A 72,089-nucleotide genomic window follows, 5' to 3' on the forward strand; every position below is an offset into this window, starting at 1 on the left:
CCTTCTTAAGTACAAAAGAAAAAAAAAAAGGTTATAAAATATGAGAAAAAATGGGCACATATATAATCAAAGTAAATAAGTTTTAGAAAAATTAGAATTCCTTCTCCTCAAAACAAAATTTTGAGGGGTAAGTTATTCAGTATTCTTTTAATGACTTTTCAGACATATTCTCTAGAAATTTCAAATTACTTCCATAGCTTACACTAATTCTAAAGGATGCTTTAATGATTACATGAGAAGACTTGAGGTTTTGTTTTTTATATGTATAAACCATAACTTCTGATAAGCCCATAACTACATATAACACCACCTTTCAAATAAATTAATAGATTAAAAATATTACCTAGGAGCCACAGTTGAAATTTTTGCAACTCAGTTTCAAAGCACAACAGAAGGTATCAGGGGGAAAAAAGGGACTATTTATATTTCTCTTGCACTAACTTATATAACATAAGCCTAGTGAGAAAAGGTTTTTAGTGTTCATTTTTAGAAAGTAATTGGCTAGAACAGTGTAAAATCTAATCTGTAATAGATATAAAGAAATGTAGGACTTTTCTTTAATGGGAAGGAGAACCCAGCAGTCTTCCTCGGCTATTCAAAATGCTGTGAGGAAAGCAGGACTAATCAGTGAGATGCCTGCTTTTTTAGACTAGGTTGCTATGTGAATAAGCTCACTAATATCTTATATGTTCTTTTCTGGAAGTCAAAGAGGGTGAATATCTAGCTACAAATATATTTCAAATACATAGATACTGTGACTTTCAGAAATATGTTTTCCACTATTGAGCAGTCTATCTGAAGAGATATTGTTTCTACTTATTTCAATGTTTTAATTCACTAGAAATAATTTCTTATTTTATAAAGAACTGAATAACAGCTAAATAATAAATTCATCATATGCATTAAATGTTCATGAAGAGGCATGTATCAACACAATAAAAATATTGACTTCATGAATGTTAATATCTTTAGAACAGTAAATATACAATGAAGAAAACAATTTCATTTTAATTGTATAATGGAATATAAGATAAATCATCATGTACAATTACCAGTAACAGTATTAGAACAACAGATATGGATTAGACAGGAAAGGTGAAAATCATAAATTCATCAGTTGTTTTGTTACTGCGTAGTTTTGGGTCTACTCATCTATAAAAAGAAATATCCCTTCACTACAATTCCTTCCTAACTTCCCTGCTCTTAACTCAGTTTGAAAAGGTCTAATCTATCTGTCCATTTTACATGATAAAAGAGCAGCAGTTAAGGCTCTCACAGATGAAAAGCTAAACTGGGTGGGTGGGATGGGAGGAAGAGGGAATGGGTGTGAGGGGAGGGGGGAAGGAGAAAAAAAATACCAAAAGAGAGAAAAAGGCAGTTTCTACCATAAAGATCCTTCTTTTTATCGAACGTTTTCCAGACTTTTCCCAGAAATAGTGATGATGTACTCTGTAAAGTCTCCTGAGAGCTGAAGTAAATATTTTGCTAAAGATTTGTATGAACACTTAGTTCTTCTGCATGTTCCTTCTGCAGGTCATATGCATTAGTAATAACACAGAACAAATGAGACAACAAATTTCCACAAACAAAGGCTGCAACAAAACATTTTTAAAATATTATTTACGACAGTGAAAATTGCCTGTCTAACTACTGATAATGTTAAAGAAAAGTACCATGCAAACATTTTGCCTCTTTCTAAATAAATAAGGAAAATACAAATATCTAATCTGGTATTCTTTGATTTCAGCTGGAAAAAAAAATGTATTAAACATAATACAACAAGTATATAGTCATTTCTGCAGAATAACTTTTTGACTGTGAAATTTAAGCGTATTTGACAGAATGTCTGATTTTCTTGGAATACTGTTAGTTGTCTGTGGATCATATCTGTATAATAATTCACAAGAAAATAAAAATTACTGTAATGGATAGGAAAAACTGCAAAAGAGGTGTGAATTCAGTGAAAAGACACATTTAACAGACAGTAAATCCTCAACATAATGCTTAAAATGTAATTCAAATTTTCAATACATATAGTGTCATTAGAATCTCTAACCAAATTGACTACATAAACATGTTCACACGTTATTTTAGGTCAGAAATGTTCCACAACACAACATCTTTTAACAAAATTGTGACTATCTTTTTGTGTTCTTCTATCAGCTAGATGAATATAGTATCATAAATAAAGTATCACATTAACTTTTAGAAATATATTAGGATTATGCAAAATTTATTTTTCTTTTTAAATAGTATTCTACATTTTAAGCTTCCCAAAGCAAAGACCAAAAATGAGTCACCAGGTTTCTTTGTTTTTATCGTACTAAAATTTTCTATCTAATCCTGACTTCTAGATTATAGGACATAAGAATGAGGAACATCTATTTCCTGCTTTGAATGTGACAAATGATGAAAAAAATCTTTAAGGATTTCTCTGGTTTAAGACTTGGATGTAAGCTTACATTCAGGTGGTTCTCCAGCTGCTATGGTATGACATGGATTCCATTCTATGCAAAACAGGCACTGAGTAAATTTCAAACCAAACCCTACCTGAACATATGTAGAATACAAAATGTTTGAAGGATGGCATCTCCTTTCTCCAGGAAATAAGTTCTCCCAGTTATTTCTCCTTCTCCTAATGTATTTTCTTTCTTGGTGTGGAATCCCAGCTACTGTTTGTGTGTAGTGTATTTAACAACAGGGTACATATCAAAGGACATATGGGAACATGGATCCTGTTTATTTGACTTACATGTTCACACAGTTAAGTTTAAACTTGTCACCTGGACAGCAGCCATTTGGTCATTACTGAATGACCAATTTTGTAACATAGATAAAATATTTTAGATCTTAAACAAACAAGAAATCTTGCCCCTGTCTTTCCACAAATAAATGTCCTCTGATTAGACACTCCTTTAGAAGAAAAAAAAATTAAACTTCTGCTTTTTTTTTGGAAGGTTCATGATAAGTATCTCGAGTTTCAGAACTGAAGGATACAAGAATTCAAGATCTATAACACATATCCTCTAAAGATTCATATGAATGATTGCATAATGTTTTACCAGTCCTCAAAATGACTCATTGGTCCATGCTCTTAGGAATGCTTGATATAAAATAACTTATATGGAAGTAATCTTTTAATTCATACTGTGGGATTAAAATGACAAACAGAACACTTGCTCTTTCATCTTGAAAGGCTTGCTATGATGAAACATCCTATGCAATCATTGAAATACCTAGAGGTCAGCTAAACCAAATCCCAAAAGCATAGGACTAGCCTAAGCAATTTAAGCTTCAAATGCTTTTGGAAATATATCTGTCCAGACGTCTGTTGTCATGTCAGCCATGTGACATGACCCAAAAGAAGTCTGGTTAATTACCATAAGGAAGATACTTCAGTCAGTGGAAGAGGTTTGCAACAGAAAATTAAAAAAAAAAAAAAAAAATTACAACACCCCCTTCTCCAAAGAGTTACTTTTCATTCCACCTGAAAAAAGTGAAATCCAGCTGATGATTCTTTTATTCTCAAGGGTTATGTAAGTGGATCTTCTGTGAAACGAAATTTATCTTTGGGTTCATATATTTGAGTTAGAAGTTATTCTAATGTTCCTGCTTCTGTGGAAAATCTGGTGAATAAGATTCTGTTTACATTAATATTTACAAATGTATCTTGAATAGGCAGGCTTTAGCTGAATGATGGAAAACCGTATTGATGAAGAATGTAATGTTAAACCTCTCTTTTAAACACTGAATATGAAGTCAAGGCCTTACTTCATACCTTATTGTCAGGGAGAGATTTGTCTTCAGTTAAAAATCAGTCAGAGGAAACAAATGTTAAAAACCAAACAAATGGGTAGAGAATCCATTATAAGAAGTCTGCACTTTGCCATGTCTCTTGTATCTTATTTCATTTATAATTATCTGTATTTGGCAAATTCTGTTTTACTCTAGAAGGTATTTAGATGATAGAGTCTTAAGAGATGCTTGGGTGTGCTTTACCAGTGATAAAGAGATGGGAATATCTTTTGTGGATTGTTGTATTGTTCTTTTAAAATTTTTCTAAGAATTTAATTTTTATTAATGAGCGCTTCTGTTGCAAAAATACATATATGTCAAAATAAGCTTGATATTATGAAATGATTGCTCATAGGAGACTGTAAGAATGGCTGACGGTTCAGAACAGCCAGGTGGAAAGTCTGGGGGGAGGGGTAATGCAGGGCAATTTCTGCATTGGTGGGACAGTGCACTGCTCCACATCCTGCCTCATGGAGCCTCTGGTCTGGTCCCAAACCAACTGCCAAGCATGTGGCACCCTGAAAGCCATGTTGTAGTGCCAGCCAACCTCATGAGTCCTGGGGGGAATATTAAATTGCAGGCACACACCTGAGGGAGGGCCCCTAAACACCACAGAAGGTAAAAAGCCAGCCATACAAGTGTTGGACAGTGTACCCCACTGCCTTGGATTTAAAAACACCTGAGACCATGTTGGATCTGAGGCAGTGGCTATACATACATATCTTGTTCTCTCTCTCTCTCTTTCTTCTCCTAACTTCCTCTTCTTGGAATACCTTGTAAACCAGACAAAAAATATTTCAGTAAATGCCTTAGTAAATGCCTTGTTGTGTCTGAACAACTTGAAGTTAGATAAGTTTAAGTTTGCTGAGATAAAGTTTGCTAAGTGCTTTACTGTGTCTGGTTATTGGTTTAAGATTTGCCAAGCACCTTATTCTATGTTAATGTTCTGAAACTCACAAGAAAAAGATTGCTGTTCAATGCCCTGAGAATTTTGCTGTTTCTCTCATGCACAGACAGTGTCAAGCTAATTATCTTCACATATCTTTAAACTTAAACTCACCAAGTGAGCAGGGCTTAACATTACTGTACTGTTTTTTACTAAAAATATAAGAAAAAATTTGTTTTGGGTAAAACAGACTGGGTATTTTAAATTTTCATTGGTACCACACCTTATTTTAAGTGAAATCTCTAGTAAAAAGGAAACACTACTTTGTACTATTCTTTACAACATGAAGTATTTAGGAAAATAAAGCATGGGACATGATAGCCTTCAATTAATCAAATTTTCAAGATATTAATTCTTCAAGGAATAATTATTTATATCACAATACCAACCAAAGTTGTTTGAAATACAGAGAATTTCAAATTTCATAGCTAATATTTTATATTTCATGGTCAAATTCCTGCACAACCATGATGCAGTAGATATGGAAACGTATGTTTATAAACATGATCATTCCCCTTTTAAGATGACATTTATCATTCCAGTCAGCTATTATTCTGGGGGAAGCTGGCATGGGCAGAAAACTGTGATCCAAAAGAAGAAGGGCCTCAGGTTCTGTACCCTTCCAGTTCATGCATGTCTGCTGTGTGATGTAGCTGAACATTAAACTATCCTCAGGGATCTCTTAATGCGTTACAAGACGTGAATCACTTCACTTGCTGTTACTAAACTAAACCTTTTCTGAGAATTATCATCACGGTGCTTTACCAGTATGGTATTTTTGCTATCTATTCAACACTCACTCACCTCCTTTTCCTTCAGGATATGGAACACAGTAATGGGTTTTTTGTTTGCTTGTTTGTTTTTTTGTTTTTTTCCTCTTTTTAATGTGGAAAAGAATGCATATTTTATTTCTATATAACCATCAGCACTTCCTAAAAGACTATTTCTCATCAATTATTAATTCATTACTGAGTGGGGAAAGAATATACATAATTTCTTACTGGTATGCAATATAATATTATATTTTCAATTGTTTATTATTATATTTATATCATAATCACAAGATTCTTGCTCAGAAGTTTTCATATGAAGACTAAATTTTTTTATGTTACTGTACATTATCCTTCTCTTATCAAACACTTTGCACACAATACACACTGTAGGATACATGTACACTGCACTATTTTATGCGAATCATTTGGGAATTAATTTTCTCTTCATTTTTATTAATGTAATACGTATCATGTCCTCTTTCTTAGGCATGATAATAAAAGAATTTCTGTTTTTTGATTATATAGGTGTTCCACTGAAAAATCAGTTAAAGTTTTTAATTTTGCATAATTGTGTTTACCCATCAGCAGGAAATTCACTCAAGTCATCTTTGCTTAGTATTTATATTTTCAGTTTTCTCCCCTGTAATATATATGAAAAATGTCTCTTTCTCTTGAAGATTTCATCATTTCTCTTTAAGGAGAGATTTTTGAAAGCACACTACAAAATGTGCATGCCTGATTGATAAAACACAAGAATTCCACTATTATAGACAGAAGGCTGGAGGTCAGATATGCAATTTCATGTGCTTTCTCTGAACCAAGACTTTGGTTGTTCACTGGAAGGTTATTAGAGGCTAAATATTATCCCTGTTGGAATCATTGGCAGAACTGAATTGACCTTTTCAAAAGAATTAGCCTTTCTAATGATCAGATCTGAAAAAAACCCAACCCATATATATGTACATTCTTAATTATAAATAAACACATTTACATTTATGGGGAGATGCTAACCAGCATTTGTTCTTGCTGAACTCCAGAAGGGATGGGAGAGTTGACTCCTATGCAAAGTATGTTAATTCTTGTCTCAGATTTGCATAATCATTAATTAGACTCATTTTACAGACATGTTCCCAGATATTTTAAAATAGATATTTTTAGTTCTTTCACTAGGTTTTTCACTAGACACTTTCACTTTCAAAATTGTTTTATCATTCTAAATAACCTTTCACTTTTCAACTACTCTGAATAACTATTCTAATTATTTTAAGATACTTGCTTAGATGGAAAAGAAGTATGTTGTTTCTCACTAACTCTTTGCAGCAGATAAGCTGTTATATAGGTTGTAAAGAAAATATAGTTTCCTTCTTCCCCATTCTTTCTTTTGGTTATACTTCTGCCGAGACTCTGCAGTACTCTCCGGTGCTTTTCAAATCTTCCTGTGGACATTTGACCATTCATTTTCTAACAGTTTTTAAAAATTTTTATTTCTATTTTCTTCTTCCCTACTAACATGATATTCCCTTAATGATGACCAAGGTAGACTAGAAATCTCTGCGCTTCCCTGGATTTTAATTTCACCAGTGTTGGAACTACTCTGCCATTATCATTTTACTACCTATATCCCCTTTTCTTTTCTATACCAACAGCATTGATGCTGAATTTCCCCTCCCTCCCTCTCCCCCTTTTATTTCTTTTCCCTGGTTACTGGGCTCTTTTAAAATCCTCCAGTTCTTTTAGTATCAAAGAAGACTGTGCATATGCTCAGAAGCTTCCTTCTCATAACGTAAGAGAATCAAAACATAAAGTTACTGACAACATATCAAAGCAATCCTGCAACATGGCCTACTGGGAAATAGTATTCTCTGGAAGATTATTAAGGATGCTTACAGAAACAAGAAGTGAGGTAACCAGATTCCTGTTTTTTCTTGTGAATAAATCCTATTTCTAATGTATCTCATGAGTAGAAGAAGCATAAAAGTAAAACATTAACAGAAACAATGTCAAGTTCATTTTAACCTGAGGCAAGCACAACTGGAATCTACTCTTCAAAGAACGAGGAAAAAACAAGTAGCCTACTATCATTTTTGTCTATAAATCAGTATCTGTCTTCACTAAAAAGTATGCAAAACATGTATAAATAAACCAAAATCTAAAAATGCCTTTTATTTTTTTTCTGCTGCTTCCCATTTTACAAAATGATGTTAAAGATTCTGAAAATAATTTTATCGTGTGTGTATTTTTAGTATGAAAATTACACTCATTAATCTTTCAGAGATATCAGTAGTAATTGGTGTACATCTCTATTTTTCTTATGATAACAGCAAAGCAGTATCTTTGTTACTTTATTGCTTATGTATTAGATAATTTCAGAAACTTTCTTGCTGTTGCAGTCAAAATAAGTATCATCAATAAATGGGTAAGGTGTCTTTATGCATTTTTTTAATTGCACATTCCATTTTCTTAGTACAAATGTTGTGAAAAACTAATTAAGGAAGGAGAAAAAAAAAAGAAACTAACTATTAGAGAAAACAATCATGAAATTAGGTGTTATTTATTCCACTTTAATTCAGGAGGTGAAATGAGAGAAATAAACCTGATGAAAATTCCAGGAACATTTTTTTTAAGTTTCTGGGAAAATTTGGGGAGGAGAACATTTAGTGGCATTTTTTGATTAAACTCCCACACAAACACAAGAGGAAAACAGAAAAGCTTTAACAGTTATTTAGCAGTTATTATCTGTTTGACCACCTAATAACAGTCACATTTTCCCTGGTTCTGCAGAATTTAACTGGTGATCTGAAGTAAATTTATGATTTCTGCATATGTGTCATGCATACCACTGCTTCTACTGAGCTCAAGAAGGCAAGCATATGAATAGGAGTAAAGATGTCTGGTCAAGAATAATTTAAAAAATCTCAAACAGCAATAGTAACAAAGATAAATATTTTAAAAAAATAGGAAAACTAAAAACAACTAAGAGTGACACAGAAGAAAATTATCTGGTTGAGACCACATGGGTAATAAAACATAGAGTGACACCATGCTGTAGCAATACTTATTAAAAATTCAGCACTGTCTAACTTAGGAGATTTCAAAGTTAACAGAAAGTGAACATGAGATGCCTCAAAGTATTATAAACTTTTCCCTAAGTATCCCAGATACTGCTGGTTTTTATTAAAAGCTGAAAAGGGCTCTTTAGTTCACTGTGTTGCTAGAAGTAGCATATAGACAGGGCCAAGATACATTATTTACAGAGTTCCATTTTTTAGAATGGGTAAGAAAATAAGATATGCACTATTTCTTTCTTTTCATTTCATCAATACACAATGATCTATGATTACTAGCAGGAAAAGATTCATTCTTAAAGGCAGAAAAATAAATAAATAAATGGTGAACTTCTTGGTTCTGACAAACTTTTAAACAATACTGTGTTTTGTAATTTTATATATATATATATATATATATATATAAAATCAGGTTACTCTGAGCTCAGATTTATAAGATAGAATTAAACTAATCCAAAAAAGAAGTTATATTCAGATGGAATTTTAATAAACAAAAGCTGTTTTAATTTCATAAAGACTTTCAAATATATATATCCAAGCCTAGTACTGTACCTGCCTACTGCAGAGTTTTTTTCTCACTTCATATATAGCACCTGTTATGAAATATCTCTAGAAAGGTAATACATTAGCCTAAATGGACAAACCCCTAATCCAATAAAATTTTTTAAATTCAATAAAATTATTTAAATACCTAATACTATCTCAGCATCGTTGATTTTGTTCTTTTCTTGGTGGATTGGTAGCTGTTAAAAGATGGTTATTAGGCTTAATTATTCTCCTCAAGAAAGATTCTTATTCTTCAAGTAAACTTTGAAGGATTCCACCAAGTAAATTCAAGTGCAGCCTTGACTGTCTTATTTGTCATAGCAAAACGGAAGTGGCTTTGAGATCTTAGCATTCACAGCAGAAAGGAATTTGCAATCACTTCCTCTGATTAATGTTCTTCACAGCTGAGGCTACTCTACAGCAGTATTAGTGATACTTGATAAATTACTTATCTGCAGAACAGATCACTATTAATATGACTATATTTATCCTCTGTCCAATGAGTTCTGATTTTAACAGAACCATTCTGTCTTCTTAATCAGTTTACCAGTATTTAGTTGTGGGGCATTTTTTGGTTTTAATGTTAGTTTGTTGTTGTTGTTGTTTGTTTGTGGTTATTTGTTTTTTTCTTTTGAAACTATATAGCTGAACCTAAAGGTCTAAAACAACTCATTTGCAGTGTCCTGTGGTTGCTTAAAAACTGTTTATCTGTTCTGCTGTATTAGGACTTAGTACAAATAGATGATTGTAAAAATAAAGGCTTCTACTATGCTCATTGCATGTTTATGCCTTGGTTTGGAAAGACAGATATCTGCCAGGGAAAGCTGGAGCTCCTCTTGGAATGGAAAATGTAAACCCCCTCCCTCCAAATTATTATAATTTTACAATTAGGGGATTTCAGGCAAAGATATAGGAATAGGAATAACAGTTCTTTACTAGGAATATTAGAAAATACAAATGTGGTAGTACAAAAAAACAAAACAAAACAAAACAAAAAAACCAAAACAAAACAAAACAATACAAACAAACAAAAAAAAATCTAGAAACCCTGACAGTCAGAAATATGATCTGACACCCTATTGGTCAGGATGTTGGAAGCAGTCCAAATGAATCCTCCTGGAGCACCAGGTGGAGCACCAGATGTGGTTCCATTGGAATAGAGATGATCCTTTAGAAAGGGTCCAGTGGTGATAAGATGGGTCCAGTATTCCCCTGGAATCCAGTGGAAAACAGACTGCTCTTGTGTTGTGAATTGCAGGTTTTATACAGGTAGAAATACTTTAGCTCCACCCACTGAGTGGAGCATCTCGCAATGGGATGATGTAATGTTTTCAGTCCTGTGGTGAGCCTTAGTGGCCCCTTAACAGAAGATATTCCCCCAGAGGGAGGATGGGTAGTGGAAGAGATAAAGAACACTGTCCCACCTGGTTTTAACAGCTGGCCCATTAACAGAAGGCACCTGCCCCCTCCTCCCTGGAGTTATGAGGAATGGGTTATACAAGAGAAAAAAAAAAAAAAAAAAAAAAAAAAAAAAACCCAAAAAACCAAAAACCTCCCCAGCTGGTTTCAACTGATGGAAAATAGAATATACATTTTTGGATACATATTACAACCCAAGACAGTTTGTTAATCTGATGGTACACTATACTCAAAGTCAGAACTTTATGTTCTGAAATAGTTTGCTTTCTTATCCTTCATGGTATTCCACTTTCCTTCTTTAGATAAAACAAGCTGAAACTTGCTCCAACACAGTAATAGTTCTTTTGTATGTGTGTGTTATAAGGACTAAAAATAATGTATTTCATTCCAGTAAATATTTTGTATTCATGACAAATAACAGCAAAACATGTTCATGCAAAATGCTACCCTGCCCTTAAAGTGAAAAGCAGCAGGGAAAGCGATGCAGCCAGCTGTACTGCAGTGGATTGGAATTCTGAGAGCAACTAGTCTGCGTACTTCACTTGGGGCCAGGCAGACACTATGAGTTCTGTCTAATATAACTTGTTTGGTTAATTTGAAATTTCTGGTCTAATGAATTGTTATCTGGTACTAAGAGCAGAAAAGGTTCTCTATCTTTGGCTCTAAAGAAGAGGATAAACATGGAAGATGGGAAAGCAAACTATCTCAGAATATAAATTTCTGTCTTCAATACAGGGTATTGCCAGATTAATAAATAAAAGGGGAAAAAACATCCCCAAATATACTGCCATACAACAACAGCTACATCTTTCCAGCATTCTCTGTTGTAAATTTGTAAGTAGCCAGTTGTTCTCCCTACTTTGCATGCAAATGTAATTGAAACATTCTAATATTAATAAATAAGATTGTCAAAATTTCTTAAATCCATTGGATTTCCATTAGCTTCTTGGGGCAGATATTAAAAAGTCTACAAGGATTACTGCAGGATGTTCAGAACAACCTCTAAGATCATTCATGCTGTGGAGGTAAGTGTTTTGCCCCCACTGCTTAACAAGCTGAGCAGGGCTTCAGCCAGTTACAGGGTCCCTCAGTCCTTTTATCAAGGGGGGGAGATGGCCTTGGTAGGCTCATCCAGAAATGAACTTCTCACAAGGGACAGGCACGAATACCATCACATCATCCCTGGGGCCAGACTGTGGTTCTACAGAAACAAAATAGGGCTCTGGCCTTGAGCAATGAGGGTGCCCCAGCCGAGATTCATCAGGGAGAGTGAGGTGTGTTGTCCTCAGTACCTTGGCAATTGTGAGATAACCTTTTCTTCTGGATGCAAATTAAACTTTGAAGTGAGTTCTACCTGAGATCTTTGTCTTGCTTCTGCTCCATCTACCTTAATTATTCTCATTTATATTATTTTAATATGTGGTAAGGCAAAATAAATAATGCACATAATTAACATTGCATGTGTTGTAAGATATTTCTTCCACATAAATGACACTATTTGCTAAGCTATCAAAGAGCAACCTAGCAAATTTTTGAATCTGTTTTGACTCACAACTATTAATTGTTTTCCTTTGCACATAATAAGTTCCTTTGAGCATTGTAAGAATAATATTTTGTTATCTATTATCAAAGGCAGAAGTGCATGTATATTCATGCACTTCTCAGTGTTTGTAATGATCCAGCATTTTAAGGAAAGACTGCCTGTTTGTTGCTTTGCTTTTTCTTCTTCCTTGTACATTTGTATTGAGGCAACCCTATTATCATCCCTAACACATACAGAACCTTTAGTTCAAGTCTTCATCATATAAAGTATTTCTATTGTAATCCTTTGTCAGTGTGAATTTTTTTATCAATCATTGTAAGACTTCAGGCTATATAGAAATGCTGCTATTTGAAATTAGACTAGAACAAGATTAAATCAGAGAAAGATTAAATATCAGTAGCATGTGTTTGTTTCTTATCCATGAATACATATCAAGTTTTGTATTAATGTAAAGCCTTTTCTCTAAAAATGTAAAATACTCTGTAGGCCCTATCCTTAAAAAATACAAATAAAAAAAGGATGAAGGAAAATATATAAATTCAGGTTGTTTTTTTTTTCTTTCAGTACAGAAATACATTTCAATATGTGACTAATCATTATTGCAAAAAAGCTCCAAATATTGTCTTAGAGTAACTAGCATTGAAAGTGAATATTTGAGGTTGTTTTTGTTTGTTTATTTTTAATTTGGGTTTTGTTTTCGTTTGATTATTTTTAATTTGGGTTTTGTTTTTGTTTGTTTGTTTTTAATTTGGTTTTTGGTTTTTTTTTGTTTGTTTGTTTCTATTTTGGTCTAGTTTTGTCTGGTTTTGTTTTTGGTGTTTTGTTGCTTACGTTTTTCTGGTTAGTGCAATTTTCAATCCTTTTTTAAATTGTATGTCTTGATTTTTCTTTCACTTTTCTAATTCGTAGAGAGAGTTTAATTCATGTTCACATAGAACCAATATGCAAATGGTCAAAAATGTATTGTGGAATTTCATTTGAAACAGTCTTCAAAGCATTAATGAATTCAGTTTTCCTTGGTCATGCTTGGGGTAAAAACCCAAACAGATAAGATATAACAAGTTTATAACTTTATTAATTTAAAATATTTGGGAAAAAACAGTCAAAAATAATTTACAGCCTGTGAAAATATGTTCTTTCATTTTACAAAGTAAGTTCATTTTTAAGTTACCTTGTTCTCAACCTTGCTTTTTCCCTATACTGTTCATCAGTAGTCCAAGGTTCATTATAATTACTCTTGACATGATGGGAAAGGAAATAAGAATTTTTTTATCAGGTTGGTTTTCACTTAAAAGAAGTATAACAAAGTTATTTTTATACGTAGAATTTATCCTCTAATAGGCAGATTTCGCTGCTACAAAAGTATTATTACAACGTGTCTTCCATGCATCATCCTTCACCACCTGACCGAACAGCTTTCACAGCACAGGCAGGCATGGATGCAATATAATTTCTATTAAAAAAAAAAACAAAAAAAACCAAAAAAAAAAACAAAAAAACAAAAAAACAAAAAAACAAAAAAAAAAAAAAAAAAAAAACAAAAAGACAAAACAACTTTACTCTCTTCATAAGAGAAACATCTTAGTAGGCTACTTGGAACAGCTGTGTGTCGTGTGTCCTCCCCTCTACAAGACAGTATTTCTCAAATTTTAAAAAAATGTTCACCTTCTTTATGAAAGGCTGTGAAAACACTTGAGGAGGAAAAAAACCTTTCTTCTTTCAGAAGCCTTTCTAATAATGAAGATTTGTCAAGTGAACATGAACAATCAAGAAGGCAAAGAGGACAAAGGTGTATACTCATGAAGGTCAGGGAAGAAGTAGGGGGTGACTGAATACTGCAAGGAAAATTGAATTTATCCCAGCAGAAAAAGAGACTAGAAGGCGTCCTTTATTTCAGATAACCTGTTGTATCAGAAGTGTGGATTTGTGGGTTGTTTAAATGACTTTTCCTGAGTTAACAAAAAATGTTTGATTTTCTTCCTGAACTGCTTTTACCAGCATGGGGAAAATGCATATACAGCTCAGCCCAACACAGATTATCAAAACAGCAAAATCAAAATCAACTCTGAAAAAAAGCAAAGGATTTGAGCTGGCTTCAGCCCACAGATTCCTTTCTTGTAATTGGAGATGCTCAGCAATGGTGAGGAAAAACTATGAAAAAAGGAAACATGAAAAAGGCAGAAGCAGGGCCAAGTGACTTGTGACAGGTATAGACAGTTTGCATGCACAAAAAAGGCTTAGAAAAGCCAAAACTCATGTGAGGTTCAATCTGGCAAGGAGCATGAAAGGCAACAAGTGCTTTTTCAAGTAAATCAGTAGAAAAAGGAAGACAAGGGAAAATATGGGCCTCCTGCTGAATGGGATGAGGGATCTGGTGACAAAGACAATAGGAAGTGCCAAAGTACTTAATGCCTTTGCCTTGGTGTTCACTGATAAAATTCACATTTGCTGTACAAAATTCTGAAGTAATGACAACATTGTTTCTCAGAGAAGAAGGATTAAGCTAGGGACATTTCAACAGACAAGGTGTGCGCAAGCCCAGGGGACCTGCTTTTGGTCACACACAGGTGCTGAGGGAACTGGCAATGTCATAGGTCATGATCCGTAAAGGGTATGAGTGAGACTGCTCCACTGAAATTATCTGGTCAAGGACCTTTCAATGTAAAGCGGATAATAAGTAACGGGAAAAGTAAAACCACAGAGAGATGGAAAACTGAAAGACAAGGGATAATGTAGGCAATGTGGAAGGCCAAAACTCTCCACCCAGTAATTGATGAGCTGCAAAGAAGCTGCAGACACAGCTATGGGAGAGGACAAAGGTGAATTTGCAATTGATAAGAATGGAGGAAGGATAAAAATACAACATTAGGATAACTTGATGGGGGCAGCTGGGGTCCTGTGCAAAACTTGAAAGTGAATGTTTGGATTGATGTAATTGGGAAAGAAACAATTTGGGAAAAGGCAAAAAGGGGTATAAAACATGCCAGTTACACTGTAGCCAGTTTGTCTTTTAGCTTACCACGTAATCACTGCAGTGTTTTCTGTCTCCTTATTACATCTTTTCTTAGCTATCTGTCTGTATAATCTCATTCTCTACTTGGTGTGTGTGGGAGTGCTTTTCAGACTAAGTGCTAGCCACATGGGAGACCAGTGTGAATGGATATGGAACACCAACAGGAGTCAGACAGGAAATGTAGGTGATCCCAGGCCTGTGGTGTGAGCAACTGAAAGAAAGTGGTTCTCAATATCTGTAGTTGGAGATACCAAAGCTTCTCCCTGGGCATGTCATTGTTTCATTAAGGGTATAGAAATTTGGCAGAAAATAAACCCTTTGGTATTCCAGCTAGTCCTAGGAGATGAGAGGGACAGGCTGTGGCTGGGCATAATTCTGATTGCAGACAATTCAGCAGTGTGGTCTGGTCATGTTCAATAAGAAATTCCGTGAGAACAGATTCACAAATAGTGCGCTTTCAACACTATAGATCCAGTGGCATTCAATACGTACTTGTGGGATCCCAGATTGAATAGTGATGACGAATAGTGCGGTTTTCCAAGCCAATACTATAGGTCTGACCGAGTTCAATAAGAATTTACACATCCAGAGTAATGCATAGTGCAGTTTATTGAAACAAGGAAGCAGGTTCAGGATTCCCAGTGATAAATGCACTAACTACAGAGTGCTAGTATGTGTTGTAACAGAAAGTATATTAACAGAGATCCATTAACACTGTAGATGCCCCTGGACTGTACTGTCAGCTACTAGAATGAGTGGAGGTCTCAGGTTCAGCTACTGAGAGGGACCAGGATGAGTGAGGCTAGTGAGGTGTTCAGTTACTGCAGGGGTAATGGGCAGGAGCAGGGGTAAAATCCCATAGGCCTGGTGCTGACTGACAGGGAAAATGTCTGTACCTTCCCAACACATGGTGTCCATTGGGTGTGCATGTTTATCTGACAGCAAGCTTCAAGCTGAACAGCCAGCAGGTAGTGGTGGGCCTGGGTCCATCATGAGGTATTCACAAAAGCAAGGTTTCATGCTGGTGTGCCAGGCAGACTTGCAAATGTAAAGGGTATGTGTGGCAAGTGTGTGGGTACTGTTTGTCTCCAGAGAGAACCAAGCTAGACCAGCTCGCAGGTAAGGGACCTGTGCAGTAGTTAAGAGGATCCACGATCCAGGCAGGGGTGTTGGGCAGAGGTATTGAGGTGTACTGCTGTTTGAGGGAACTGTGAATGGGCGTGTGCTCTGTGCAGATTATGAAAACTCAAAGATCTCACTCTGGTGAACAGATTTTCCAGATATGTTCTTTCCATAACAAGGAACAACAGATCTTTGATGAAAAGTGGAGATGCTATTTTGTCCTGCTTAGTGAAGCAGATTTTTATTCCAGTGATCAACATTAATACAGGGCCTTGAGGGAAAGCTGCATGAGGAGCAGCCGGGGCCACTTGGTCTGTTCAGCCTGGAGTAGACTGGGGACAGATCTCATTGCAGTCACAACTTCCTTGTGAGGGGAAGAGAAAGGACAGACACTGATCTCTCTCTGCAGTGACCACTGACGGGACCTGAGGGAATGGACTGAAGCTATGCTAGGGTAAGTTGAGCTCGGATATTAGAAAAAGGTTCTCCACCCAAAGGGTGGTTGATGACTGGAATGGTATCCTCACTGAAGTGGTCACAGCACCAAGCCTGACAGAGTTCAAGAGGCATTTGGACAGCACTCTCAGGCACAAGGTGTGACTCTTGGATATGATGATCAACAGGACCAGTTGGACTTGATGATTCTTGTGGATCCCTTCCAACCTGGTGTATGCTGTTATTCTGTGATTCTGTGATTTTGATCTTGTGTCCTGGTTTTAGATGGAATAGACCTCGTAATTGATACAGTGCTGTTTTGGATTTAGAGTGAGAATAATGTTGATAGCGTGTTTGGTTGCTGCTAAGCTGTTCTTAACCTAAGTCAAGGACTTTGCAATTTCCCATGCTCAGCCACTGAGCAGATGCAGAGGAATCTGGAGGAGGAACATGGACAAGACAGCTCACCTGAACTGGTCAAAGGTATATTCCACACCATAAAATGTTGTACTCAGTATATAAACTGGGGGAATTGGGCAGGAGTCATCGATCACTGCTTGGAGGCAAGCTGGACATTGGTCAGCAGGCAGTGAATAAGTGTATTATTCATCACTTGTTTTTCTTGGGTTTTATTCTTCTCTCTCTTTCCATTACTAAGATTAATATTGGTATTCCAATTCTAATTAGTATTATTGATATTATTTTTTACTTTGTTTCAATCATTAAACTGTTCTTATACCAACTCAGAAGGTTTACTACTTTTTTTCCCTGATTCCTGATTCAAAGGCTAACAAGGAAGTGCGTCCTTGTGGCAAAGACAATGAATGCTACCCTGAGCTGCCTTAAGGAAGGTGCTGCCAGTAGATAAGAGGGGATCTTTACCCTGTGGTAGCTGGCACAGGTTTCACAGAGAGGTTGTGAAATGTCTCTCCTTGGAGGTATTCAAAAGTCATCTGGATGTGCTCCTGAACAACTGGGTCTAGGTGTACCTGTTCCAGCAGTGTGCTTGGACTAAGTGATCTCTAGAGGTCCCTTTGAACCCCAACCATTCTTTGGTTCTGTGAGTCCAGAATCTTTGGGTTTGACTATACTGCAAAACAGATATTATATAAATGCAAGCCATTACGTTAGTAGACATATGGACATGTTTACAGTATATTTAAATGTAATATAACATAAAGATAGCATTCTTGTTTTACCTCCTTTTATCATCATGTATTGACAAAGCCAGAAACAGTTGCAATACTTCAATAACAGCATATGATGAAGTAACTCATTTCATGTGAATCTCTACAAACCAGGTCAAGTGATACCCAAACATTTTAAAGGAACTTGGGTTTACTTCTACGTAAGTTTGAACACATGACCCACAGTTTTGGAACTGTTCTCAGTTCTGCCACCTTCTCAAGTTAACAGCTCTGAATTGAGCAGACTATAGTGGGTTTCTGAGGGTGTTCATGCAACCCAAGACAAGTAATCTGACATTTTACTTCAGACTATATATATGGGGAAAAAGTTAATGTAAAAGAACAAACTTCATTTGCTCTGTACTAGATATTTACATTTCAGAATGTGATACTATTGTCTCTTTCACTGAAATGGAAGCTACTCCTAAAGAACATTTTCCAACACAATACTTTCAAAGAAAAAATGACATATTAACTGCACAAAAGTTTTGATCACTTTTTAAAACATAGGAATTTCTTCCTACTCATATGCAGCAAACTGCGTGTGCCTCGCTATAACTAAGATACCATTTGTAACTGGTGTCCATTTGCTATTCTTATTAAATAACCTTGAATTTATTAACGGCTTTAATTTGTTTTCCCTTTAAATTAATAGGTATTTTCTTCCAGCTAATCCCAAAATTCTTAATAAGTCAAAAATTCAAAACTGGATTACAGGACTGTTGTTTCAGTTGTTTCTATTTACTTACATTTCATGCTGTAAAAAGATTTGTTATGCATGTTTTTGTTACTTTTAAGTTACTTATTCTCACCAGTTTTAACTGTTTTGAAAGTGAGATTGTTTTTTCCAGCATAAATGTGGAGTAACATTTATACTGGTATTCCGAATGCTAATGCAAAACGAGCATTTTTAGCCAGATGTTTATTCTTCAAAATAAAAATGAAGGAAAAAAAAATAGGGGAAAAAGGTTCTGAAGCTCAAATATCTTCAGGCTTGGTGATTTGGAGTAGAAGTTGTAAGGACAGAAAAATAGAACTGACAAAATGTAGGTAAACTGTGTGTCTGAAACCTACCAATATCTTGAAAATAATTTAGTTCATTCTGAAGCAAAATTCCATTCCGAAAAATCATGTATACAACTTCATTATAGGTCTGCTCTTTGGATGAAGCAATTGGCTTCCGTTGAGTCTGAATCTGGTTGCACTTTTGGGTATTGCACGCTTCTTCAACCACAGTGTACATATCATGAGTCAGACTTGACTGACTCTGGCTTTCACAGTCCCCCACCACACTGCACACTCAGACTGTGGACCACTGAGCATCACTGACACACTCCTGTGACATGCAACAAATAGCTTTGCCATCACACCGTGAAATCACTACCGTGGTAAACTCAGACATGATTCTCAGAGTATTTTAAGCTTGTATCTCTCAGAGAAGACCTAAACAGGATGATGTTCAGGGTGCACAATCTACTCTGAAAATCTTGGTCTGTCAACCAAGAATAGCTTTGTGATGTAGTTTTCCTCAGGAAAATGAATGTAGGCTCTGCTCCTGTCTCTGTATTACACTCCTTCTTATGGCCAAGAGACATCCTACTTCTAACCAAGCATGAATCCTTTTCAAACATGAGATCACTCTCCTCTTAAGCATTTGTTTCTTTCCTGATTTATTCAGTATTCCCACAGCTTTGATTTGTTTCTCATTCCATACTGTGTGTTCTCACAAGTCGTATTTCAAGGCACCAGTCTGGCTTCAAGGGCTTCCAGAAGGTGGTAGTATATGGTAGACGTAGGCAACTTGAAGTGCAGAATTGCCTCACTTTACACATTGGCAGATTTAGTCCCGCACTCCTACCAATGTTCAGCATTATGCAATATTGAAATTTTGACCTTCCAGTGAACATCTGTAGCAAGGCTTGCTGATATTAAATAGTCAGTACAGAATTACTCATAAGTCAACTTCTTCCCACTTATCTATGCTTCTAAAAGGCACTTGTAGTTTTCAACATTGTTGCTCAATATCAGCCTTCTTTCCTTAAACTTTTTTACTGTTGTCTCATACAGTTCTCTTGGTAAACAGTAATCATAGTTTCATCATAATGCATGACGTTGTTTGCATAAACTTTAAAATTTCTCAGAAATTTCTCTTTTGAATTCATTGCAGTCTTACACAGGTAAGAGGACTACTGAAGAGTCAGGTCTGATCAGTGCTAGCATAAATTACAGAAGAAAAAAGACAAGGTAACATTTTGGATTTTCTCTATTTTAATGTTGGCTAAAAAAAATCACCAAGGACTTTCTTCCCCAAAATAACATCTATTTGAGACATATTCATTAAAAGATTTTCTTTGTTTTTACAGAAATAAATATTTATAAATTACTGAATTGTATAAATGCTTGCAATCTTATGTGGCAAAACCCATGATTCATTTAATTCTCAAGATAAAGAGTACATAAAGATTTCTGTGAGATTTTGTGAAGTGAATGAATCATTAAGAAAATAATGTGTCATTTAGCCCATTTTAAACACTGACGTTGTTACATAGAATTTCTTATCTTTAGATCATAATGTCACAATATTTTTTAACATTGCTTTTAATGGACACTTCAAAATTTTTGAAAATTATTATACTCACAGTCAACTGAAACCTGAACAACTTCACTACAAACCTCAAAGTATTCTAAAATAATACAGTAAATATGAAAAAAACCCCAAACAATAGAAATGTAACAAATCAAATTTGCATTTAAAAAAATAACTAAAACTCTTAAGTCAATTATATGTGATGGAAAGGCATATTCAAAATGTCTTGCTTTAGATAGACAGGTATCTGCCAGGGAAGATTGGAGTCTCCCTTGGAATGCAACCCCCTCCCCTTCCCCCCCCTTCCCCTTTTCCAAAATATTATAAATTTGCAAATAAAGGCTGTCAGGCAAAAATTTTGGGAATAACTATAGCGGTTCTTTACTTGGGATATATAAAACAAATACAAATGTTGTAGTAGAGAAGAATACGCATGCAAACAAACAAACAAACAAACAAGAAATCCTAGACAAAAAAAAAACCCTGGCAGAATCAGAAATACAACCTGACACCCTGTTGGTCAGGGTGTTGGAAACAGTTCAAAAGTAAGCCCTCCTGAAATGGCAGATGTGGTCCTCTTGGAAGCAGAGATGGTCCTGTGGAGCCAGTCCGGAGATGGGTCCAGTCTTCCTTTGGGAGTCCCATGGGAACACTGGCTGTCTGGAGACATCTGTGGCTCTCTTTTATTTCGATGAAAATGGTTTGGCTCCTCCTCCCTGGGTAGAGCATCTCACAATAGCATGATATAAAGTGTCATGTTATTGGCGAGCTTTAATGGCCCATTAACAAAAGATAACATCATGGGGGTAGTGGCAGGCTGAACAGAGATAAGAAACAATGCCCCACCCGGTTTTAACAGCTGGCTTGTTATCAGAGAAGGAAGTTCCCCCTCCCCCCCCCCTTCTGGAGTTACATCAGATGAAGAAAAATCTCCCCAGCTGGGGTTCAACAGATGGAATAGAATAAGCAATTTTTTGGTTACAAAACCCAAGACACAAAAACAAAGCTATAAACCTACTTTAATTTCTAAATATATGAAACTAAGTTCATATCAAGATTTCCTTTGACTTCCGTTGCTTCACTGGAGGTATTCTTCTTCCACTGTTTATATACAGACTGTCATCAACAGTAGCTTTGTTTGCCATTTGCTGGTTCTCCCCTAGAAATGGGTGAATGTATTTTTGGTATAACCAATCTTTCCATGAATACAAACAACATTTTCTCCTGTAAGACTCAGAAGTGCGTCTACTATATCTTTCATATTACTGGCATCTTTTCTTCCCAGATTAACAGATTTTTTTTTTTCTTTAATTAAACAGAAGTTTGATATAGGCACAGTAATTGCTGGAAGAAGCAAGACTGACCTGATGGAACAGTTCCCCTCTGGTAAATCCAGGTGTACATCTTGAATATTTGTAAATTTCATGATAAACATAAAACCACTTTCATTTTCTTATTTTACATAAAACTCGCCAGAAGAAAAACTAGACTATGGGAGGAGAGAAAGAGAGTTCACAATAAGGGATCAATATCAATATTTGATCAGCATGATTATTAGACCATGACTATCGGTCATAGCACAAAGTGTACTATCTAGCAGTTTAGATGTATCCTTACTAAAATTCCTTTAGCTGTAAAGAATTAAAAATAGGCAGTTAATTTCTTTTCATATAGGTCTTTAATTTTAGTGTGGTTTCATCTGGAACATGATCCTAAAGCCTCAAAGAAATAGTAATCTCCCAATTAAGAATCTTTTTGTCTACCATGAAAGAAACTTGCTGTAATAATCCCTGTAAAAATTGCATGAATGTATAGAGAATTATGTTTCTGAAGAATTTACAAAATTACCTTTTTTTTTTTTTTTTTTTTTTTTTTTTTTTTTTTTTTGTAATTAAAGAAATGCACAGTTTCAAAGCAAGATGCATGTATTTGCTTTGTCATCTGAATTTTTCTACCATGGATGCACCTACGTAGCAGCTTTGTCCCCTTACTCATTTACTACCATTGTTTTTTTAACAGTATGCATTCAGAACACTGAGAAGATATGCAATGCAAAAATTAGAAGCTAAACCCCAGTTATTCAAAAGATATTAAGTCTCTCCAGTTTACACCACATATGCTAAATGTTGCATCATGAGTACAGAAAGGGAATTCTTTCTCTCATTCTTCCTTTCCCCATTTCATGCTCCTTCAAATATTGCACCAATTAGATTTCTAGAAGATGATAAGAGACTACGTAGCGAGTTGACCCTGGCAGTGTCAGGCACTCACCTACCTCTCTCTCCACAGCTGGACAAGGGAGAGAAAATATAACAAATGTTTCATGAGTTAAGATAAGGACCAGGAGAGATCACTAATCAAATATCATCACAGGCAAAACGGCTCGAATTAGAGATATGTAGTGAATTTGTTGCTAACAAAATAAGAGCAGGATAATGCGAATTAAAAAGACACATTAAAAATACCTTCACCCCACCTCTCTCTCCTTTCCAGCAGTTCAGGGAGACAGGAAATGGGGGTTATGGTCAGTTCATCCCCTGTTCTTCCTGCCACTGCTCAGGGAGAGTAGTTCCCTGGCTCCAATGTGGTATTCCTCCCACAGGAGTGTTCTCCATGAACATCTCTAACGTGAGTCCATCTCAGAGCAACTGTTCTCTGCAACCTCCTTCAACATGAGTCTATTCCGAGAACAATTGTACCACTCAAACCTCTGCAGTGTGGGTCACTCTTCCATGGGATGAAGTTCTTTAAGGAGAGGCTTCTCCAGCATAGGTCCCCTATGGGGTCAGAAGTCCTACCAGAAAAATCACTCCTGTTTGGACTTCTCTCTCTCCATGTCTGCAGGTCCTGCCAGGAGTCTATTCCAGCTTGGTCTTCCCACAGGTTCACAGCCTTCTCTCAGGCACTCACCTGCTCTGGCATGGATTTCCTCCATGGGATGCATCTGGATATTTGCTTCCCCATGGCCCTACGTGAGCTGCAGGGGAACAGCTGCCTCACCATGGGCTGCGCCATGGGCTGCAGGGAATCTCAGCTCTGCTACCTGGACCACCTCCTGTCCCTACTTCGCTGACCTTGGTGTGTGCAGAGCTGTCCCTCTTGCACATTCTTACTCTGCTCTTCTCTGGCCACAATTATATCTGCTCAGTAACATTTTTTTGCTCTTAAATATGTTGCCATGGGGGAGTTACCATCATTTTTAGTTGGACCAGCCTTGGCCAGCAGCACATCCATCTTGGAGCTGACTGGGACTCTGCTGGACATGGTGGAAGCTTTTAGTAGCTTCACACAGAAGCCACCCTATAGCCCCCCAGCTACGGAAATTTGGCCATACAAACTCAATGCAGGTACTAACTTAACCCTAAACTCTCCAGACTTCTCCATACAGTCAGTTCATTGAAACTCCATGAGAAAGAAATGATTGTAGAACAAATAAATTAGGATTCTGCTTGAATTCTCTTTAGTGATTTCAGTCACCAGTGACAATAAAGGACACAAGGAAACTGGTACTCCCAGTCTGTAGCAGTTTTTCACTAGCACATACTCCTTGCTAATATTGAGAAGCAGCTATTAGAATATTTTCTTCATAAAGGTTGTAGAGAAGTGAGATATGAAACTGCAGAACACAAATAAGAAGACATCCCATTTTAAGGAAAACTGAAATATCTAGAATGTTCAATAACAACAAGAACTTACAGTGAAAAATATTTTCAGTTTTCATGCCATTAAAAGCAAATAATAGCATTGATTTTATTTATCTATTTATTTAATAATCTGTTTAGCCTAATTATGCACATTAAAAAAATCTGAATTGTTCTTAATTACAATTGGTTTCAGCAAATTTAATCAGTGGAATATTATCTGATATCTATAATAGCCATGTTCATTGTAATCACATTAGCCTATGTTAGTTGCTGCATGTCCCAAAATGCAAGTTAGAGGAATTCATTTGGTTTACATGGTAGGCTGCAGATTAAATCCATGCTGATCTATGCCTCTTTTTTTTCTCCTCGAACTCTTATTTTAATTCTCTTTACCAATGAAACCACTAACAAAGCAACTTGTTTTATTATTAAATATAATGACTAAATAACTTCTATTGGTTTTATTACACTAATTACTAGATATTGTGTCCAAAACTTTAAACCATTATTCTTTAAGAATTTTTTTGACATATCTTCTTTGGACAAAGTATTGAGTTTAGATTTTTACAGCAATTAACCAACTAGCATCTCAGTCCCAAATAAGACTTGTAGATGCAAAGGTAGTGTAAACATTTACAGTCATATTATCTCGAAGAGAAGAATAGAGTTAATACACACACATATCTGAGGAACGTACACAGTCAGGGAAACTGCTTCCTATCTACCAATAATAAAATATATGCCCTCTTCTTCATCTGTTTACTTAGAGAAATTAAAGAGCAGGAGTGTTAAGTAATCTTTTCTAGTAAGAAACATTTCAACACTTCTGAAAATCTCAGCACTTTGGGGTCCATAGTATTTTTATTTTGCTAAGCAGCAACTTCTGTAAGCTAGCATTATTGATGATGAAGACTAACATAATGAGATCGACTTGCCTACATTCTGTCTTTTATTTAATCTCTCCCTGTGAACATTAAATTTGTTTTAACAAATATTTTGTATAGATTCTGATAATATTATTCCTAAAAACAGTGTATGACTGGTGATTTTTATTGCATCTGTCCATTTATCATCATGCTGTTGTCATACTGCTTGTGCTCACTCTAGCATTGTGTATCCCAAGAATTCTACAATGTTTTCAGATGATTCTGACACTGATTTAGCTATTATTTTAGCTTTAGGAGCAAGTAAAAGCATTTAATTTTTGCGCTACTTAAAAGCATGAGATTTACATTTGGATCTATTTTCAATTTCTCTTGGGGTTTGTAGGTGGTGTTCTCAATCAAAGGCAAAGAATTACCTGACAGTGACTACACCCATATCTTCTTCCTCAAGATAAAAAACATCACATGTTTCCGTGTGATATTTAAGCAATTCATAAAAGAAGCTGGTAGGACCCCTTGGCAGACTGGCTCTGAACATCACCTTGCATTAAAAAAATGGAAAGGTGAATGGGCAGTCAATACTTTTATATGAACCTGAGAGCCTTTAAGTCACTGCAGTTGTAGTTGGCTAGAAGATTGCCCATTGGCTTTCTATTCAATTTTTTAAAATGTACCTGCAGAACTGAGAAATTGTTATGGTTGGTTTGAACGGGAAGGGGAAGATGAGCAGTGGTACAGAAAACTTACTGTCAGGAGGTGTCCTGCAACATCAAGAAATTCAGTACATAAAAGGGGCTTGTCTGCCGAGTTGAAGAAATTTGTAGGAGCTTTGGATTTCTAATAGAACTTTAGAACTGTATGGCTAAGAGCAGATAAATTTGCTATAAACATGAACTTCAAAAGATGTCTTTCAGTCCATTAGTGTCAAAAGAAAATATGAAAAGACCAATTTCTGCAATTTTTTGAGCATTAAACAATTTAAAAAAATACAGGAGTGTTGGTTATGACACAGCCAAGATTAGTCCATATAGTTGTGGCTTTCTAAAACAGACTTTATCCAATCACTTCTTTGTATGTTGCATTAGCTGCCCAGTTTGAATTAAGTAACATTATAGACTTACAAAGTGAGGTCAAAAGACTCTTTTTATGTGTTAGAAAGTCAACCACTTACAAAAGTTAAAAAAGCTACAATTATGGTTGTGTTAATAACATTAATTTGGTATTTGACATGTACATATGGTCTGCAATTAAATCCCCTCATATGCTTTTCTTAGAAGCTGTCAGCATCATTTTGTATAGGGAACCAACCGTGCTCACTTAGGATGCAACAACTCAATAATTTCCTTTCTTATCCCTGATAAACATATGCCTTATTTATGGCATAATATTCAAAGCAGATTCAGAAAACAGGAATAATTCCTACTGGAATTTTTCCACGTCCCCTTTACTATAATATGCAACATTAAACACTAATGAATCTATGGTAATGGCATCCTTCTCAGATAAGTATGCTTCACTCTCTCCACTGTACATGTGAGAAACAAAAGCCCAGAGATATTATCCTCTGTTTTAGAATTTATTTTGAGAGACATGATCTGATTTTTCATATTCAAAAAATACAAACCATTGAACTGTAATTTAATGGCTTAGAGTAGAGGGGAGGGGAAAAAAAAAAAAAAAAAAAAAAAAAATACTTCATGACCAGCTCTGACTATGTCTTTTGGCAACAAGGATTGTAAAGAATGGCCTGGTCTCAAGAATAGCATTAATCTCATATGTACATAAAAGTGCAAATCCAATCCACTACCTGAAATTAATTTTAAAAGTCCAGCTTTTCCAGACAGTGGAATTTTGGGGACTGATTGTGATTTCTAAATACAGATCTTACGTGCTATTTGAAATACCTTAGGCTGCATGAGGTCTCAGCTCATGAGACATATTCCTGGAAGTCATATGCCTGTCTGCACTGGTATCTGGAATCCAGGCTGGATTTGCAAGTGTCTCAATGTCATTAGACACTTCTGCATATGCAAGGCTGAGCCCCACCCTCACTCCTATTTTGAGGAACCTGCAGAGCTGTTAATTCATCCTAAAATCTGAATAACTGAATGGAGTATTTCTTCAGCAGAATCCAGATGACTGAAACTGTAAGTGTCCACTGATGAATGTGTGATGATGAGTTTTCCCTATTTGGTCTGCTTTTGCTGTTTCAGTAGAACACATATCCCTTTGCATATCCTTTGTCATATCTGTCAGCCACTTGTAAGACTGCCAAATACACTTCAGATTTTCAAATTGCACAGATATGCTTGTATAGATATCTGAGTTGAGTCACCTTGTGAAGGACTGAGTTCATCTTGAGACAAGATAGCTAACCTGTCATAGGAATTTGTACCTGGAGTGGGTTTTGTGGACATTTAAAAGGATGCTTAAACTTATTCTCTACAATCTGTCTTAAAAATGTGCTACATTGAAATAGAAGGTTTTTTTGTTTGTTTGTTTGTTTTTTTTTTTTCATTAAGTGACCAATATTTCATTGTTTGGCTGTATTTCTGTCAGTCAAATTCCTTCCTGATTGCACCACCCCATTTCTGTGTTCTCCTACACATACACTGGTTCACTCTTTCGGCTTCTAAACCTCATTCACACTCCAGTAAAATGTACTTGATGCCACACTGACCTACTCTTAGCATATATTTTAACTTATTTGCCCATATAATCCTTGTTCCACTGAGCTGTTCAGACCTTGTGTTTAAAGCTGTTTGCCTCAGAATATTCCCTTTTACTCTCTGTCCTGGGTTCATTATCAGGTTCATATTCTTTCTTTCTGTCTTCTCCTGGATCTTCTTAGAGATCAAGACACATAGTTTCTATCTTCAGCATTTTCTACCTTCAACATAATGTTATCTCTTCTTCTCACTCTGAGAAACTGTAGAAAATTTAATAAAATAACAAATGCTAAGGGCTAAAAGTTGTGATACCCTACCCCCTTCTGATGAATGTGAAAGAGCAAAATTAATAATGGATAAGGAAGTTCTTTCCTTGTTCTCATTTGTAGGTTCCTATAGGTTGGTTTCTTTCCACAAGATAAATATGACATGGAGCTTCTCAGGCAGAATGGCCTAAATCTGGTAGTTTTAAACATGACACATGGTATTATCATGTAAAATGTTAATTACTCGATAAGTACTATCAGTTTTCACATATTTCCACATCAGATGCCAGAATCTCCAAGGGAAAGAGAATAGAGAAGAATCTGAAGGATAACTTGACCAATGCTTTTCAACATGTTAGGGAATAATTATCTTTGATAAAAATGGTTTGATTTGTTGTTGTTGTGATTCTGAATAGGTAGTGGCCTAATTGCAGAACTATTTATAAGCAAATTTGCTTGGATAGAATGCTTTGGAGCTGTTCAAAATGGATTCAAGGAGTAAACAACCACCTGGGGATATTAATCTGTCAGGAAAAAGAAACCCAAAACTTTTGATCTTATTTTTTGGTCTTCATCTATCACTATATATCTATGTTCTAGAGTCACTTCTTCCAGAGCACTTCTATGCTGTTAGCATAACAGCATCTGCTATGCTAAAAAAGCATTCCTGCTCCCATTTCTTAGCTACATTACGGTTAAATAAAGGGGAAAAAAAGGAAAAGAAAAACTGAATTAAGCTTTTTAAATGTACAACTTCATTCAGTTTCCGAAACATGGAAATCTATACTATTTGGCATAACAAAAGGTTTTGTGCATGACACCAAAGTGCTGGTCCATAAACCAGAGGTCACCCAGAGGTCTGCTGGCAAGCATACAATTACTCTCCACAGGTCTTGCATTCTCTGTAATCCCTCAAATGTCAGTAAATGCCTACGTTGGGTAACAGAACTCCATTAAGTTTTGATTCCCTTTCATGGATGCCTCAAAATGGTGTCAAGAATATACAAGCATATGAATCTTTGTGAGTGATGAGGATTTTTATTTTTCATTTAACTTCCACACAAATAATCCTTGAAAGATGAGGGCAAAGCAGCCCTCTTCTGACATGTTTTTACATGTTCCTTGACATCTCCTGCTGGAAATTTTTACTTCATGAGGAAATTAAAATAATTGCAATCTAGAGAATGAATGCAGTTTATCTCCCTTAACTTGCTGCTGAAATTTTAACCAGAGCTTTAAAAAGCTATATTCATCAATACTCAGGTTCAAGAGAGTCTGCAGATAAAATGGTTTAAAAGGAAGGTTGTTCACAACAGGACCACATCATTATAACTGAAAAATAATGCAATAATACATTACTGAAAAGTAAGCTACAAGGATGACAATAAGACGCAATTTAAAATAATAAGTATCTTCTCTAATTCGCATCTTAGCAGTTTAAATATTCATTAAACTATAGGAAGGAATTGGGTCACGGGAGAAGGAATGGCTATTGCTGGAAAAGCACATGGAGACATATATTATATTGAGAGGCATCAGGGAACATGTTATATTGAACTGTTACTGAGTTTTTATATTGAACAGTTATTGAGTTTATTGCCATGCACTCCACCCTAAAGAGATATTGTTTAACAGTTAAATCCTCATATACATGTTCTTCTTATTATTTACAGTGAATTAGATTTTTCATCATAAACTCCAAATTCATACTACTTATGCATTTTACCCATGATTACTTACAAAGCAAATATTTTTGCTCTGTGGCTCTTCAGAAGCTGAGACAAAAATTTCAGCCATTAAACTCCTTATTTTTTAAAATTCTGCTGTTTTGTGTTACATATTATCCTTCTTGCACCTTTCTTAGTTCTCTTTTCTTCTATCAGGATTTCCAGGTTTTCAGCCTCAACAAAGCTAAAATCTAAAATTTTGCTTATTAGAGCATTATTAGTACTCCATAATAAAAATATAATAACAATAATTCATTCTAGATTATATGATGCCTCATTTCTGATGCTACTACATAACTAATTTTCATATTTGCATTTCAGAAGAGTTATATAAATTAAAATATGTTTATATACAGCATTCTACTACATGGTAAATGTGTGTTGCAGATTTTTTTTTTGTTCGTTTTCCTACTCATATTAAAATATAATCAAAATTAAAGTTGACTATTGAAGAGAGCAGGAGATTCAACAACGTAGGTCCTTTAAAAGCATTTCCAAGTAAAAGTCTGACTATTTGGCTTGCAGGGGCAATTATTTTACCTGTAAATTTTTCCAGCAGCTTATCTTGAGCAATTTTCATTTGATTCTTCTCAAAAAATAATGATTTGTTCCTAAAATGTAAAAGTTTCATGAAGATCTAAAGAATTATACACTTTCTAAGGCTAAAATGAGTATGATTAAATTTATAAAACAGAGTTCTAAGTTAGAGTGTTCAATTAATAGGTTTAGTATTAACACCAAAAACCCCCAAGTATTAAGAAAGAAAAATAAATCTAAGTCACAAATAAAGTATGATAGATTAAATACAGAATTTGGATAATATAACAGCAATTATCATGTTCTAAACAAGAAATATCCACTATTAGAATAATCTTTTCTTTCCTCACCTGACATCATTTCTAGCATGATTTCACTAGAGGAACATGAGAATAGGTTCAATAATATATGAGGAGAAAAAAAAAAATTCAATGAAGATTCATCAGAAGATGGTGAAATTAATTTAAAAAGCACAACGGTTTATAAACAAGCTGTTAACTTGACAATGCATTGGGTGCACATGTATCAAAGTAACATGAAACTTTCTTTGGTTACACTTAAATAAAAGCGCAGATAATTTTTTATTGGGGAGAGGCCACAAGATAATTTTGGTTATTTTCCCTCTTATTGAATGCCTTTAACATTTTGCTCTTACCAATAATTCAGACTTCAGAGGAAAGACATCAAATAATCCGATACCGACTTTTATTTTTGTTTTGTTTTCTATATTTTTAGCCATTTTCCAATAAAGTGGAACTGGTGATTTCAATCTATTCAGAAATAAAGGGTACTTTTATGACTCAGTGGCCAGGTAAGTTTAGCACGTATAAAATTCCGTCAGTTTTGAATTTAATCCCTTACAGCTCCAGTGAGTTGAGCAAAGCCTGGCAAGGCTAACATATTAATCTCCAGAGGAAACAGAGAACACTCAATATCTCTGGTCTGCAGCCAAACTCAGGTGTGGGGTAGAATATATTCCACAGGCTAGCAGACTTCTTAGCATGCATGGGAACTTGTGTGCAACACGAAGGTGTCAACAGATTTTATGATATGTCAGGATGACAAAACATAAGGATTGAGTTTTCATCTTATTAATAATTGCCATATTATGCTTTACTTCACTGGTCTGATGAAAGTGAGTAGAATGAGAGAGGCTTATAGAGAAGGCACTTGCATCTAAATATGATCCATGTACCAAACTTTCCAGTGACATTACATCAGATCTGTTCCATAGTATTCATTGTAGTACAAGATATTCATTAATAGTTTCAGAAAAAAAATGTACAGAAACTTCAGTTATTATTTTATTTCAGAGATGAAAACAGGAAAAAAGTAAGCAGAACATGAAATAAACATGATCAAATCTTATCAACTAAAATTTTTGCATCATTACTTAACACTTGTTTACACCAGTAACTCACATTACTTTTAACCTGGACCCTAGAACTCAGATTTATATACAATTATGATTTTTAACTCACATTCTGCGACCAACACAGACTGCATATTAACTTCCACAAAAACTGTGCTCAGCATTGTAATTTGCAATTTACAGAGATCATAAGACAACATCTTAGCACTGTTTACTATACACTCACTACATGTTGAACAAATAATATGCTTAAGCTAATTTTACTCTTCCCTCAAGAATTTTCAGTTTGAGAACTTAGCAATCCTTAGTTCCTAATTTTCCCATTTGGCTTTTCTGACAAATTCTGCACTCCCTTAGGCAACATCATATTTTGCAAAGTGAATGTGAAAAGGGGGCTGCCAAAGATTGGCCCCTAATCAGAGAGCACAGAGCAAAAGAATGTCTACAGGTCTAGACACTTCTGTGGCCAACACAGAATGTTAAATACTGCATTATAAACTTCACTGTATTTAAAGATATATGTATTTTACATATATGTATGCATATGTATTTTACTTTCCTTCTGGGTGACACCCTAGATGTGTTACATAAAGTTGGCAGAAAAACTGAACAGGCTTTTTCTATTTGTATTAAAGATACTGTAGGAATTTCCACAAACAGTGGGGTAACAAAAGGAATAGTTCTATGCATGGATGGTCAATACTGCTTCCAATCCTCAACATCCTCATTAATGATCCAGAAAATAATCAGACTATACACTCATCAAGACTGAAAAGACATTATGACAGAAAACTAGGAGAGGTGTCTGAGACACCAGAGGGTTATGCTGGTACCCAGAGGAACTTTGGATGAGGTGGAGCCCAGCATTTTCCAGTGGTCCCCTTTGACAGGAATAAAAGCAATGGGCACAAACAGAAGTACAATTGGTTATCTCTGAACATAAGGAATCACTTTTTCACTGTGAGGGTGACAAAGCACTGCCAGAGGTTACCCATAGAAGTGGTGGAGTCTCTTTCCTTGGTGATATTGAAAAGCCATCTAGACATGTTCCTGAACAACCTTTTCTAGGTGATACAACTTGTGCAAGGGAGTTGACCAAATGAACCTTCAAAGGTCCCTTCCAACCTTAAGCATTCCTTGATTCTGTGAAAACCATAGCCAGGTATTATCTCCTATTTAAGCCTCTAGTTTCACATTTGTTGATCCCAGCCACCTGAACTAATTTTCTACATGGCTGATGATCAGCCAGAAATGCTATATGATGAACAGCTGCTACTAGAAATGTTAGGACTTTCTGAGCTTTTCACTTTTCTAAAAGAGGTGTTAGAACCAGGATGGAAATTACATGCCTTTATCTGCTTAGGACCAGCTCCACTTACTTATTTAACTGCAAATATCCAGAAAAGGAAAAAAAAAGAGATTTTTTCCTTACTGTAATCCAGTCATAGGCATACTTGCATAAAATGTAATCCTTTCCCAGAAAGATATTTTTCAAGAAAAACCCAAATAGCCACATTGCTGTGAGGCTACAGGTCACAGTGGGAGACATGAGCCTCATATTCATGAAATACATTTATGAATGCTAAGGGTTTACAATGGTAACAAGTACTTCTTTGTTTTCAAGTTAGTAGCAAAATCAAATTATTGATCATTCTTGGTTATCTGGAATATTTCCAGAAGACTGTATTCTTCTTTGAATAGTTACTAATTTATAAAAATGGTAACTTACTTGTGTTTTTAAGGGGAAAGATTATAGTGGTTGAATATTCCCCAAGGGATTACTGGAACTCTAGAGCTTTAGTAAATGTTGTCATAGTATCATAGAACAGTTTGGGTTGAAAGGGACCTTAAAGATGGTTAAGACCTGTTTCCAAACTCCCTGCTGAAGACAGGGGCACCTGTCACTAGACCAGGTTGCTCAGAGTTCCATCCAGCCTGGCCTTCAACTCTCCAGGGATGGGCCATCCAAAATTCCTCTGGGCTACCTGCTCTGGTGTCTCACCACCTTCACAGTAAAGATTTTTTTTTTTCCTAGTGTCTAACCTAAATCTACTCTCTTTTAGCAGAATTAAGCCATTTGCCCTCATTCTGTCACCACATGCCCTTGCAAACAGTGTCTCTCCCTCTTTCTTGTAGACTCCCTTCAGGTACTGGAAGACTGCAATTAGGCCACACTTAAGCATTTTCTTTTCCAGGCTGGACAAACCCAGTTCTCCCAATTCTCTTCATACAGAAGCTGTTCCATCCCTCTAATGAACCTGGTGGCCCTCCTTTGAACTTGCTCCAACAGGTCTGTATTATCACTATGATTTTTGGGGGAAAGTTTTATTTGTCATAGAAAAGGACCATTCTGAAGATGATAGCTCTATAAAAAACAGGTTTATATTGCACCAGAATGATTTTTGCAGTCACAGTAGTTCTGATCTGGTGCAAAAAATGTGGGGTTTTTTTTTCTCAAAAGTCTGTAGGAATTTTTGAGGAGTGCCAAACCCTGATCACTGCAGGCTATTGAATGTCTAACACATCAAACTCTTGTGATGATGGTTGTACCCCCATAAATAGGCTTTCAAAACCTGTGTGTTATATAGCAGTGTTTTCAGAAAATACTGGCCAGAAACCTGGTAAAATGATTTTAGTATCTACTGCATAAGTATCTATACGGTGCTTCAATTCCTTTACAATTTTGAAATGAATGGTTGGATTATTTCATATATTCTGCAAATACTAGTGACAATTAATAATATTGTAGTTTATAAGTGCTACTTTTAAGTTCTCTCCTCATAGAAGAACAAATTTTAAATTTTATTACTTTTTATTGCTCTAATTTCATTTTTATGTTATTCTATTTTCAGACACTTATTTAATTCTGAAGTTGAGAAAGTATTGCCAAATTCAGAAACTAAGTGAAAAATATAGTCTTAACCTAAAGTGTGGCAGGTTATTCCCATTTCCTCATAAATTTATCTTCTGGCAATGCTGATGAACATTAAATTGGGGTCATTATCATTACAGGCATGTTTAGTTTATATATTTACATTTCCAGGAGAAGATAAGCACATATCAAATGTATTTATTTACATTACCCGAAGAAGAGAAACATAATTGTTTATGGAACCTTGTAACAAAGTCAGAAATGGTTGTCCTCAACCTAACCTTGCAGTACTACATATATTTAGTTAAAAGCTGAGTATTTAGTATATCTCAGGAGGCAATTGTTGAAATTTGAAGCAATCTGTAGGGGTTTCTGGTGAGGTAACAGATGCATTTGGACTTTGCACTAATTAGTTAGTATACACAGAATAAAAGTAGTCAATGCAGAAAAAGTGTTTCAGAGATGAACCTTTCAAGTGGCACAGTGTCCATTAGAATGGGACACAATAAAGAGAACAACCTCGAATCCTGCGTCCAGTTCTGGGCTCCTCATTACAGGAAAGACATCGAGGTGCTGGTGTGTGTCCAGAGAAAGACTAGAAAGCTGGTGAGGGTGCTGGAGCACAGATCTTTTGAGGACCAGCTGAGGGAGCTGGGGGTGTTTAGCCTGAAAAAAAAAGAGGGCTTAAAAAGGATCTTCTCACTCTTTACATCCTGGAAGGAAGTTGTAGCAAGGTCAGTATCTATTCCCAGGTAACAAGAATCAAATTGAGAAGAAATGGCCTCAATTTGTACCAGATAAGGTTTAGATAGTATATTAGAAAAAAAATTCCTTGAAAAAAGAGTTGTCAAGTTGCACAGTCCTGTCAGGGAAATGGTGGAGTCATCCTACCTGGAAGAGCTCAAAAAATGTATGTGGCACTCAGGGACATGGTTTAGTGGTGAACATGATGGTGTTGGGTTAATGGTTGGAACTGATGCTCTTAGAGGAGTTTTTAGACTAAATAATTCTATGATTCTACAGTTACTATAACTTGTTCGGCTCAAAAGAAGCTGTGATTTCTTTTGTGTTTTCTGAATGGTGTCCTAAGTATGTTACCAGTGTCAAGGCACCATGAGGGCTATTGGTTCCCTGGTGCTCGAGCTTCAGAGGTACTGGATCAAGCTTAGACCCATCAGGGCAGGACCAATCAGCCAGGGTCTATCCCAGGACCAATCAGCCAGGGTCCAGCATGGACCTGTCAGCCCTGCAGGAGGGCCTGTCTCAACTGGGCAGGACAGGGCTGAGGGGAGCTGGAGAGCAGCCATGCTGTGGGGCAGGGGCTGATGTTTCTGGGGGCTGGCATGGGTCCCTGGGCTTTGGGCAGGGTGGAGGGAGATCCAGGAGGTTGTGGAGGGGTGGCCAGGCCTGGTGGTTTCTCCAGGGCCTTGACACACAAAATTCTGTGAAAAACTCTGATCAGGGTTTCATTTCCTCAAGGAAACACAAGTGATCTTTTTACATTTTAAAAAGCTGAGGCTTTTAAAAGGTGAAGTTTATGAATATTTGTTTATCCAAATTACAAAGGTTAAAATAATCTAAATAATTCTAACTTTGTTTAAAAAGAACTGATTACTATATTCGCAGTGGAGCTATTCTTAATGAAACATAAAGTCTGATCATAACAGGATACAGTGTTTGTACTTCCTAACTTCAGGTTTGAGGAGAGAGATGGTATTGTAAGGAGACAGAGAAAATTTCCATTGGTGACAAATTCAATGCAGCCTCTGAAACATTTTTGATATACATACAAATTATCTTATATTAAGAATGAAACATAACATGTATTTTGTTTGCTGTTTTCCTTTGTGCCATACACTGTGTTTTGCTGCGAGGTGCAACTCAGCCAGAGGGAGAGAGGTCATGTACTTCCTCACTGCTGGCTGCCATATATTGGATCAATACACAGTCCTTGGTAGTGAGTGGAGCAGCAGCCCTCTTCTGAGAGAAAGAAGCAGAATGGGAGGACTCAGAAGTCTCCACACAAATGCATATTCCCAAGACTGGAAGGAGACACATTGTAAGGAGCCAGAGACAATACATAAGTAGTTTCTAGAGGTCTCCAGTGCACTGCATGGAATTATTCATTACTCCGCAAGGCACTAAACGTTGCTGTACTCAGAGCAAGAGTGAGGTGAAGGGAAAGACCTACCTCTGAGACAAAACACTGAGCAGTGAGGACTCCTAATGCTGTTTTCATTTTGATTTGATCTGACCAAGTTGATCTGAGCTTCTGTTCCACAGAAGTCATTGTATTGTAGTTTATCCTTCAGTAAAATATAATGTCAGCAGTCCAGAGTCCTTTCAGTATTTTTAGTACCATCACTTTAAAAAAAGGTATTGATATAGGGAATTCCCAAAAGGAATGCTGTGGAACTTCTTGATGGTATGAATTGAGTCTGTTAAGCAGAAATCAATATGACAATCTTTGGTCCCACACTCAGAAAGCTGAGATTTATTCATATCCTTCTTGACTCAATTAATATTTCTATATGTATAAATTAAATCCTGCATCAGTATTTTTCAGAACATATTATTTAAATACAAGGTAATAGTACCCATGGATGAATCTGCCTGAGGACATCACCACATTACAAATACTTAAATTTAATGTTAAAACTCTAGTAGGATTTTCTCCCTTCTAATTAATTAAAAATAAAGTACAACCAAGGAAACAAGAGAGAAAGAGAGAGTGATTTAAAAAATGATATTATGACATGCTATCAAAACAGAATTCCGTATAAGTTCATTTTCTTGAACATATGCTTTTTCAAAATGAATCAGAATTTTTAGGTAATATTCCAAATTTGCTTCACTATATTCTTGTAAAACATTTCATAACTTTTAACAGGAAATAATCACAAGTTGTATTACTGATTTCCTTTTAGATAATGGAATAATGAAGAGATTGCAGGTTGTATAGACCTCTCAGGAACAATGTTAATAAATGTAAAAAAGGTAAAATATCCGGCAGAACAAGGACTTGCAATTAAGTGTTACAGATTATGTTTTAAATAACATTTGTTCTACATCTAATGTGAGCCAAGAGACTCACTAAAAATTGCTTTTTAGAATATACTCTATTCCCCGAAAATTAAAATAATGATCTTTCCCTTGACTGTTGAGAGGAACTGTATTGAAGAGACAATTTTCTAACATCTCTTTTTGATTTTTTCCTTGTAATATTACAGTTTGTGATTACTAGACAGAAGCACAAATTTTCAAATTACTGGGCAAACTCATTCGTTCCAGTTATCCAGTATATGATGATTTATCTAAGTATGGAAGTGAATAAATTCCAGAGAGATTGGCACCACTTTTTTATCCAACTATCAAGATAATCATAAGTGAAACCTGAACAGAAAATCCTTCACCTGGAAATTCCAAGTAGATCAGTTAATGAATCATGGATATAAACTGGTATTTGGTTACTGTTGAATTGTCTTGACTTTGTTTGATACTTAGTTGTGTCAGGCCAAATCGTAAGAAGATGATTCTGTGATTACAGAATGTGCTTTCAGTTGCATTTATGTTTCATTAAAGGTAATATTACTACCCAAATTCCAAAGCATACTTGCTCCATACCCTTCCTTTATGAAAGTGATATTATATCTTGGTGTATTGGGTTTGCATGGCCTGGTTTTTTGTAACAGGGAGACTATAAGGGCGCTTTCTGTGAAAAGCTGCTAGAATCTTCCTCAGTGTCCAGCAGATCCAACCCCTGGTGGCTCCATAAACAGACATGCAAATTAGGCTCCAAAGACTGGACCAATTAGAAATGGTGGTAACACCTCTGTGATAACACATTTAAGAAGAAATCAAAACAAAGAGCGGTTGTAGAGTTGTAATTTTGACTAGAGAAGAGTGAGAACGTGGAAGAAGAATAACCATGAAGGCACAAAAGTCAGTGTAAAAAGTGGGAGAGGAGGTGCTCCATGCACTGGAGCTGAGATTCCTCTGCAGCTCCTCATGTAGATCATGGTGAAGCCGCGATACCCCTGCAGACCATGGAGGTCCATGGGGATGAAGAGGTCCACCCACAGCCCGTGGAGGAGGAGCCGATGCTGGAGTGGCTGGATGCCTGGAGGAGGTTGTGAGCACACAGGAAAAGTCCTGTGGAGAGAGGGGCCCTGCTCCCTTGATGGAGCCGCCTGTCCTTGAAAAACTGCACTCCGTGGAAGAGGGGTCCACACCCCAGCAGTTTGCAGAGAGCTGTAGCTCATGAGATGGGTTCACTTTGGAGAAGTTAATGGAGAACTCTCTTCCATGGGAGGGATGCAACAGTGCAGCAGGAGAACGACTCATCTCCCTGAGCAGAAGGAGAAGCCACAGATAATGACCATAAACCCAATCCCTGTCTCCCTGCACCAGTGGGGGAGGAGATAGAGCTGGGAAGAAGGGAAAGGTGGAGGAAGGGAGTTTTATTAAGGGTTTATTCTACTTCTCATTATCCTGCTCTTATTATATTAGTAATAAATTCAATTCATATCTCTAAATTGAGTGTTTTGCCTGTGACAATATTTGATGAGTGGATTCTCCCAGTCCTTATCTCAATGCTTTTTCTCCTCTGTCCAGCTGCAGAGGGGAAAGAGTGAGTGGCTTTTGTGGTTGTCTGGCATGCAGCGTATTTTCATATATCTTAACTTTTTTATTATTATTTATTTATTTATTGTAGCTTATTTTTATTGAAACTTATGGGCTGTTTTGAAATATTTATTCTTAGATGGTTATAAAGTTAACATTAACATTAAGTGGCCCTAATGCTCTATTCTGTGAGCATTTAATGGAAGTGGTTGTAGACTAGATATTTATTCATATTTTAGCCACTATAAGTCTAAGACATTCCTAAATTAACCAGGCTATTAAGTTGGTTTTTTGTCTTTTTTTTTTGTTTGTTTGTTTGGGGTTTTTTGGTTTGTTGTTTTTTTTTTTTTTGTATTCTCAACACTCATTAAAGGACTTGAATTTTTATGAAACAAAACATCATAGCTGATATAACTGTATAGCATGAATTTTGCTCTGAGTTCCTGTACAAGGTAGCAGTTTTGCTTTGGTCAACATATTATATGACAGGCTCCTGAAATCTTTGTCAGTAGAAGTGGGAAATATATTTTAGTTTGTTTTTATCCTTAGAAACAATGTTAATACTGAATTGCCAGAGAGGAGATTGAGCTTCTTTTTCCCTCAAAATATGCTTATTTAAAGGACACAGCACCATTCTTGTAATGTCAGATAACCAGATATGCTATGAAGAGGTGCTATGAATCTCCACTTACAAAACCTGAGAATCTTCTTGAATGATTGTAACACAAGCTTTCATTATATTAAATCTCCTCTCAGTCCATTGTGAGCTGTGCATATCCTGAACACATCCTTGCAGCCACAATGACTCTCAGGGCACCCAGAAAAATTCTACCAGACTATTGGCAAGATTCTTTATTTTGTACTGTTTCCCTCTTTTCCTCTTTAATCCTTCAGATTTAGACTACACAAAAAAACACTATAAATGGAGGCAACCATTGAGTCAAGAAATGTCTATGATGATATCTATAAATTCCTGAAACAGCTGGAATTCAGCCTAGAGGCTTCACCTTGTCTTTGTTCAAAAGGTGTTTTCTCTACATATGTGAAGAAATGTGCTTTTTCTATAAAATATCCTGCACGTCTATGCATGATGTGATACAGCCCATTATACTGTCTCTCTCCTTTTCTTTTTTTTTTTTTTTTTTTTAAATGTGTGAATATCTTCCTCTTAAACTAATAAAAAAGAGCTTTGTGGAAAAAAGACATTTCTTTAAAGCAAAATTAAAATCAAAATACTGTTTCATTTATTATACTACTTACTATAGCAACTATTAAAACAGGTATTACAAACACTGTTACAACAAAAGCAGGAAATTCTTTCTAACCCCTGCCCTGAACTCTTCAATATGAAGTTTGAGTTAAGCACATATATGTCTTCATTTTCTTATCTTAAACTGATTCTTCTTCCCCATGCCTCTATCCTGACATTACCCTTCAACTCTTTTCCACAGAAGAAAAGCTGCAAAAATGAGAAAAAATTATACACCACTGTGATGATGAGCACTTCGATAATTGAGCTATCACAAATGTCATACCACCTTTATGATGTCATGCAGGTGTCCAGAGATCCTTTACACCTTGGCACCTTACGGCTGCCAAGTTATTAACTGATAATGGGAAGAAGCACAACACAGCAAAAATAAAACAGACAAGTAGGTTTGAAGACATATTCAGTGTCCCTATTAGCCAGCTCTCTGCTGCTTCTGACTCATCACGTACTTATCGCAGTTCTCTTGTGTTGACATCAGGTCATATCATTGCAAAACAAACAAGGAAAGACACAAGACACAACCTTGAATTTCTTGTTGCATATTTCTGAATGCCTATTATTGGATATATATATATATCCATATATATATATATATATATATATATATATACACATAAATACAGATATACATAAATATGTCTATATAAAGAGAATATAATTCTCTTATTTGGAGAAATACTTTTAATAGAATATGTCAGATGGATATATATTTTACTATTTCCTTGTTTTCATCTTGTCTTCAAGCTAAAAGTGAGAATATAAATTTCACTCTGCGGATTTTGATACCTAAATCTATGTTTGAGATGCTAATCTGTCTACCTATGTGTCCATAAAGATGTGGTTAATGTAATTATTGGAGTCAAGGGCACGATTCTTCTTATTCTAAAGTAGATATCTAAACCAAGCTAATTGGTTAAATAATCCAAAAAGTTCCTCTTTTTTTTTTTTTTTTTTTTTTTTTTCTTCTTCTATAAAGGAAGTCAGTTTACTGTGGCTCACATTTCCAGACATCTAGTTTGTAATCATATAAAGTTGGATTACTGTAATCACACTCACAATATTTGAATGGCTAACTTACATGAATTTAACCATGCTCCTGATTTTTTCCATTCACTGTTCTGGAGTATTCCTTTCTAATTTTTCTCTTTATTAGGTAATAGCTGTGGAATGAGATAGGGAGACAATTAATGTACCAAAAATGAGAGGAATCAAAGCTGTAGACGACAGGGAAATATGAACAGATTTGTCATATGGTCTAGTTAATAATAAGCAAATTATTTTCAGAGAGCTAAGCCTTAAGAAAGGGATTCTTAATGCTAAAAACTTGTAAAAAGACTTTAAAAAATAAATAAAGGAGATACTCCAGAGAAAACAATGTTTAAAAGCTGTCAACACAAGCCAAAAAGGGAAAGCAGTGCAGGCATATAAACATGCCCGTAGAAACCTTGGAGATTTTTCTCATTTGGGGTTCTGTCTAGTAAGAATCAGAGTTCCGGATGGTGAACACCCATGCAGCCAATGTGACACCTCTTCCTTGACTTGCATGGAAGATTCTTCTATTGAAGAAAAAAACATCCAGTTAAATATAGTCATAAAACTTTTATTACTACACATTTTTTACTATAAACTTAATAGAACTTTGTAAATCAAGCACTGTTTAACTTTCACTCGCATTGTTCTTTTTAAGATAAAGGGTAAAAAGGTGTTTCAAGCAGAACGTAATAAACCTGAAGGACTTCAATTAAACTATTACTTTATCCAAATATTAAAATATGTGTGTGTGGTTTGGTTTTTTTATTTTTTTTTTTTCTAGAATGTATTTTTAATAGTATAGAAGAGCAATGATTATCTGTAGGGGGCTGCTATATTTATATCCAGCTATCAGATATCAGGAAATGGCTTCCTCTCATCATGTATTACATCATCATGAATTATTAGTCATTGCTAATAAAATTTTGAACTTGTGTCTATAAAATGCGTGCTAAGACACTGGATATAAGTCATCTCAAGAAAATAATCTGGCCTTATTTTCAGCTACCTTCCTCTACCGTATATCAATCAATCACTCTGATTAGCTGTGCCAAATGTTCCAAAATATGAAATAAGAGCATATAAATCGAAATTACCTGTCTGGTGCAACTTTACATATCCAACAATTTAGAAATAATTATATTAATGATGACAGCAGCCTTCAGCAAACTGAAAATTAAAAAGGAAAAAACAAAAGAAAAATAAAATAAAAAGAAAGGTAAACTTGAAGTTAAATTCTGCTCACGCTTTTAAGAAATTTCTCTATTCAGTTTGGTGAAATGCCCTTTTTCAGTAGCACATAAAATAGCTTTTGATGAGCCACAGATCGTCCATTTTATTATTATTTTCCATCTTATTAAATTAAGACTTTAGATCAAGAATAGTAATTTTACATAAAAGAGGCTGCAGCCAAGCTGCCAAAACTTTTGCTCTGGTCTTGCAATCACAGTTTCTTAGCCATAATTGACCCATAATTTTAGCAACAAAGGAGATCACTTGCTGAATCATAGAGATACTGTACAATTTGCATAAAGATGAGAAAATGTTCTCTGGTTTATGGAATATTGAATAACTTTTCTAAAGGCTGTTTAGTTTTCCCTAATATTAGAAAATTACTGTTTCCTTTCCTCAGGTTTTACTATTGAACACAATGTATTTTTTGTTAACTGAATAATACTGTCTTTCTTACAGAGAACTAAAATAGGAAGTCAGGCTACAAAATACGCAGGCTGTGAGATACCTTTTTTTTTTTCAGAGTAATGAATTCCATCTTTGTGCAAGATCAAATGAAGATAAATTTCCTCCCCAGGCTTAACCAAATAGCTCATCACAATTCTATTTTATCTCTTATAGACAATCACAAGAAATTAAAATGGGTTTTTTTATTAAAAACACCAGTTACATGTTACAAATACTTTTTGTTTGTTTTCAATTATCATTCTTAAATGCTGGACACAGAACTGTGTTATGTATTTATGATAGGGCAATTGTTCTTTTCTGTTCTTTGAATTGGGTGTGCACAACGTTTATAATTCTCTTTCCATAAAATACGTTCACAATTATGTCCTTTAAGACTCTCAGCATACAGTGTAGGCTGTGCTTCTGTGTCAGGGTGAACCTTCTCTCAAGTCAAGTGGAAATTTCTAATGGGAGCTTGAAATCAGCCTTTATGATTCTCACCACTTGGATTTGTTATTTTTTTTCAGAAAGGAACATCACACTTTTTAACCTGTTGGTCTCATATTTTCTAATAATGATATAAATCAAGTGATCCAAACGCCATGAAAGTCAAAATGGTGGGTTTACTGCTCTGTTAGTTTCAACAGCTGATGCTACTTATAAGATAATCCTCTCAAAAGAAAAAAAAAATAAACAAAAACACCTTAGGTTAGCTTCAAAAACTATGGCAGGGTGTTGAATTTTTCCAGCATATGAAATGCAATATTTTGTTCAGAAAAATTATTTGTAAATTAATGTAATTCTCCAAGACTATACCTGAATTTCAGTCAAATCTGCCTGGGTTTTTATTCCCAGAAAGGTAAAATGAACCAACATTTCATCAAACTTACAGGGCTCTGCAAAACATACTACACAAAATGAGATGAGAAAAAAAATTGACTTCTAAGATAATTTAAAAAAAAAAAATCATGTGACAGATTTAATATGGAGAAATCAGAAAATATTAATATAAATGTTAAAGAATGGTAAAAAAGAATATGCAATTTATACAAAAAAAAAATTAATTGCTCAGGACCAGGGGTAACAAAATACAAAAGAGTTGAATTAGACAGCATGAATTCCAATACTTTCTATTTAAAAATGCTTGGAATTTTTAAAAAAAAGTCTCAAAAAACTGACACTGATTTTTATGTGTTGTTGGAGTCCAGGGCACTGGGAAAACCCTGCCCTGGGTGTTCTGGGACCCCTGCTGGGACCCCAGGAAAGCATTGCATTAGCCCATGGGAAAAATTGCCAACACTTATGGATGAAATGAGAACAACAAAAATTTAAATTGGATAGCAGTTTAGTTTGTCACAGGGTGAAAATTCGTAGTTTTGGGTTTTTATAATGGAAGTAGATAGAGGCAAGATGGAGAATTTTGGACAGTGTCTTAAGTTCTTGTTCTTTTTTGACTCCATCTTCTGCCGTGACTGTGGCACAAAGACATTGGTAGAATGTATGTGATGTAAAAAAATTGTGTTTCTAGAATTGGTAGTAATTATTGGTACAAAATTGTAAATATAGTACATTTTAAGAGTTAATTGGATTAGAAACCTTTAAGAGACCTTGGACACCAGTCTCCTGTTCTAGGTAGTGGTGTCTTTTCAGAGTGCTAACCCTGGTGTTAGGCGGTGCACTGACCTTCAGATAAAAAATTTAATAAACACCTTTCAAGACTAAGCTGCGAGTTCCACTCTTCTTTCAAACTCTGGCATGGGACTTTGACAAGGAAAAAAAAAAACCCTAATTAGAGGGATCTTGGACTCGAAACAGAAGAATGTGTTGAATGCTATGCAATGTATTCAGTGACTAAGGGAAACAAACAAGTTAATGTTCACACCAGCGGAATCAGTAAAATATAATGGAAGAATATAAACAATATTCTTTAGCCCACAAACCCTTCACATCTCCTTTACCTTCCATTTAATAATATTATCAGCTGTTTTCTATACCACAATTCTTTTTTTTTTTTAATGTGGGCCGGTAAGCCTCTCACACAAATAGTAACTAAATGTATCAGAAATAGACACATCAGTCTCTGAAGTGTGGTTTTTTCACTCATACAAAAATAAGATCATGCTTTCACGTTTACATGAAGTCTGTTGGAACAATGTCTGCTGTGAGCATTAACAAAGAAAATTATACTTCCAAAGCCAAACTTTCTTTAAAAATCTGATTTTCAGGAAATAAAAATTATCTATAAATTTGCATCGAATGTAAATATATATAGCAATAATTCTGAAATTAAGAAACTTAAAATATGAGAAATACTTAAGTATGTCAAAAGATAAATATGCAAAATAAATTGAAATACCCCAAGCCCAAATAGGAATCAAAATGTGGAAAGATTTTATTTTATTTTATTTTTTTGAGTTATCTGGCCCAACCTCCCTGCTCAAGCAGGGTCATTCTAGAGCACACAGCACAGAGTTGTGTCCAGACACTTCTTGAATACCTTGTGAGGAAGACTCCACAGTCCCTCTTCGTAAATTTTACTCACATTCAGGTGGAACTCCCTGTGCACCAGTCTCTGCCCATTGCCTCTCGTCCTATTGTTTGGCACCACCAAGAAGATCTTGACTCTGTTCCCTTGACACCCTCGCTTCAGACACTTACAGACATTGATGAGGTCCCTCTACAGTTGCCTTTTCTTGAGGCTGAAGAGGGACAGCTCCCTCAGTCTTCATTGTAAGAGAGATGCTCCAGTCAATGAATCATCTTTGTCTCCATCTCCTGTACTCATTCCAGGAGCTCTTTCTTGTACTGAGAAGTCTAGAACTGGAAACAATATTCCAGATGAGGCTTCACCAGGCCTGAGTAGAGTGGCATGATCACTCCCTCAACCTGCTGGCAATGCAATAACTGAAACCCTTCCTTTAAAATAGTTGGTTGGGTTGTTTTGTTTGTTTGTTTTTTGTAACTTCTTATTTTCTATTTAATATTATTTTACACAGTCCTGGAAATGGGTTAAAAAGAGGTCTTTTATAATTTTTATCAACATAGTTTTAAAATAATCAATATCATTAGTAGATTTGTACATAGAGGTTTATATAAAGGGGGCTGATAGTATTAAATTCAAATGCAAACATGCACATTCAGAAAATACTTTGTGCCTCCACATATAGGAATAAGTCCCTTTGTGTATAGGAACTATTACTAAAATCTACCACCAGTGGCAGTTAGACATATTCACAAAGCACTTTGTAAAGTTTGTCATCCTAAAAGAGAAAAAAAAAAATCCCATGAAATCCATAGAAATAGATAAGAAATGGTCTTATTGCTAAAGCTACTAAACTCAAGTGTAATGTACATCCAGTTTTGGTAGTTGTAGTTTTTTTACATTGTTGATATTCTATAGTTTTGCTTGTAAGTCCTATAATTTATAATTATTATACTATAGAGCAAAGATCATACATAAAGGTATAGCATGGGATGGTGTGTGAATATTGAGACTTTTTTTGATTTTAATGACCTTTGAAAATCATTGGAAGAATGTATACTGATCTTCATGATAATATGTTCCTCTGTGTAGTACTGCTAATATTTATATTTCATAAGCACAATTTATGTTAAGCAGAATGACATCTTTATTTACAGTCTTCCAAAGAGAATGGTTGTGCTTCTGTCAGCCTTTTAAATCAATTTTCTTCTCTGCATATTTTATGAAGGTTTTTTTTTTTTCCAAAGGATTTCCTTTCTCGATTTTGAAATTGATTTAAAAAGGTTAAATGGTGCCTGACTCATTGAAAACAGGGCTATGCAGCTAATTTCAGTGTACTCAAATAATTACGAGAATTTCAGACATACTCAGTATCTACCTTCAAACATCACTGAAATTCCAGCAAGAATTACGTGATTTAGAAAAGGTATTAAATTATTGAGAATTTTCAAATATCAAATTTTAAGGATCTTTAATTCCTAAATGAAATTCATGGAATCTACCTTTACAAAGTCATTACTACGTTAATGTAACTCTGTCCATATGTGTATATTTCAAATAATCTCTGCTTATCCAGCACCATTCAAAACACTTCAGTTTACCTACCCTCCAAATAGTGATATACATTGGAAAAACTGGAAGGTGAAAAATAATCCATAGTTAATAACTGTAGTTGTTAGATATCCCACATAGTCATAAAGTCCAGAGAAATAAGTAAGTCATGAATGCATTGGTCAATCTAAATTTTCATTAATTAATTAATTTTGTGACTCCCTAAGCACCATCAAAATGGAATTCATCTTCATAACAATTTTCACAATTAGAATTTCTCCACTGTGAGAGATATTTAATCTGTAAAGAGTGATAAACCTGTAGCCTATGAGGATTGTTCCTTAGAGCCAGTGTGGGTTAAATGTGGTGTTTTCAGGAACTGAGCACATTGTGAAAATGTATTGCACCTGCATTTGGGCATCCGTTCTCCTGGAAACACAAAGAATGATAGGAAGAGGCAAGAGAAGAGGAGGATGTGTAAGGCTAGGGCAAGGCAAGGCAAAGCAAGGGGAAAAGGGAAGGAAAGGGAAAGGAGGAGAAACAAAGGGGAAATGAAGAGAAGGGTAAAAGTAGGGAGGAGAAGAAAAAAGAAAATAAAGCAGAAATAAAGAAAGAGAAAAGGAAAAATGAACTTGAGAGGAAAAGGGGGGAAAAATATTCAAATGATAACCAGAATAAAAGGGCAAAAGGAGAAAAGGGTAAAAATTAAGGAGGACAGCAAAAAAAACCTGAAGAAAAATAGAAAAAAACGGAAAAAAAAAAAAGGGTCTCCTCTGAGATTAATATAATATTTCTGGAACGTGGCCAAAACCATGCAAAGATTGTACACACAGCTTTAAACATTTCTGTTCTAGTCTTTTCTTTCAGCCCTTTTCTTCCAGCACATCATGACAGGAGAATAGACCTGAGTCAACATTTGCAATTGCTTCATTAATGAATAAACAGGTTACACAGTAGACTACATTAGGAACTAAAGACTCTTGCTTGATTTGTTTATGACTTTGAATCTCTTCCTTTGTCATAGTTGTCTCCACCGCTCTATAAACTTGTTTCGCTTTATTTTTCGCCTAGCATATCTAACAAAAAACCCCCCACCCACTAACAAACAAACCTGCAGTCTATTAAAAATCAAAGCATTACATTAATACATTGTCTGCCATTCTGGTAAGTATGAATATAGCGTTTCAATTCTATGAATGTATCCTCTTTACTTGTTTCTTAAATAAACCTCTGAGATCCTAATATTTTCTTTGCAAAATCTCCTTACTTTTACATATTAGGCAATCTACCTATACTTTTAAACTTGAAATACATGTAGAAGGAAATAATGACCTACTAAAGTAGACAAAGTTAAAGACATTAGTAGCTGGTTGTATTTTCAGTTAAATATAAAACTAATTTTTTGTTTTACTTTCTTAGTCCTTATCTGAAGTAATTAATTTATATTCTACATACTACTTATTATTAATAATAAATCAATATTTTATTTTTAAGAATAAAATATGCATATCCTTCTTAATACCATCAAATCAGGAACAATATCCAAAGAAAGATTTAATTATTTATACCAATTCAAGACAGGCATTGCTTGTCATTACGCTGTGTTGGATTACACCCTTTTCTGACCCAGAGATGGGGCAGCTGAGGGGCATTTTAAAAACTTTTATTCCATTTTCAGTCTCATATGAAGGGTGAGACAATAGAGATGTTATAATTCACACTATCACAATCAGAAGACAACTATTTCCTAATTACAATACATGATAAGCATTTCTTGGCCTATCTGGTTTTGCCACATGTCACGATCTACTCACAAAAGCGGGGTTCGTGATGGTTCGTTTTAGGGATCTCAGAGTGCAAAAGACACAGCGGGGGACAAACTCAGTTTACTCAATCACAAATGCACCTTTATTTAGTGCCAAAAAATGCGATAGTGGGGAGAGTAAAGAGAATAGTAAGAAAGGTAGAAAAAGAGGGGAAGGGGATTATAGCCACCAACATGGAGGGTCGAGTCCTCGAGGCTTTTGAAGATGCCTATAGACACAAGTTTCTCCAGTGGGGTGATCACAAAAGTGAGCAGGGGTCTCCAGGGTTTTTATAGTCCTCTCCGAAGCAACAGGCAGTTGGCCAAACAGGTGGGGGGTAATCATTGCAGTGTGCTCATTTAGAGAACTCAGAACAAGTCGGTCGTCAGCAGGTACAGTGTCAACCAGTACAAGTCAGCAGGCGCAGTCACTTCACCGTGACTTACCCGTTGTTTCTGCTCAGGTTCTGATGTTCCGATATGGGTGCTGGGTTTTTCCATCGAACACACCTGCAGGCAGCACTTGGCCAACATCCCACCTCAGCCAGGCCAGAACTCCTGTGTTGAGATTTTAAAGTCCTTTTTAGGGGTTTCAGTCTCTGTCCTTGACGATGGTCGTGAGGCAGATGAGGGATCTTCGGACCATCTCTTACACCACACAATGCTGTTGATACTTTAAAGTCAATCATCTAAAATTACCCTTTGTGGCTCCTACTACAATGCACCTTTCATAATTCTATTTCTCCAAAGTATTTAGTCTTATTTGCAAGGCCATCCTTTGAAACTTGTTTCTAGTTCCATTTATTTTTCAACAAAGTCTGTCCTATTCAATGGCATTTCTAAGGCAGCATTTATTATCTCAAAGTTTGCATACAGATGCATATTACGTGAGCTTTCTGTCAGGCTTCAGGAATTCTCAACAAATCCATTTCCCACAACTCTGGTTTCCACAAAACTGTAAATCATGCAAAAATCAGGCTTAAGCATGATCTGCCACTAAAAAAAGCTTATAATTTCATTTAAAAATATGGCTGCTTGGCATTTTCTACTACAAGTCCTTCGTAAAATTGATCAGATGTTTTGGGCTATATTTTTACTGTTTGCTTTACCTAATGTTCAAATAGAAGCTTCTTATAACGTTTTTGTGTTCTTGTTAAGAAAATCTCATAAGCAACTAGCAAAAATTTCAAATGACTGATGAATGAATTTGATAATTAAAGTGGGGTGATGTGGACAGAAAGGTGCCAAATACTTCTTTTTTTCTGCCCCCCCTCAAAGCGATGAGAATATACATATATGAAACTTTCAGGTAACTATCTTATTTCTGCTTTCTGTGCTCTCTCTCCTCTCTTGTGTTCTGACCAAACTATAGAGTACACCTATACAGTTAAAAAAAAAAAAAAAAAAAAAAAAAAAAAAAAAAAAAAAAAGTGAATCCAATTCTTTCCTTCTGTTTTCATTCATTATTTTATTATTTTTCATGATCTCTGTCATGATTTCGGTTCACACCAACCAGTGATCTCTGAGATTGTGCCTAGACACTGCTCCAGGGTCAAAGTCATCTAAATCCACTCTCATTGGGGAATGTGGTAGAGTCCATAATTCAGGTTCACTTCACCATGCTCAGTCCTGGAACATTAGTTCAGGAAGCTATATTTTCCAGACCTCCCTGAGGTCATGCCCCAGTCAGGTCACACATCATTTTGATGTGTTGTAACAGAGCCCACACGATTTTTCAGTACTTTGACCTGAAAATGGTAAAGGTTGTGAAAGGGCCTCTTGCTACCAATGGGGCTCAGGTGCTGTCCAAGATGGTGTGCTGCCCAGCAATAAAACTATCAGTGTTTACTCACCCTCGGGGCCAGACTGCAGTGTCTATTATGTCTCTGTAAGACGTACAGGTTGAGCAGCTGTCATGGAGCTCAGCAAAACTTCACTGATGCTTTTTCTCTAGCCAAAAGTAATTTTGATAGTATGTTCATCATCATCTTACTAGTAAAGCAAGCTTCAGTGTGTGGGTGGGAAGGAGAAAAGGACAAACTCAAATGAGAAGGGCCAAGAAGAAAAGAGATGCTGACAGTGTTAAAATAGGAGTAAAAGGAACAGAAGTGCAGAAAGCAGAATAGAAAAGGGAACCACAAAGTCTGCTAGAACTGCTTTTTGAAAAAAGAAAATTTTATGAAATACTAAATACTCTGAAAATTTGGACCATAGGTATGCCACGTGGGATCTCCCTGAGCTAACAGATGCTGGAATATTCTGGCATTAAGCTCCTTGTATCTCAGACAGGTGTAATTGTATTATCCTTCCTATAAGTGATGCTGCGTCTGCAAAATAATGTTTCCCAGTTACTCTAATACCATTCTGCTGTGTATTATGCAGAAATGCCCTGGAAATAAATATTTTTTAATTCATTATTCAGTTGAAATTATGTCCTGTGTATAAGGTAGGGGCAATGTCCTGAATGATGAAGTTAAAAAAAAAAAACGTTTGGCTGACTGGCTAACTAGCTATTCTTTGCAAAGACTCCCTTCTTTTCCATTTTCAGAATTTCCTCAAGAAAAAAAAATGGGTATATAATTAAAGTTTGGATCAAAAAACATGTCAGTCCACTGAAATTAAAGCTGTACAGGAAATTAAATTTGATGATACTTGGTATTTTTGTATTTTTCTTTATAGTGTTGTTAGAAGACTGGTTTTAGTACATTGCTCTGATCTACACAGAAAAAAAGTACAGGGTTTGTTTAATATTCGTACTTTTTATATGTGAGATGTATCTATTCACCTGACCAAATCTGGGGGAGAACATGACTGACATTAGCTGATCACATTACTATGCAATACCCTCCTCTGTGGAGCAGTGGTCATGAATCTTTTCTTAGTTCACTTGATAAGCCAGGTGTTCAGAAATTGCAGACAAAGCATTTCTACTCTCTACAATCCTTAGAAAGGATGCATACAACTTCTAAAGATCTAAAAGAACATGTAGACTGCAGATTTTGTAGTGATGCAGAGGAAGAATGACTCTTGTAAATGGTATTCAAGAAAGCAAGCTGCTTAATATGGGTTCAGTCCTAGTGATTAAGGTTTGTGCTAAACGGTATCCTTACTCTCAGTGTGCCTGTTTACATGGTTAATTCCTTCTCCTTGGTCATAAAAGAAAAAAAAAAAAATGAGTGGCTCAGTTCAAAACTTACATGTAACAGTATACAGGAATAGAAGGAAATACAAATTCACTTGAAAGCTCATGACAGCAAAGTCTGTACTTTTTATGTTTGCTCAGCAACAAATAAAACAGAGCCACAATCCTTGTTGTGCTCTTGGGAAAAACATCAATATCATTGCTATAAAGTTGTTGGCTTTTGATAACATTCCCAGGTTTCGTTTTAGTTCCTGTCCAACTGATAAGAATGATCAGAGCTCAATGAAAAAAAAAAAAAAAAGTACTTTTTGATTTGATCAGTTTTTTAGTCACAGTCTTTTAAATTCTCTTTACCTCCATGGGACAATGAATTCCACAACCTCATAATTATTTTGAGATTTGTGTGTGTGTTGTGAGGTTTTGCATTGCCTCTATATCCTATTTATTATTTAGAGGAATAGTGAGACACCAGTTAATCATTTTCCCTGGCATTTGTCAAAATATTCTTTACAGGTATAGTTCCTTGCATTGCAGGCAGACAACAAGTTATAATAAAAGAAGCTAATTATGGTTTCTTTGTATCCATCATGACATAGCACTGTATTGAACAGTCAGTGAGAATGATGGGTTAGGGAATTTTCAGCTAGGAAAGCAGGGGAGGGTTTAATAGACTGTTTCTTCATGAAAGAAGTGCTTTGTCCAGCATGCTAAAAATGAGCTACTTGTTGGTGTGCAGAGCTGGAACAAGTCCAGAGTCTTCAGACCTCACATTTTCTTAGCTTTTCTTTGAATCAGAAACTGATTGGTATTTCTATCTGGTGCAAACATATCTGACATTTTTCTTGCTTCAAAAAGAACAATAAGGAAATATTAAGGAAGAAAAGCATTCTGAAACTCATTTACACAGACCAGGAGGAGTCTCTTCATCCCAGTTGATTAGAGATGCTAAACCAAAATCAACAGGTTTTTGCCTGAATTAATGTAATAGTCTCATATTAAAATTAAGATTTATAGATAACATCCATTCATAATTCTTCACAATGACTTTTTGGGGTTTTTTATCTTTTTTTTTTTTTTTTTTTTAAACTTCCAAATACATACACTATTAAAACAAGCACTTGGTAGTGCACTTGTAATTCTGAGAAGTCTGTGGGGCTTTCCCCACCTTTCCTTTGATGCTGAGTAAAAGTTTCATATCACTTTGAATTCCAACACTTTTTTATTATGGATTTTTCATTATTATTTTAAATGAATTATTGGAGAAAGAGTATTTGTATTTATTAATGAATACAGGTGAAGGGGGAACAGATTTTTAATCTAATAAAGTTGTGAAGATAAAAAAACCCAACAACTTACTGTTTCAATTCAAAAGTAAAAAAATTTGTGAAAAGTCAAGTGTGGCTTTTGCTGATTAAACTGCTTTGTTCCTTTAACCTAGAATGTCCTTTTTAAAGAAAATGTAATTTACAATAGGAAAAAACTAATCATAGATGATGTTTCCTTATTGAAAAGCTTTGGTTTTTTCATAAAGAAGTACTTTCTTATTGTCTTTATTACTATTAATATATTTGCTAACAGTCTCCCCTTAATTTCCCAAAAAATCCATTCAAGTAACTCTCAACAAGAATATATACATTCTGGAAACATCAGCAAGTAAGTAGGTGCTTATGAAAAAGGTATTAGCAATTATACTTCTGCCCCATATCTCTAAGTTTCAGTTTAGACCTCAACAAAAAAACAAATAAAACCAAAACAAAATAAATTGAAACACCCTGCCCCCAAAAGTATTCAAACCCGCAAGCAAAAAAATCCGCAAGCCCACTGTATTCTGAGCTTCCAGAAGACAAATGAAGAGTTAAAAACATTCTCTTTTAGACCCCATAGAGTATCTCTGAAAATACATCAAAACATAAATATCTGTAAACCCCCAAAGCTTTTCATTCAGTTACTTCAGACATTGGAACTAAACACAGCACATTTACGGTTATATTTCTAGGTTTTAATGCTGGCCCAGTTCCTCTGTCTTTTGGACCAGTGGATGTTTCCTGATTAGATCAAAATGTCTCAGTGTAATTTCTGTGCAACTGAGACCCTTAAATGTGCCATGAATGTTTTTCAACACATTAAACAATCAATTTTATAAAACAAAGTATAATGCAGATTTTTGGGGTTAAAATTCCTTGTCTAGACTGAAGAAATTCCAAATTATATCTTTTTTTACCTCTCCAATATTCCTTAAAATATAGATTATCATATCAAGAAAGACTAAATTATATCTGAAATGTGGTAGAAAATTCTCCACCAAATAATTATAATCTTATCTGCTGAATCATGAACTGAAAAGGTCTCTTAAATAAAATTTTTAACTTTAAATGCTGTTACATTTTGACAGACGCTGTATAGTCTCCCACCTAGAATAAACTTTGCCTAGATGAATTCAAACACTGAAGCATGTATATTTTCTTTTATATAAAGTACAAAAAGTATAAAATAATTTAAAAAAGAAAGTATATTTCTTTTATACCTGTCTTTTATGAGGTGTTCCATCTAGCTGACCAAAAGCATACCTCTGTCTGGGATTTTTTTTTTTCTCCCCCTTTTTTAGCTTTTTATTCCAAGTAATCCAGAAACGTGAAAGGAAAAAAAAATTGAAGGTGGAATTTGACCAGGACCAGTGTACTGTTTAAGAGGATTGCATGAGTAGCAACAAAACCTTTAAAGTTTCCAATTTTTTTTTCCCAAATTCTAGAATCCAGAGCTTTATTCAGTGGTCTTTGACGTAACTTCTGATAGCATCAAGAACATAAAATCTTCAGTATATAATCTTTGTCTCATAATCTGCTGAATAACCACTATATATTTGAGATTAAAAATCCGTATTAATCTCTTTATTTTTATCCCAAGAAAAATCTATTGATACAGTCCACTGAGACCTAATATTTTTTTTTAGGTTATGATCTATGCAACCAGTACATGAAAACGATTATTTGTCCCAGTCATTAATTACAAGATAGATACACCTGTAAAGAACATGGAACAATAGGTATCTACAGATAATACCCATTTAATTTTTTTTTTTTTAATTAAATGCATAGGCCTGTAGCAGACTTGCAAATTGTACCAAAAACATGAAGCACATAAGGAAATTTCAGAGCCCTGTTGCTGGGTGCAAGAAACCAAAGAAGAATGAGTTAACCTACAAATGCAGGCAGCTAAATAAAAGACCCTATATTTTTACATTACATACTTGCAAATGAAATTTAGTGAGTAACATGGTATTTGCTAATAATCAGGTTTAAGGACCAAGGTATAGGTGCAAAGCTCACATACCAACTAAGACCTCATTTTCACAGTAATAGCCTTTGCAATGACCTTGGTAAGCAGAGGATAGGATATGTGATAGGATGCACTGACTGAGCTTCTAGGTTCTTTCATGACTGATATAGGATTGGAAAAACACCCCATAATAACATGTACTAAGACAGTCACAATGTGTTGCTCGTTTGTTAGCATGCACCACAGAATTTCAGGTCACTTGGTGAAAAATGTGCTGTCTGTGTGAGGTCTTCTCAAATAAGTATTTTATGATTATATCTTTTTTCTGCACTGTGGGGAAAAAAAATAAAATAAAATAAAAAAAAAACTACTAAAACAATAACAAAAAAAACCCAGAAGTCAAACATATAAAAACATGAAGAATAAAAAAAAAAAAACACAGAAAAAAAAGTGTACATGATAATTCAGAAGAATAACTAAGAGTCTTAATAGTTTAGGGGGCTTTTTTTTTGCTGTTATATTACCTTAGATTTCATAAGATCCATGAGTTCAGGACTTCATAAGCAAACAAGCAATATAACATTTAAAACAGAAACAAGTCCTGATTGTTGCACCAGCCCTTTCATTAGAGGGCAAATATGAGCTAAAGCAGAGACTTCTTGTTAAACCAGCATGAAAAGGGTCCTGGTTTATTCCCCTTTAAAGCTTAGCCATCCTGGTTCCAACTATTCACTGACTCTGGCTGCAGCAAGCTCCTACTGTAGGTTTCCCTTGCAGCCTCTGACTGCTGGTTATTTCCTGCTAAACTATGACCACAGGTATTAGTTTGCAGACTCTGAATGCAGGCTTTTACCTGGCTAGACTATGACTGCAGGTTCCAGCAACAGGCTCTAACTGTAGACCCAGACTGACCTCAAAGCATTCATTCTCTCTCCCCAGGGTCCTGCTTCTTGGTTCTCTGCTTTATGCTCTTCAGATTCCTCCTCCATAATAAGCCACCCCTTCACTAGCTAACCCCCTCTTTTATCTCACTCATCCTTATTGGATATAGCTGTGCCTCATCAGGGGCGAGGTTGTGTTGGTCAATTAACACAGCTGTTACTTATCATGAACGAGGTCACCTGTACTCCCTTCTCCTACACCTGATTTGCAAAACTTAAGCTTTTCTTTAAAACTTAATTGTTTTCAACAGCAATTTTTGCATAAGTCAGAAGCATATGTAGTTTAACTAATTGCTGAAACAATTAAGAAAGAATTAATTATTCATTAACATGAAGAGAATTAATTTTTAAGGGAGAAGGTGAAAACATCATCAAACCATCAGAAAGAAAACTACTGAAACATCTATATAGTTTTGAATAAAATTGAACACTGCAGAGGATTGGAATTACAGTGTGCAGTCTCCTTGATGAAGATTTAATGCTGTTCAGGAAGCAATATCAGAAGCTAAATCAAGAAAAATGTAAGAATTAATTTATGATTGAGAGTCCTATTTTTTTTTCTGAGAGAGAGAAAAAAAGCAGTTGATTAAATAAAAGTATAGAGAAAGAAGATTTTTTGTTTTTGCATCAGTAAAGGTGATTCAGAACCTAATTTGATTGTCTAAAGCAAAATTAAAAAGAAAACAAACAAACAAAAACCCAAAACCCCAAAATTTATATGTTAAATTATAAAATTGCCTCTTCCAAGCAGTTTTTCTTTGTTTCTATCTACAGGGAATGGGTGTCTGTAGAAATAAAATGCGATAACAATTTTTTGTGAATGTGTGTGTGTATGTGTGTGTGTGTGTGTGCAGAAGCATTTCTGAGATAACAAAAAACCTTCTATGTGCTCCCATTACCTGAAGTGGGTTTGAACAGGCAGCGTGGTTCACTCCCTGAAGCGTTAGATAACACTGATGGTAACAGTGCTACAGTCTACAGCAGCATAGAAAAAATGAAGTAGATATAATCCTATCAGACAGACAGTGATCTGTTTCTGTTCTGTTGTTGCCAATAATTTGAACTCTGGTGGAATACTGCTAAATTTATCTATTACACTGCAATACTGATTTTTCGTATTCATAAAAAAAAAATTAAAACACTTGGTAGTTTATTGGGGTTTTTTGTTGTTTTTTCTATAAAGTATGCTTTTTATGTAGTGATCAGTATATTGTCAAAAATGAGTAGTGAGTGAAATGATTGATATCGTTTCGTCATTCAGAAAGAGTTTGACACCTATTAAAACTAATAAAAAAGGGAAAGGGGTACAACACGAGCAATTGAAAGGATCACGCAAGATCAGCTGCCCTTTGAAATTTGGTTTTCAGGATGTAGTCTACTTAGTGGATAGTTCTCTCAGTGACATGCTTATAAACTTCCATATTTAAAGGTCAGAACTGATAAATGGTGTCCTACTGAGTGTCTTAGCAGCTTAAAAATTAGCCATATTATCTTTTTTTTTCCAGTTAAAACTGACTCTTGACTCCATCCATTCGCAATCAACATACCAGTCATTCCCTTGCCAAATTAGTTTTATTGCAGTGATATGTCATACTGACATAATCCAGTCAGAACATCAGATCCAATTTCATCTCTATAATCTAAACATTTAAGTAATAGTATTTAAGTATTTTTCACATCTGTAACCCAGTGGAATAGAAAAGGTTCAATTTGAGAGGATAGAAAGCACTAAAGGACTACCATGAACAGAAATATTATGTCCTCCTCGAAGGACAATTTAATCTACTTCCGAATCCCATTGAAACTTTTCTGCTATATAGACATGATTTTTGTGAGTTCAGTATCCCAGTGCACAAGATTTCTTCTCCCTCAGTCATTTTGTTCTGTTCCCCTCAGCACTGCAACTTTTTGCAAAAGAGCAGATCTAACTAGGGAATCAAAATTTAGTGGTCACATTTACAGAAGGCTTCAGTGTGCAAAGATCTGTCCTTGAAGAACCTGGCCATTTCAATGAAGTGCCTAACCAGAAGCTACTGAGTGTTCTTTGGGAAAATCTGTGTCATTGGTTCTAGAGAGTAACTTCTCTAGCTGGGAGTAGGTTTTTTTGAAGACTGGGTACAATTCATTCTATATTTGCCAGCTTTCTTCTTAGAAACAGCAGGCAAAGCGTGATAGAATAGCGTTATGCTAGCATTATGCTTATGTACTAGTTTGAAATCAAATCAGTGGGAGATCGTAAGTCAGAATTATAATTTATAGGGAAAAAAAATAAAATAAATAAATAAATGCAGTAGTACAAGAACGCTGACAAAGACAGAATACAACTTGACACCCTATGGTGGTAGCAGTCCAAGCAGAGTGGTTCTGTTGAAGTGGTGATCCTGTAGAAATAATGGGTCTGAAGATCCAGCAGTAGCTCTTGTCCTCTGGGAGTCCAGTGGGTAAGCGCCCCTCTGGTGTTCAGAGTCTCAGCTTATATCCAGGCTGGAATGCTTGGTTCCTCCCTCTGGGTGGAGCATCTCACAATGGGATGGTGAGTTATGTGATAAGGCCTGATGGACCCATTACTAGAAGATAATCCAGAGTGGGGGAGGCAGGGAGCACTGCCTCACCTGGTTTCAACAGTTCATGAAGATGGTGATAGAATATACTTCAACGCAGGACAGCTTAATAAGCTACTTTCATGCTGTGAACAATGGGGTAGATGACATCAGAATTCTCCAAATTCTGCAAATTGCAATACATGCTCACACCAGTTAGTTAGACTGCAAGGATTATATGTATATTAATTTTTCTTTTCCAGAGAAAAGGCTGGTTTTTTGTCAAATACACATACAAAACTATTTTTAAATATATACCTAATAACACACACACATTTTAAAAATCTTTTATATTAAACAACAAAAAAGTTTACAAATAAATCACTAGGAAATAATTTAGTTTGGCCAATGAATAGAAAACATGCATATTCAGATAACTATTTCAAACCTTTTATTTACAGCTTCTACAAGTAATCTTCTGTATTCCATATTACTGAAATTCAAAGGCAGAAAACAGTGTTAGATTTAGGGGGAAAAAACCCCATGATTTACTGAAATATGCACCATATGACGTGTAGGTGTGCCTATAGAGCTGACTAAGAGTTACAGAGTAGAAAAAAACCCAATCAACATAACCTCTCAAAATCAGAGGGGTGGGAATGAAATTCATCATAGCCTAATACATTTGTAAGGAGTAATTCATTGACTTGCAATATTCATTTTATTTAAACATCACTTTTTTAATGAAAACCTTATATTTTGCTGTAAGTTGTGAAATCACAGAGACGACATACTTATTTTCTGTGCAATTTTAGATGATTCACAATACTATTTTTCAATTTACTTTCTGCCAATGAAAAGCTTTGAGAAATCCTTGCATCTCAAAGTAGATGTGCTAAGGTATAAAACTGGCAATATATGCATGAACTTCATTCTCATATTAGAGATTTGCTTGTGTACATCACCCACTTTTCTATACACTAACAACTAGCTGAGAGCCAATGAAAATATTCCCTCTCTGAATTAGTCCCTAGAAAAAGAAATTGACTATACTACACAGAATGAAAATGGAATCTTCCCTAATGTAAGAGCCTGTGTGAGATCTGGTTAACAAAAATTCACATACATACACAAGCTTCTGTTTAATTTATACACCACACTTCCATTTGTCTTAATGACGTCCAAAGCTCAGGCTCAGAAGTAAGAAGGCAATTGCTGTCATTTTACTCTGAAAAGTGAATACTTAGCTTCATGTAATAAGGTACAAGGTCTGCCTCAGGACAAACTGTACTTACTGTTCTAATGCTGCCATTCTCAGAGCCTGAGGAAAAGAGATCCTTCATTTTTCTTTCATTACATCTGAAGCTTTTGAGTCCAAGAAAAGAACAGAGAATTTTTCCTTTGGATTTTAGTGCTAGAAATAAATTTCAGCGTTCAGTAGAAGGAATTACCAGCACAGATATTAATTAAATGGCACTAGTCACTTACTGCACAGAGCTTTCCCTGGAGTTTTTGTAAGCAGTTGCAAATGCCAGGTAATTTGCACCTTTATTTGTGTTTGATCTCTGATACAAATACAGTGCAGCTCCTGCATTTATCTTTTATTTAAAAATCATCTCAAAAATTCTTTGGATTTTTCTTTTCCATGGCGATGGCCTTGGTTTTCTCAAACGTAACAATTTTTTTCCTTGCTTTGTGTTATATGCTCCAGCATTCCTAATGCTTTCCAGTTCCTTTGTTTTCACCCTGCTCTAACGGACATTCCTGTTTGCAACATAGTTTTTATTTTTCCCTAAATTTCCTTCTCTTGAAATGGGAGAATGCTACTGAAAGTATCTTGAGGTTACTTCTGGTTAGCTTAGAAAATAAAATTTAGTCTAAATTAAGAAAGACATAAGGTCCCAGAGTGCAACCCAAACATGATCTAGACATCTGGATCCAAGAAATAATCCAGCCTGAGAAAAAACTTGTTTAAGTCACTGCAGTAGAATTCATCCTACCTAACTTTAAGTGTCTATACTTGAAAAAGTCCTTACTTGCTCAGATGCATACTGTTACTATGGCCTCTTTAATTCCCATGTAGTTTATAATAATACTCAATTGACCCGATTTTCCTGTAGTCCTCCCCTCCCCTGGTACCATTACTGTCAAACTTCCCACTTTGAATAGTAAAAATGTATTCTAAGTAAAACTTACACATGGCAGCCAATGAGCCTGTAATTGTGAGTTTGTTGTTCTTTTGGACAAGAGGTTCTCATAAAAGTTATTGACTAATCATATTTTAAAAGCAGACAATGAAGTCAATTTAGGTACTCTAAACTTACCAGTGAACACACAATATGCATAAAAGGTCAAAGGAAATATTTGCTTAAGGTTTATCTAAATCTCATACTTCAACTTCTCTGTGTTCTTTAATATATTTCTTCAAAAATTAGAAATCTCTTTGTTTCTTCCCCTTTTTTATTATTTTTTTGTTTCACAGATCTACCTGGTGCCTCAGTTAATATTTTTTCTTTACCTAAGTAAATTATTCTCTGCCGGTTTCCTCTTTTTAACTGTTACATTTTTTTCTTTTTTGCTATTTCCTCAGTCTGAACTGTTTGATATTTCACTTTAATAAAACTTCATTACTTTGCATATTGTGATTTAGGTCACTTAAAGAGAATAAATCCACAATTTTCACTGCTGTATGGACTGCTGAACTATATTATAATCAATTTATCTTTTTTTTTTTTCTAAGCATAATATCCTAAATAAGTGTTAAACATAATCAACCCTTGCATAGAAGTAATAATTATTTTAATTTGTGTTATACACCATGCTTTTCCATCCTAAGATCTCATTTATATTTTCAGCTGCAGCTACAAACTGGCTTAATGGCTTCAATTTTTTTTTCACCATAATTCTCCAGTTTGGGGAGGGAGTTATAAGGTGCATGCCTGTTTTGTGTAATGCAAACAATATTTTATTATTTCTTATCCACTGGCCTAATGGGTTTGGGTGATGCTGTACATATTAGTTTTTTCAAAAGTTCTGAGTCCTTTTCGTTATTGTCCTGAGTCTTATTCTTCCTCCCATTATGTTCATTATTATATAAAAACGTATGTTTAGTATAACTATAACCTATTACTTTGTACCTTTCAAAATTAGAAAGGCTGTCAAAGTAAAAGAGTAAATCTGAAAATGTACTTGTTTGAAAGTAGAACACTTAGCTTTTGAACAGAAACTCAACCTCTGAATAAAGTAGGGGAAAAAAAAATATAACCTAGACCTTTCTTGGTAAAGGAATATGTACATAATAGCTCATTAATAATGAAGGCACACACATGCACATTTAGACCCAGCATGCATGAAATAAAAGAAAACAAATTCCATAACACAAGAAATCAATAATCTTGCCAGGTATCAAATGGGCTTCCATAAAATATTCCAGGCATTTTGTGACCAGAGTACATTTCCTTGCTCCCTTTTATTCTATCATTTCAGTAACCCCTATTTGCTGAGGCTCCAATAGATTATTATTTTTCAGGATAGAAGGAAGTAATGAAGAGAGGTAGGGAGGAAAAAAAAAAAAAGGTATTTGATTCAATTTCCCCTTAAACATTTAGGGATGATTTTGAGAATCAGAGATTCTGATATTATACAGACTACTGAGTACATCTATGGTTGTCTGTGTGATCCATCACTTCGGTTTTCCAGTCTCCCTTACTCATCACTGCAAAAGCCCCTACATAAGTTTGAAGTAAATAAACTTCTAATCATCTCTGCATGGCCAATCAAATGTTCATTAAGGCCCAGCACACTGTCCAGCTGAATTTTAAAGGTGTCCTACTTTAAGGAATTTAAAAGTATTCAACACTGCCCACTTTCCTGAGGAGAATGTTTCAATGGATGATTGTTCTCATTGTGGAAAACTTTCTTCCCATGTTTAATCAGAATCTCCTCAGGAGTAACTTCTGCCCATTACCCCTCATCATTTCCATGTGACTCCTTCTGGAAAGGAAGTCTCCATCTTCTTTGTTGCCAAATTTTAAAAACTGGAAGATGGTAAGGTCTCCTGTAAGCTTTCTTTTCTCAAGGCTAAACAAACCCAGTTCTCAGCCTTTCCTGTATGGCAGCATCCCAATCCTTGGATCATCTTTTTGGTCCTTCTCTGGACCATCTCCAGCCTGTCCACATCTTATTTGCTTAGCAGGGCTTGAAATCTAGTACCATATTTCCAGCTCTGGCCTGACAAGCACAGAGGGGGAAAATAAAGTGGCTTTTTCATCTCTACTGGTGATGCTCTTGTTGATGCATCCCAAAATCCTGCTGATTTTTTTTGACACAGCAGCACACCTCTCATATTGAGCTTGTAGTTCACCAGGATCCCCAGGACCCTTTCTATAAAACTGTTCCACAAACAGGTAGATGTCAGCCTGGGATGCACTGTTGTGTATGTCTTCCCAGACACAATTCATTATACTTGTCCTTGTTAAACTTCTCTCACTAATCATCTCTTCCAGCCTATCTAGATCCTCCTGCAGGGTGCCACTCCCTTCTGAAATGTCCCCTTCCCCATTCAGTTTGGTATAATCAACAAACTTCATCACAGTACATTTGATTCCATCATCCAGATCATATATGAAGACATTAAAGAGCATGGGACAGTATGGTTCCCTAGGGGACCCCACATGTGCCAGGCTGCCAGTTCAAAAAACAGCTGTTTACTACCACACTCCAGGTGCAGTCTGTCAGCCAGTTCCCCACCCACCATGTAGACCACTTCTCTAGCCCACGACACAGATGCAGACTGCTCCAGAGTTCAGTATGACAAAAAATAGAGAAGATATAAAAAAATGGTTATTAGCATTTGGTGTTAGATCCAGACAATGTCCACCAGGGAGCAAGTCACGAGGCCAGTCTGTTAAAAGTGCTGAAAGTTCTCATTTTATAGAGAACATATGATCAAGTGAGTGGATTGTACAGTATATGCACAATACCCTTGTGTTTTTTCACCTGAATGATGTTGCTCAATTTTGTGTGTATTTCTCAAGGAAAAATCCTAATTTGAAGAAAGAAAATAATTTAGTACTGAAACACTAAGCTTCTCTTCAAGAGTCATGTAAATATGTAAATATGTGTCTTCAGGTTTTAGGTTTTTTTTGTGTGTGGAACTATTCCAGCAAGTACCCTTTCATATTAAAATTCTAACCTTCTTCCTACCTTTGCATGGCTGTAAAAACATTTGCCAATTTATTTCCTCTAAAAAACCTGCAGCTCTCTAGCACTATCCAGAAATTACCTGATTTCAATACCCTCAGCTTCTCTCTAAAACAGCTATGCTGTGTCAGCAAAGACGTTTTTAGTCTCTTTTTCTTCATCCTCAATATCATTCTCATAAAAGCTTGTCATCCAGTCCTCTTGCTTTTTTCATCACTCATTTCCATTAAAATTCTAATCTTTCTTTTTAAACACACAGGCGTTTTTCTACATTACCTGTTTCCATCATTCCAATGATGTCATACACTGCTTAAAAGGCACTGCAAAAATACTAAGTATCTGTTCGACAATTTCAGTCTGATGAAATTTTGTTTTGCAATAGATATTTAACCATAACCATATGCAATTGATATTTAACCTATGTCATCCAGCATTACCTTATATCTCCCTTCTCTTTGGTAACAGTAACCTGTACAAGTAGTACACATGCATGGCACCTCTAAAAAAAGTTATTTAATATGAGTCACATGAATCTAACATTGCCCTTCCAATTAATCTGATCAGTTAAAAAATTAATCTGGTTCGGTTACAAACAGGGTGGGGTTTTTTTCTTCTTTTTTTTCTTTTTTTTTTTTCCTTTTTTCTTTTTCTTTTTCTTTTTTTTTTTTTTCTCAGAGAATGCATGTTAAACATGTTTTGTGAGAGACTGTGAAAATACACATTTTCTGCATGTGTGTAACAAAGCTCCTGGGTAAGACCCGTCATTCTTATTTGGAAATCACAGACAGAAATATAGTACAGTGACATTTCATCCCAAGAAAAAAACAAAAAAAAACAACAAAAAAAAACCAACAAAGTTGAAACAGGAGAAGTCTGGGGGAAAAAAAGTGAAGAAAAGAGGAATACAAGTTTACCACGATGTATCTCCAAAACTGGATATTTTGACAGATTTTGTAGACGTGCATGCAGAGCCACAGCAAAATGCAGAAGCATATATTACCTGATGAACAGATTGGCCATCTGTATTAGCTTCTGCTGACAAGATTTATGAGAGCAGTTATATATATCGTATACAGAATTATCTCAAATATTTAAATAAATTTATTTCAAACCCCACTCCATAATAATTCCATAACTGGGGCTAATATTTTGAAAAATATATTTTATGCTTTTCACAAAGGATAGAATGTGCCTTTATGTATAAATATGAATGTACAACAGAGAAAGAGAAAAAAAGGTAGAAGGGAAAATTTTCATTTTAATTAGTGAGAAAAGCCTTTTATTCAGTCTTTCCATACTAACATTTATCTACATCTTGCAGTTGTCTAAGCTATCATAATAGAATGCAGTGGCTTGAGGACCTGATTTAAGGTTAACTGCAAGAGCGTTTTTAATTTGCTGCCTTCCTCCCTTCCTTCCTCCAGAACAACATTTGAGACCCAAGAGTATCACACATAAAAATACAAGGTTCTGCAACCCCCAGACTTCCATTTAATTACTTTGAGATAAGGATTTCTCCTCAGTGTCTAATATTGCATCTTTTCAGCTGCAGAAAAGAATATAAAAAGAACACTATGTTTTTTATAGTATAAAAAATACTGAATTCAATCTGTATGAAAACAGCCTGTATTAAGTGAAATAGTTTGGCTGTGTATATTCATGACAGCTCTACCAAATGAAGCTCTCTATGGCACAGTATTGTACGTGAAGTGTTTGAATGGGCCAATTAGTACATGTAATCAGAATTTGTTTTCTAACACTTTGCTAAAAAGTGGCGCATTCCAGGGCTGAATAAGATAAGTTTATACACATATTTTTAAATTCTACTTTGTCATTGCAAAGGAATGGTTAGTCTTTCTTTTGCGTCATAAAAAGCAGGTTTTAAGCTGAAAAAAAATCATACTGATATGCTAGTTCAGTCAATAATCTTAATATTTTCTCATTTCAACAGAAAAGTACATTTTTGATGAAGTAACACTCTGTATTAACCTGAGCTTAGAATGTGTAAAAAGGGTTAAATTACTCACCCTTCTATATACACTTAAGATTTACCTAAATCAACCTTAAATTTCAATTAATATTTTCAAATTAACTCTTTTCCATTGAAGCCCACCCCCATATATTTTGTCTCATAACCTTTCAAGTGAACAGCTTTAAATGCTATACTGAATCATTTCCATGAGCCCTAAAGCATTAAATATTATTTTTTTAAGCTTGCTTGCTACATCTATAAGGCATGACCGAAAATACTGATTGCTCAAGAGTGCTCAGTTCAGTGTTGCTTTGCATTTCTACATCGAATATTAGGATGCAGAAGAATGTGCCTCTATTTTTGGAAATTAATTTTATTGAAATTTGCCCCTTTAAACCTTTCTTGAATGATGGATCTTCTACAGGGTAGGCACTATCAAAACTGTAGCCATGGCTAAATACACTTTAGTAATATATTTCCTGAGTTCTTTGTGCTAATGTAATGAGCTACATCATAGCTGAAATTCAAGATGTAGAAGCTGTCTTCTTATCAGTTTAAGGCATTTCTGTATTGAAAGAAGTAAACCTTTTCTCCAGATGAACATGGCTTTTGTAAATCAGTGATTGAAATTGTGTTTAACTGTACAGAATTTAGAAGTTAGAAATATATAACAAAAGCAGTACCTCAGGTGTCTTTGTTGAATTTCGACTGTTCAGAATAAACAAGTGCTGTAATGCATTTTTTGTGTACTATGTGTCTATTTGAAGTACTGTTTTGATCTTTCAATTTCTTACTTAAAGGAACAAACAGACTCCTTTTCATGAATGCTGTTTTTCTTATGTTCTTTAATTTTATATATGACCTCAAAATCTGAATAGAAGAATAAGCCGATTCTAGGACAGTGGTTGTGGTCATTTATCATCTACTTTCCCACCCTCTTTTTATTGTAAAGACAAATGACTAAAGCCACAATATACCATAGGAAAATTTGGTTTTCTCCTTTATCATCAGAATTACATCATAATAATCTGCAAACAATAAGGGATACAGTCTAAGTACTTACATATCTCAGATTAAACTGGTGGTAGTTATGTAGAAAATGCACACTTATTCTAAGACTGTTGTGCTTTTTTGTGCATTCATTTCCACAGTCAGGAGAAATTTGAGTGTGCCCACTTGGAAATTTGCAAAATCTGACTTTCTGTTGTAGATACTGTAGGTAGATGATAACTATCACAAAGATACTCAAGAAAATAGTCTTCTACTCAGCTTTCTCAGATATCCCAGAAGCAGATGTGTGGGAGTAGCTCAGCTTCATTTGGGAACAAACTCAGAAGTAAAAGATACTCCAGGAATACATTAATAATAAAGACAGAAATGTATTAATGACAGTTAAATAGCTTGTCAGACAACTCTTAAATGTTTATCTACCTCTTAATGGTTAATTAAAGGTTGAGAGATTGACAAACATTTTTAGAGAACTACAAGTCTGAAATTACATGAAATTACAATATTTTTTGCATATTATTTCTACCTTTATACATTTCATGCAAAACAGAGTACCTATGGTGCTCTATTGTTCTGAAGGTCACTTTGAAATAAGAAATTAATTTCAAGTGTTTGAAATTAAAATCCTACATTCAATATTAGATAGATGTAAGTGTGTGGCCTTAAAAGTATTTTAAAAAACTGGAGTTCCAATTTGATTCTCATTTCTACATTGCCTATTTATAAGAAGACTGGGATCCTTTTTTACCACCACACCAGGAGAAATTTTTTTCAGCAGGGCCAGGGACTGACCTGGAGTACAAAGAGATAATAACTACGTAGAGAATCTATTTTGTGCCATTAATGAACTCAATAAATTGATTTCAGGCAATGTGGAAGAGTTTGTTTCCATGCAGGTGCTGTAAATTTACCATTTTTCACCTAACAAGGGAACAGTTCAAGGAACTGGAGGGTGGATAGACATGAATGAATTGATGAATTGGCAAGGTATGGTGTGTTCAGATATCTGATTTAAGATGCTTTAATTCTAAATTCCTCGCCAGGTTCACAAAGAGTGCACACATATTTGTAATTGTGCATATTCCATTGTGCTTTGAGCCCTTCTCATGGAATATGCACTTGAAACTGTGCTTTGTGAACATGAAATCTTACTATGAATTGTTTCAGCACAAGCTGCTCTTGTTTTTTTATAACTACTAGGAATCCAAAAACATTTATGCTCATATGCCTGACATTCATTCTCAGGAAATTAAGACTCCTTAGATACAAGTGTGACACAGTGAGTGAAATTAGTATACCATTCCTGTAATTTTCTATGCATAAAAATACAGAAACTTATAAACCATCAAGATATATTCCTCTTTTCGCTAAAAGCAAGTTCCAATACTTTCGGATGTATAGTTGAATGTTCTAGACAGGCACAGATTTTTTTTTAACAAAATAGTAATTTAATTTATTATCTCTGAGATTCTTTTTTAATATCAAAGGAAACATAAATATTAATGGAGACTTAGATATTCTTTTTAAAGTGCATAGTTCTACTTGTTAAAAAAAAGGGAAGTTGAGATCTTCATGCTTAAATGTGTACGCCAGGCTCACTGTGTTCTATGAACGTGTGAAAAAATATACACACTTTTCTTGTGAAGGAAGTAAAGATTATGTAATACCTTTCATACTCTAAGTACTCCTGTACAAAAAAAAAAAAAATCCATAAAGTCGCAGAATCCCTGATCAGACACCGCAAGAGAGCACAGCCAAGTAAAGCTTTAAATGAGCAAGTACGTTGTAAAGCTTCTTCCCAACACTTGCTTTGGTTGCTAAAATGAAGATTTTGAGCTACTGACATGACTATAATTTATTTCAGAGATGGATCAGGTCTTTAAATTTCAACTTATTAAAATTGATTTGAGTTCCATTTATGTAATTGGGAATAGGATTTTTTTCCAGGAAAATTATGCTCTTTCAACCATTTTAATAAGGAAATTTTGTACAGCCATCTATATTTTATTTCTACTGTGGTAGAACTGTCTGAGACTGAACGATTCTTTTCCTCCCCTCTAAATCAATTCCATTATGAATCAGAGCCAAAAGAAAATATAGCTCTCCAAGTCCTATGTAATTCACATTTATATGTGCTGAAATATGTATCTGAAATCTGAAAGTGGATATTTACATACTTATGTTTCAAGTTCTCAAATGCATGAACTTTTGACTGTCAACATAATGAGAAAAGCTCCAGTCTTGACAGCAGGGAGCAGCTCTAAGGACAGAATGGAGGTCTACAGCGACTGGAGTCACTGGAGTTTGTCATGGTAGATCTGCTCAAATGTTCTGTCTTAGTTAACCATGGGTGTCCTCTGTGCAGTTTGAACTTAGAGACTGTTCCCTTTTGACTCACTGTCTTTCCCTGGAGAAGACAGAAACCTTTTCTCCAGGCAAAAAGTAAAGCTTCAGGAGCCAAATGCTGTTCAAGCTCTGCCTACCACAGAGCAAAGAGGAGATACTGCCAGCTGATGGTGTTCTGGTCACCATGGCCAGCCTTTCTTTGGGTTGGACTAGAGCAGTTTTCATGTACAGACAGACTTAACCAAGAGATGCAGCAGCCAAGTGCTTTGGACTGGTACAAGGCAGAAACAGAAGCATGAGTTCAGTGGCTTCTGTTAAGAGACCCGATCTAGTTAAAGTGATGCTAATAATATTGTTGATATGTTTTGATGACATTTCAGTACCCTCAAGCCACTGATTTCTCAACCCAGATGTTACATATAGACATGTTTCATGGAGGCATATAGTAAGATTGAGCCATTGACAATTAGCATAGATCTTGTGGATTTAATCAAAAAAGCTTGAAAATCTTTAATTATTTTCCCCCATCTTTAAGTCAAACTTCATCATCCAAAGATGCAACAGAAGGGAAGGAAAACCCTAAAGCTGAATTTCATTATAGTGATCAGAAACCAATTACAAATAACTCTTTTCTTCTGAACTTACATGATGATTCTTGCAGAGTAGAATGATTCCAACTACAGATTTGTGCTGAATCTGTGTGAGGTGAATTCCACTCCGGGTAAAAACACAGTATAGGTAGCAAATTAAAATTTGATTTGTTCTCAGATATATCAGAGGGGTAAAATGCAGTTAGATTACTGTGCAACAGTAAGAAACATGGAAAATTAATTCTTCCTAAATATATATATAACATTATATATATATATATATATATATATATATATATATATATATATATATATATATATATAATGTTATATATAATATATAATATAATATTTTGCATATATATATATATATTTACTTTCTTATATATATTAACATAAGTTTAATCCCTTCCTTCTTTTAAAATTCCCTCTCTCTCCCTTCAAAAAACCCTACCAGCTTGTCAAGTCTCCATGATAATGGTTAACTTAAAACCTGAAAGAATTTGAAGAGTGTAGCTCTCTAGACATCACTGATGCACTTTGGAAAGTTTGGAATGGTTTTCCATGCAGTGTAAGTGATAACAAAGAGCAGAAGAGAGATGAAAATGCATTACAACCTTCCTTTCCTTACAGTTTCCCTGGAAATCCACTCAGTAAACAAGAAAAGTAAGACAGTTCTTACATATAACTTAGTACAGCAAATCTGCTTGGAAGCAGCCCAGTAGTAAAGAGGAGAATGGAATGAAAAGAGTCAGTAGAGAATGGAAATAAAAAATACAGAGAAAAAGTGAATTAAATGTACAAAAACCGCAAGAGAAAGATTATTAGTTCCAGTTTAATCAAGGGACATACTGTTTCGTTTAATAGACTTCTTCACTCAAACAGTAAATATAACTGTGCTGTTTTAAGAAAAAACAGGGAAATGAGATTGAAAAAAACTGTTGAAAATATTAACATCTACTCTATCTTGCTAATGAGGAAAGGCAAGGCAAGAACAGGAAAGGAAAAGAAAGGATAAAGTCTAACAGCATCATCACAATGTTTAGAAAATCAGAGGAGAATTTTTGGAGAAATAGTATCACTCAGAGTCTATGTGTTCTCCAGAAAATAATCAAGATCTTTCTCTCAAAAATGTGTTCAGAAAAACTGAAAATCATTTCTGAGGCATCTTTCATGTTGATATATTTATAATGACAGTTTTCTTCAAAAGAAGGATGGAAATGTCTCCCTTAAAAATAACTCAAACCAGCAAGGAATTATGTAAATAACAAGATGTACAGTGCATATGTTTTTAGAGAAAAAAACCCTAAAGTTTATACTTGCTAATGATTGAAATATATTTAATGATATGTGTATCATTCATATAAATGGGAATATTTGCATGTGGAATAGCTCAAGTGAGCCATGTAAACAAAAATATTTCAAGGACATAAATAACGAAGAAGAATCAAGAGAGGAACATAATTATGTTGAGTTCAAGTATTTTATTAAATGGAAAATAATGATGATGAAATTGGTTTCTGTAAGCACAGACAGAACACCAGCCATTTCTGGATCCAAAGTTTCATGGCTCATCGTCAACAACAAGCAGTCAGAGAAAAAGTGATAGACTTGATGCATAGAAAAGGACTGGTGGTTTAAGTTAACTCCACTCAGGTAAAAGGCCTTTAATAATACAGGTTATGCAATATGCTATAGACCACCTTCAAAGACAGAAGTTTGCAAAATAAGGTGAAAAGTCTTAGAGGGATTAATGTTCTAAGAAGATGTACTGATCATTTTTTGTTTTCTTTTTTCCCCATATGTTGTGATAATTCTATGATCAATAAACAAAGAAGTTGGTGAACCTTTCATACTTCATTTTGTCAAGCTTATGGTCGACTGAGTCAGTCCAGAGCTAAAGGAGAAGCAAGTTTTTTATATACACGACAAGATGAAAGCACTTCCTAGTGCCTTGAAATTGAAGATATTTAAAGTAAGATTAGGGATGTACATAAAATAAAGGAAAAAATATGTTCCAGGAGACCTCAATATTCCTCCTAAAAGTGCTTCAGATAAAAACATGCAAACTAATTGGGAAAAATAAGAAAAATATTATGAAATATGGATTTCTCAAAGACTGACTGTGAACTTGAAAACTACATAAACTGTATACCTTAAAGAATATTTAAAGTTATCCATGACAGTAATAGTCCATGTACTCAACTGTAAGAGTGCATTTACACTTACAT

The sequence above is a fragment of the Chamaea fasciata genome, unplaced genomic scaffold (assembly GCF_029207755.1).
Source record: "Chamaea fasciata isolate MVZ Bird 193981 ecotype frontalis unplaced genomic scaffold, bChaFas1.0.hap1 SCAF_2, whole genome shotgun sequence".
Taxonomy (NCBI): Eukaryota; Metazoa; Chordata; class Aves; order Passeriformes; family Sylviidae; genus Chamaea; species Chamaea fasciata.